Here is a 72,089-nt window from a genome sequence, read left to right on the forward strand (position 1 = left end):
TAAGTGAGAAGGCTGCAGTGTTCTCATTTTTTACTGCCCCCCGTTTGCATGGTGCATTTAGAAATGAATATATTTGCTTATTGGACAAATACTCTTTACCCATGTGTGTTAGAGAGTAATAGAAGCACATGATCTAGTTAACATTGCTTTTAAAAAGCAATATAGCTCTCTAATAAAATAAGTCCACTTAAAATGAAAAGTTTTAATGATAAAAATGTTGGGATTCGAGGATACCCCAAAATAATATCTTTCTTATTCTTTTGAACTTGGAGCAAAATGAGAGATGAATTCAGTAGTCAGCAGACAGTGCTGAACAGCACTGGACTAAGCACACACACACACACAGCCTCCGTGCAGCCTCAGTGGACTTGTTAACTTTGTCTCTGAATCACATCAACCAGCTCAGTTCCCAGCACAGCTGCACAACTGCCAGCCACTCTGGAGGGGGCAGGCCCCTCACCACATGGTAGAGTGGAGGGAACTTATTAACTTATTCAAAAAGTATTTATTTATTGAGCATTCTATGAATGCTAGCATCTTTCTAGGTGCTCGAGACAGAGCAGTGAAGAAAAGAGACAAAGTCTTTGCTCTCCTGCATGGTTTTATTTACTCATTTATGGAGGTCAGGGATGGGGAGGTAAAAGGGGGCAATAGAGAGAATAAAGAAATGCATGCCTCTGACTGACGTACTGGCTCTGAAAAGATTGAGAAAGTTCCTGTGAAATGTCTTGGTTTCTTGTCCTAATTCAGTTATCAGATAATTCCTGAGCCTATAAGGGAGGGAGAAGGGCAAGAAATACTAGTATGGTCCCTTTAAGTAAACACGAGGCAAGGGAATGGAGGTTCTCTTCCAATAAAAAATCATGTTTGTACATAAAAATTCAACAGATGTGGGTAAATGTAGTAAGTGAAAGTTATCCCAATTTTCTAAGTATCACTCCTCTACCTCCTACAAAATAACCATTGTTAACATTTTATATTAATATCAGTAATTACCAATCAATATCAATATATTTTTCTGTGAACATAAAACATACATAGTATGTATATTTAACCATTTAAAATATTTGCTAGGTAAACTAACAGCCCAATCGAAAAATAGGCAGAAGACCTAAACAGACATTTCTCCAAAGAAGGCATACTTGAAAAGATGTTCAGCATCGTGAATTATTAGAGATATGCAAATCAAAACTACAGTGAGATACCACCTCACATCGATCAGAGTGGCCACCATTAAAATGTCCAAAAATAACAAAGGCTGAAGAGGGTATAGAGTAAAAGGAACCCTCCTATATGGTTGGTGGGAATGTAAGTTGGTGCACCCACTCTGGAAAGCAGTATGGAGGTTCCTTAAAAAACTAAGAATAGAGTTATATATGATCCAGAAATCCCACTCCTGAGCATGTATCTGGACAAAACTATAATTCAAAAAGATACATTCACTCCTATGTTTATGGCAGCACTATTCACAATAGCCAAGACATGGAAACAACCTAAATGTCCATTGACAGATGAATGGATAAAGAAGATGTGGACGTATATACAATGGAACACTACTCAGCCATAAAAAAGAACAAAATAATTCCATTTGCAGCAACATGGATGCAACTAAAGATGATCATATTAAGTGAAGTAAGTCAGAAAGAGAAAGACAAATACCATATGATATCACTTATATGTGGAATCTAAAATATGCCACAAATGAACTCTCTATGAAACAGAAACAGACTCACAGGCATAGAGAACAGACCTGTGGTTACCAAGAGGTGGGGTATGGGGGAGGGATGGACTGGGAGTTTGGGGTTAGTAGATGCAAACTATTACATATAGAATGGATAAACAACAAGGTCCTACTGTATAGCACAGGGAACTATATTCAATATCCTGGGGTAAACCATAATGGAAAAGAATATAGAAAAGAATGTATATGTGTATAACTGAGTCACTTTGCTGTACAGCAGAAATTAACACAACATTGTAAATCAACTATACTTCAATAAAAATATATATATACAGATAAACAATAAATAAAATATTTGCTAGGTATAAACATGGAAAAATAAAGTAGAAAAAAAAAAACAAATGAATGTGCAGACCCTTTAGGTATCCTTACTGAATACAACTGCTTTTTTTTTTTTCTTTTTAATTAATTAATTTATTTTTACCTGTGTTGGGTCTTCGTTTCTGTGCGAGGGCTTTCTCCAGTTGCGGTGAGCGGGGGCCACTCTTCATCGCGGTGCGCGGGCCTCTCACTATCGCAGCCTCTCTTGTTGCGGAGCACAGGCTCCAGATGCGCAGGCTCAGTAGTTGTGGCTCACAGGCCTAGTTGCTCCACGACATGTGGGATCTTCCCAGACCAGGGCTCGAACCTGTGTCCCCTGCATTGGCAGGCAGATTCTCAACCACTGCGCCACCAGGAAAACCCCAACTGCTTTTGAGTACTATTTTCCTTAACTATCATTTTTTGTTCCGATCTCAGAAGGAGAAAAACTCTAACATTTTTATTTTTTATATCTACTGTGATCATAAGTCTTAAAAAGTCTTGAGTCTTTTCCTTATTCATTTATTAAGTACCTATATTCACCAGATACTATGTAAGATACCAGAAATGGAAAGATTAATAAATGCTAACATCCTTTAAAGTTCATGTCTGTATTGTCTGCTCCCAGGAAAACTGCTTTCTGGGGCCTGCTAGGAACCCTTCAGTGCCCTCTCCTGTGATGTGCACTGATTGAGAGTCCTTTCTGGATGTGATGTCCTGACAGCCCACTAATTAACTGCTGCTTCTCTTGAAGTAGGGGTGTCTTGAAGCTCTCTGAGAAGGCCTAGGTCATGTCTCCTATACTTCATAGGCTGTGATCTCTTTCCTTACTTTTGGAGACAGAAGGATGGTGAAAAGATGCCACTTTATTTCTTTCTTTTTCTGGATTAGGAAAGAGTTATATATTGGAATTATGGTGCTGGTTTACCTCCTAAAGCTGAATTGTTTAAGTTTGGGTAAAATGTTTTTTATTTTGTATAGAACAAATAAAAATTACTTAAACTAATTAGGTCTCCAAATATTCCAACTTTTGACATAAGCTGCTTTGTAAAGTATTGGCATAGTGACTTTTTTTCTAAATAAGTGATTAAAATAAGATGCAATAAAATTTTGTCCTTTTCTTTACAATACCAAGTATAGACTTTATTTTGACAGGAAAACTCAATTTTCCTTGAGGAAAATTAAGGAATTATTTTAAGGAATTGGGAATGATATACCAGGAAGGATTTCCTTATAGTGGGGACTCATGATGAGTAGAATGGATGTTTTTTACAAACTGGAGGTTGGATTATAATTTAGCCAGTGTAATAGTTGCAGTCATATATTAAAGACTAAATGTGCATTCTTTAGCTCCGCAGAACCGAGCAGAGGAAGAAGCAGGGAAACAATAGAGGCCAAATGAAACTTCTTAGTGTGACTGGTTTGTTTATTTGGAGCCCTTTGGAATGTAGACTAAGAATACTTTTCCTTCCCTTCCCCAAAACTCTCCTGCCAATTCTGCCTTCATTTTGTTACTTATTTGCTACTTCTGCTCCTGTCCAGTTGTGCCACCTCACATCTTTAAAACTTACATTTTTGTCTTTAATTTCCTATTCCAACTCATTTCTCATATGTCTTTCATTCTTTTCCTTCATTTTGGTACCTCCTCTTCAATAAATTTTTCCCTACTTCAAAAAAGATTACTCTAAAGATATCTAAAACAGTAAAATAAAATTGTCTTATTTATTTTTGTTATTTAGTGGAAATTGTGTGTGTGTGTGTGTATATATATATATATATATATATATATATATATATATATATACATACATACATACATATATGTATATATTTACAAGGACAAGATTTCTAATTACTTTAAAGATCTTTAATTACTCCTGTTTTGGTTAAATGTGTCCAGTGCTATGTGCAGTAGGTATTCATTGAGAATAACAGGGAGAGCAATTTTACTTAGAACACAGTATCTACTGAAACTCTTCAAATCATTTTTCTGTGTCACTGTAACTGTGACATGAGCTAGCAGCATTGGCATCACCTGGGAGCTTGCTACATCTACAGGATCTCAAGCCCCACCCATTCTTATTGAATCAGAAATTCTCATGTGATTCATATATGCAATAAAGTTTGAGAAGCAATACATTAGAAGACATATAGAAACCTGCAACTTTTCTGCTAGAGGACTGTCAAAAGTCCAGAATTTCATAATTAAATGCCGCTAATTTAGTATATCAGAGCACAGAACTAAATTCTATCTTGGTGTCTTCAAAGGGTAATGTCATATAGTATAAATTACAATCTAAGATGGTGACTTAGGGACAAAGGAGAGTAGAACATGTTAAATGTTTGGGACTGGTTTAGTGGGGGGTCATAAATATTTTGATATTGTTTTCAATAAGGGGTACCTGTTGTTATAGCCGTGTACAAGTCTACATAAACAAATAGTATATTTCCTTAATCTATATTTGAATGTCTGACTAGCTGGAGAAGTTAGACATGTATAACCAGTTTAGTCTTAACAATCAAGTTCAGAAAATAATATGTAGATTTTTGCCTAGTTACCGGTTACCTGCCTAGTTATCTAGTTGCCTCCTGTGATCTGGGTAATGCTACAGACTTCTAGAAGTTGTTAGGAGTCCAAAATTCTCTGGGTACCTTTGTGAGTCACTTTGCCTGATTCATATATGTACCTTCATATAATGGCTTTTAATAATGAGGGATATCTAGAGATGAAAAGATTAGAGTAACTGAGCCCATTAAATTGTAGGTTGCCATCTTTTATAAGGGTTTACTTTCATGGTGCAACGTATTTTCATCACTGTTTTTTAAAAAATATTTATTTATTTATTATTTTATTTATTTATTTTGGCTGCACCGTGTCTTAGTTGTGGCATGTGGACTTCTTAGTTGTGGCATGCACGTGGGATCTAGTTCCCTGACCAGGGATCGAACCTGGGCCCCCTGCACTGGCAGCACAGAGTCTTACCCACTGGACCACTAGGGAAGTCCCTCATCACTGTTTTTTATGTTATTCTTGGCTTAGATTTTGAGCCCTCTGTTCATGAAAAATCAAATGAAGTTCTTTAGCTATGTTGCTTACTTATTATTATTCTCCAGCCATGTCCCTACTAGTGAGTAAAGGATAGAATTCAGGCCATGATTCAGGTGATCCAGGCTTCATTTTCAAGTAATTTAACTGAAAGATTATGGTTTTGAATGATTAGGGAAATGCTCTGCTCCTTTTGAAAGACTTGTTCAAAAATACGATCCCATGGAAAACACAGAGAATGTTAAGAATGTGGAGAGTTTGCATCAAACTTTTAGAAATTTTGTAAAGAACCAGAACAATGATGGCCCTTACAAAGAAACCTATGAGCTTCCTTATACTTGATCCTCCATGGATATATTTCCTTATACTTTGACTCTCCATGGTCAGCAATGGAAGGATCTGTGGGGGGGGGGGAAGGGAGAACTGGACCTAGCACACAGGGTTTCCGTCCTTGGCCTCTTGAGTATCTTGCTAATCATTTTTGCCACCACCACCCTGGTCCCCAAGGAAGATGTTGACATTGCCATCTTTGGCACCCAGGCCCAGCTAAGGCCCAGCTAAGAATTTACCACAGTGCAGCTGAGACCCTAATGGTGTTTACCAGATGTTCAGGGATAACAACAGAGAATTACAATATAATGAGTAACAAATAACCTCTCACTAGATGTTGCTTGCTCTTCAGAGCATATGGACCCCAACCTCACTTCACAGGAGTACTGGAAAGAAGAGAGCAATTTAGAAAGTCTCTTCACTTTAGTTTTCCCAGGCTGCTGCCCCTTCTCTTATCTTTGGCTTGGAGAAGGAGGAGGTTCTGGACTGAGCAATCACTTCCTCACAGCCTTAAACTGGAGGCTTATCACACATGGGGGGGAGGAGCCTAAATAAAGATTACGTCATGTGAACTGTTGAAAGAGTTATTTCAGTAGAAGCATGCTGAACAGAATGTGTTGAAATAAAATGCCTTGAGAAGCTAAAGAGTTTTCCATCACTGCCATTTTCAAAAGGAAAACTTAGAAGGCTACAGATATTTTAAAAAGCAAGCAAGCAACAACATAAGAGGACAAATATCTAAAAAAGAGAATTCCAGAATAATCTGTAAACCAATGCTTTCACATGCTAAAATGTCATAATGAAAAAATTTCTCAGAATGTGTGTTATCTCATGTGGTATTAGTGGTCAGGGTAGTGATAGTAGTTGTGGCATATGTGCCCTTTCTCCTTTTTATTCTCTTAAACATTCACTTGTCTTTTTGTGCCATCTCTATTGGGAACTAAAGGCATATATGCTGGATAATATAACTCTTTAATTCATACGAGTATATTTGGTTACATATTTTTGGAATTAGGTGTTGTGCATGCCACTTTCTGCCATTATTAAGAAAGCACCTAAAATGAAGTTGGAAAACAGGACTGTCAGAAAGAGAAACTTTAGCTTAGAGCAGTGCTTTCCAACCACACCGTTAGAACAGCCTGTGGTGCTGGTTAAATGCAGTTTCCTGGACCCCAACCCACACTTACACAATCAGAGTCTCTGGAGGTGGAGAGGGACTCTGTGTTTGGAGCAAGAACCAAGTGATTCATTTGTCCACTAAATTTGGCTTAGAGATGTTGTACAGATTTTGACACCAGAATTTTCCTACCCCTAATTAATTATGTAACTTAGCTGCCTTCTCTTCCATTCTGTACTCCATGTCTCTGCTGCTACCAGTACCTTTGACTGAAGGGGAGGCTAAAGTAGTCTGTGTGTCTTCTCAGTAGCACTAAAGCTCTTATTGTCCTGAGAGCACAGACCCCACAGTTAACCCAGCTCCTTGGCTTACTTTTAGTATCATAATAAAAATGTAATAAAGTGTATTTTACATGTTTTAACTTAATTTCCTTTACACTTCACAAAGCACTTTCACATATGTTATTTCATTGGCCTACACAGTTTACTTTCTATAGACTTCCTTATATATATGAAACAAGCATATTAAAATTGAAGAAAATTCAATTATATATATGGAATATGTATAATACAGATTGGACTCTTCTAAATGATCAAATGTCCTAACATGTACTCTTTCTAGAGGTTCCTAGATTATATTTTTTTTGTTTGTATAAGTTTTAAATTTGCAGTAAGTTCCTCAAAGATATTCTTTCTTACTAATTAAAAATTCCTTAAGGGTTTTTTCTTTTTTGAGTGCTCCCCTGGGATTCCTGAAATTCTTCATCAATCTAGATGTTGTCTCTGGGAGTCAAAGGATAGAGGCAGACTGAAAATCAGATTAGTCCTGGTAGGATGACTGGCACTCCCGCTTGAGAGAATTTATTTTTAATAATGGAGCAACCTTGTTTGTGCTAGCTTACTGATAATTCATTCTATAAGTATATACGGGCACAAGGGGATACAGAAGTGAATAAAACCTACGAAAACTACCTACCCTCCTAGAGTTCACATTTTAATGGAAGGAGATAGACAATAAACAAAATAAAATATATTAAATGCTATGGAGAAAATTAATGTAGAGAAGATGGCTAGGGAGTACTGAAATGTTTGAAATGATAAATAAAACACTCTGGGAAAACTCACTAAGTAGGTTATATTTGAGCAAATAATCTAAAAGAAGCGAGAGTCATTTACGGGGGGAATAATGTTTCAGATATAGGGCACTACAAGTGCAAAGGTCCTGAGGAAGGAATTTGCATGGCCTGTTCCAGGTGAGTAAGGAGACCTACATTACTGGAACTGAGAGAGTGAGGAGACAATAGTAGAAAATGAAATCAGAGAGGTGACCGGGTGCTAGACTGATTAAGGCATGATAGGCCATTATATGAACTCTGAGCAAAATGTGTAGCTGTTGATGGGTTTTTAGTAGTGGAGGGTCCTGGCATGTTTTAAAAGGATCATTCTGAATGCTATGTAGACAACAGACTGAAAAGGGCAAGGGAAAGAACAGGAAGACAAATTAGGAGGCTAGGGTAGATTACTACATAGCAAATATTCATCCCCCTGTCCTCCTCTCCATTAGGCAGAGTATAATTTCCCCCACCCACTAACACTGGATTCAGCCTTTTAAACTTGTTTAGCCAATAGAATGTGAGTGAAAAGTGACGGTGTGCCAGTCAAAAGGTAAGACTTTAAAAGACACAGTTAGTTTATTTTCAGTTCTCTATGCTTTTGTCAAAAGAGTATCCCACGTAGCCATTGCTGCTTTAGCCTGGGTCCCAGAATGAGAGACATGGTGCAGACCTGAACTCGACTGGCAATCTACAGCCAATTCAAGATTACTCAGCTAAGCTCAGCCAAGCAGAGCAAGTCCATAGCAGACTTGTAGATCTATGCTGAAGAAATAAACTGTGTTGAAAGACACTGAGATTTGGGAAGATATTTTTAAAGGCAGGATTATTGCACTAAAACCTGATTAATATAGGTGCCATTGAAATACCCAGGCAAAGAGCGATGGGGAACTAGAGTGAAATAGGATGGTTATGGTAGGATTCAATTTTGGATATATTCTTGAAAAGACAGGGAAGACTAAAAGAGGGACAAGTTAAATGCAGGGCATGCAGAGGAAATCAGAGTTAAACATTGTGCATGTTAGATTTGATACACCTATTATATTTGCAAGAAGAGCTGTCCAGCAAGTAGTTTGATAAATTTTTTTAACATCTTTATTGGAGTATATTTGCTTTACAATGTGGTGTTAGTTTCTACTGTATAACAAAGTGAATCAGTTATATGTAAACATATATCCCTTTATCCCCTCTCTCTGGTGCCTCCCTCCAAACCTCCCTATCCCACCCCTCTAGGTGGTCACAAAGCACCGACCTGATCACCCTGTGCTATGTGACTGCTTCCCACTAGCTATCTATTTTACATTTGGTAGTGTATATATGTCAATGCTACTCTCTTACTTCATCGCAGCTTATCCTTCCCCGTGTACTCAAGTCCATTCTCTACATCTGTGTCTTTATTCATGTCTTGCCCCTAGGTTCTTCAGAACCAATTTTTTTTTAAGATTCCATATATATGTGTTAGCATACAATATTTGTTTTTCTCTTTCTGACTTACTTCACTCTGTATGACAGTCTCTAGATCCATCCACATCTCTACAAATGACCCAGTTTCGTTACTTTTTATGGCTGAGTAATATTCCATTGTGTATATGTATCACATCTTCTTTATCCATTCATCTGTTGATGGGCATTTAGGTAGCTTCCATGTCCTGGCTATTGTAAATAGTGCTGCAGTGAACATTGGGGTGCATGTGTTTTTTGAATTATGGATTTCTCTGAGTATATGCCCAGTAGTGGGATTGCTGGGTCATGTGGTAATTCTATTTTTACTTTTTTAAGGAACCTCCATACTGTTCTCCATAGTGAACTGTATCAATTTATATTCCCACCAACAGTGCAAGAGGGTTCCCTTTTCTCCACACCCTCTCCAGCATTTCTTGTTTGTAGATTTTCTGATGATGCTTATTCTAACTGATGTGAGGTGATACCTCATTGTAGTTTTGATTTGCGTTTCTCTAATAATTAGTGATGTTGAGCAGCTTTTCATGTGCTTCTTGGTCATCTGTATGTCTTCTTTGGAGAAATGTCTATTTAGGTCTTCTGCCCATTTTTGGATTCGGTTGTTTGTTTTTTTAATATTGAGCTGCATGAGCTGTTTATATATTTTGGAGATTAATCCTTGGTCCCTTGATTCATTTGCAAATATTTTCTCACATTCTGAGGGTTGTCTTTTCTTCTTGTTTGTAGCTTCCTTTGCTGTGCAAAAAATTTAACTTTCATTAGGTCCCATTTGTTTATTTTTGTTTTTATTTCCATTACTCCAGGAGGTGGATCAAAAAAGATCTTGCTGTGATTTATGTCAAAGGGTGTTCTGCCTATGTTTTCCTCTAAGAGTTTTATAGTGTCCAGTCTTACACTTAGGTCTCTAATCCATTTTGAGTTTATTTTTTGTGTATGGTGTTAGGGAGTGTTCTAATTTCATTCTTTTACATGTAGCTGTCCAGTTCTCCCAGAACCACTTATTGAAGAGACTGTCTTTTCTCCATTGTATATCCTTGCCTCCTTTGTCATAGATTAGTTGACCATAAGTGTGTGGGTTTATCTCTGGGCTTTCTATCCTGTTCCGTTGATCTATATTTCTGTTTTTGTGCCAGTACCATATTGTCTTGATAACTGTAGCTTTGTACTATAGTCTGAAGTCCAGGAGCCTGATTCCTCCAGCTCCATTTTTTTCCTCAAGACTGCTTTGGCTACTCGAGGTCTTTTATGTCTCCATACAAATTTTAAGATCTTTTGTTCTAGTTCTGTAAAGAATGCCATTGGTAATTTCATAGGGATTTCATTGAATCTGTAGATTGCTTTGGGTAGTATAGTCGTTTTCACAATATTGATTCTTCCAATCCAAGAACATGGTATATCTCTCCATCTGTTTGTTTCATCTTTAATTTCTCTCATCAGTGTCTTATAGTTTTCTGCTTACAGGTCTTTTGTCTCCCTTGGTAGTTTTATTCCTAGGTGTTTTATTCTTTTTGTTGCAATGGTAAATGGGAGTGCTTCCTTAATTTCTCTTTCAGATTTTTCATCATTAGTGTGTAGGAATGCAAGAGATTTCTGTGCATTAATTTTGTATCCTGCTACTCTACTGAATTAATTGATTCACTGTAGTAGTTTTCTGGTGGCATCTTTAGAATTCTCTATGTATAGTATCATGTCATCTGCAAACAGTGACAGTTTTACTTCTTCTTTTCCAATTTGTATTCCTTTTATTTGTTTTTCTTCTCTGATTGCTGTGGCTAAGACTTCCAAAACTATGTGTAATAATAGTGGTGAGAGTGGACATCCTTGTCTTGTTCCTGATTTTACAGGAAATGCATTCAGTTTTTCACCATTGAGAATGATGTTTGCTGTGGGTTTGTCGTATATGGCCTTTATTATGTTGAGGTAGGTTCCCTCTATGCCCACTTTCTGGAGAGTTTTTATCATAACTGGGTGTTGAAATTTTTCAAAAGATTTTTCTGCCTCTATTGAAATGATCATATGGTTTTTATTCTTCAATTTGTTAATATGGTTTATCACATTGATTGATTTACGTATATTGAAGAATCCTTGCATCCCTGAGATAAATCCCACTTGATCATGGTATATGATCCTTTTAAGGTGCTGTTGGATTCTGTTTGCTAGTATTTTGTTGAGGATTTTTGCATCTATGCTCATTAGTGATATTGGCATGTAGTTTTCTTTTTTTGTGACATCTTTGTCTGGTTTTGGTATCAGGGTGATGGTGGTCTTGTAGAATTAGTTTGGGAGTGTTTCTCCCGCTGCTATATTTTGGAAGAGTTTGAGAAGAGTGGGTGTTATCTCTTCTCTAAATGTTTGATAGAATTCACCTGTGAAGCCATCTGGTCATGGACTTTTATTTGTTGGAAGATTGTTTTAAAATAAATTTATTTATTTATTTTTGGCTGCATTCCACCCTCGTTGCTGTGCATGGCTTTCTCTAATTGCAGTGAGCAATATGGTACTGGCACAAAAACAGAAACATAGATCAATGGAACAAGATAGAAAGCCCAGAGATTAACCCACGCACCTATGGTCAACTAATCTATGACAAAGGAGGCAAAGATATACAATGGAGAAAAGACAGTCTCTTCAATAAGTGGTGCTGGGAAAACTGGACAGCCACATGTAAAAGAATGAAATTAGAATACTCCCTAACACCATACACAAAAATAAACTCAAAATGGATTAGAGACCTAAATATAAGACTGGACACTATAAAACTCTTAGAGGAAAACATAGGAAGAACACTCTTTGACATAAATCACAGCAAGATCTTTTTCGATCCACCTCCTAGAGTAATGGAAATAAAAACAAAAATAAACAAGTGGGACCTAATGAAACTTCAAAGCTTTTGCACAGCAAAGGAAACCATAAACAAGACGAAAAGACAACCCTCAGAATGGGAGAAAATATTTGCAAATGAATCAACGGACAAAGGATTAATCTCCAAAATATATAAACAGCTCATTCAGCTCAATATCAAAGAAACAAACACCCCAATCCAAAAATGGGCAGAAGACCTAAATAGACATTTCTCCAAAGAAGACATACAGACGGCCACGAAGCACATGAAAAGATGCTCAACATCACTAATTATTAGAGAAATGCAAATCAAAACTACAATGAGGTATCACCTCACTCCTGTTAGAATGGGCATCATCAGAAAATCTACAAACAACAAATGCTGGAGAGGGTGTGGAGAAAAGGGAACCCTCTTGCACTGTTGGTGGGAATGTAAATTGATACAGCCACTATGGAGAACAATATGGAGGTTCCTTAAAAAACTAAAAATAGAATTACCATATGACCCAGCAATCCCACTACTGGGCATATACCCAGAGAAAACCGTAATTCAAAAAGACACGTGCACCCGAATATTCATTGCAGCACTATTTACAATAGCCAGGTCATGGAAGCAACCTAAATGCCCATCAACAGACGAATGGATAAAGAAGTTGTGGTACATATATACGATGGAATATTATTCAGCCATAAAAAGGAACGAAATTGAGTCATTTGTTGAGAAGTGGATGGATCTAGAGACTGTCATACAGAGTGAAGTAAGTCAGAAAGAGAAAAACAAATATCGTATGTTAATGCATGTATGTGGAACGTAGAAAAATGGTACAGATGAGCCAGTTTGCAGGGCAGAAGTTGAGACACAGATGTAGAGAATGGACATATGGACACCAAGGGGGGAAAACTGCGATGAGGTGGGGATGGTGATGTGCTGAATTGGGCGATTGGGATTGACATGTATACACTGATGTGTATAAAACTGATGCCTAATAAGAACCTGCAGTATAAAAAAACAAACAAAACAACTAATACTAAACTTTCATTGGGTTATTTGTATGGAAATATGTTAATATAAATGTTTCAGACATTACATGAAATTTCTAAAAATCTTATATTTGTATTTGTATGGAAATATGTATGGAAATATGTTAATATAAATGTTTCAGACAGTACATGAAATTTCTAAAAATCTTATATTTGTATTTGTATGGAAATATGTATGGAAATATGTTAATATAAATGTTTCAGACATTACATGAAATTTCTAAAAATCTTATATTTGTATTTGTATGGAAATATGTATGGAAATATGTTAATATAAATGTTTCAGACATTACATGAAATTTCTAAAAATCTTATATTTGTATTTGTATGGAAATATGTATGGAAATATGTTAATATAAATGTTTCAGACATTACATGAAATTTCTAAAAATCTTATATTTGTATTTGTATGGAAATATGTAGGGAAATATGTTAATATAAATGTTTCAGACATTACAGGAAACGTCTAAAAATCTTATATGTTCTGGTATAATGTTATAAGTAATAATCCTAGTTATTACTTTAAAATGTATATCTCAGAAATAACTAATTTTCTTGTCAACTGCATTATTATGAACTTTCATCAAATCTTTAACCATGGTCATTTTTAAGTCTTTTGTCATTTACAGACAGTTCTGGGTGTACTCTGATGATTTTGCAAATATGTTCCTATAAAAGAGTTTCATCTTAATTGCAGTGAGCAATGGCTACCCTTCATTATGGTGTGTGGGCTTCTCCCTGCAGTGGCTTCTCTTGTTGTGGAGCACAGGCTCTAGGCACGTGGACTTCAGTAGTTGTGGTGGTGGGCTCAGTAGCTGTGGCTTTTGCTCTCTACAGTGCAGGCTCAGTAGTTGTGACACATGTGCTTAGTTGCTCCGTGGCATGTGGGATCTTCCCAGACCAGGGCTTGAACCCGTGTCCCCTGCATTGGCACACAGATTCTTAACTACTGTGCCACCAGGGAAGTCCCTGTTGGAAGATTTTAATCACAGTTTCAATCTCAGTGCTTGTGATTGGTCTCTTCATATTTTCTATTTCTTCTTGGTTCACTCTTGCAAGGGTGTTCTTTTCTAAGAATTTGTCCATTTCTTCCAGGTTGTCCATTTTATTGGCATATAGTTGCTTGTAGTAATCTCTCATGATCCTTTGTATTTCTGCAGTGTCAGTTGTTACTTCTCCTTTTTCATTTGTAATTCTGTTGATGTCAGTCTTCTCCCTTTTTTTGTGATGAGTCTGGCTAATGGTTCATCAATTTTGTTTACCTTCTCAAAGAACCAGCTTTTAGTTTTATTGATCTTTTCTATGCTTTCCTTCATTTCGTTTTCATTTTTTTCTGATCTGATTTTTGTGATTTATTTCCCTCTGCTAGCTCCGAGTTTTTTTGGTTGTTCTTACTCTACTTGCTTTAGGTGTAAGGTTAGGTTGTTTATTTGAGATTTTTCTTGTTGCTTGAGGTAGGGTTTTATTGCTGTAAACTTCCCTCTTAGAACTGCTTTTACTGCATCCCATAGGTTTTGGGTCATCATATTTTCATTGTCATTTGTTTCTAGGTTTTGTTTTATTTCCACTTTGATTTCTTCAGTGATCTCTTGATTATTTAGTAGTGTATTGTTTAGCCTCCATGTCTTTGTATTTTTTACAGTTTTTTTTCCTATAATTGATCAGTGTCTAAGTGTTGTGGACAGAAAATATACTTGATATGATTTCAGTTTTCTTAAATTTACTGAGGCTTAATTTGTGACCCAAGGTATGATCTATCCTGGAGAATGTTCCATGAGCACTTGAGAAGAATTCTGCTGTTTATGGATGGAATGTCCAATAAATATCAATTTAGCCCATCTGGTCTAATGTGTCATTTACAGCTTGTGTTTCCTTGTTTATTTTCATTTTGGATGATCTGTCCATTGGTGAAAGTGGGGTGTTAAAGTCCCCTACTATTATTGTGTTACTTTTGATTTCCCCTTTTATGGCTGTTAGTATTTGCCTTATGTATTGAGGTGCTCCTATGTTGGGTGCATAAATATTTAAAATTGTTATATCTTCTTCTTATATTGATCCCTTGATCATTATGTAGTGTCCTTCTTTGTCTCTTATAATAGTCTTTATTTTAAAGTCTATTTTGTCTGATATGAGAATTGCTACTCCAACTTTCTTTTGATTTCCATGTGCATAGAATACCTTTTTCCATCCCCTCACTCTCAGTCTGTATGTGTCCCTAGGTCTGAAGTTGGTCTCTTGTAGACAGCATATATACAGGTCTTGTTGTATCCATTCAGCCAGTCTATGTCTTTTGGTTGGATCATTTAACCCATTTATGTTTAAAGTAATTATTGATATGTATGCTCCTATTACAATTTTCTTAACTGTTTTGTGTTTGTTTTTGTAGGTCTTTTCCTTCTCTTATGTTTCTTGCCTAGAGAAGTTCCTTTAGCATTTCTTGTAAAGCTGGTTTGGTGATGCTGAATTCTCTTAGCTTTTGCTTGTCTGTAAAGTTTTTAATTTCTCTGTCGAATCTGTATGAGATCCTTGCTGGGTAGAGTAATCTTGGTTGTAGGTTTTCCTTTTCATCATTTTAATATGTCCTGCCAATCCCTTCTGGCTTGCAGAGTTTCTGCTGAAAAATCAGCTGTTTCCTTATGGCATTCTGTTGTATGTTATTTGTTGCTTTTCCCTTTTTACTTTTAATTTTTTTTCTTTATATTTAATTTTTTATAGTTTGGTTAATATGTGTCTTGTTGTTTCTGCATGGATGTATCCTGTGTCGGACTCTTTGCACTTCCTAGACTTGGGTGGCCATTTCCTTTCCCATGTTAAGGAAGTTGTCAACTATAATGTGTTCAAATATTTTCTCAGACTCTTTTTCTCTTCTTCTTCTGGGACCCCTATAAGTCGAATGTTGCTGTGTTTAATGTTGTCCCAGAGATCTGAGACTGTTCTCCATTCTTTTCATTCTTTTTTTCTATATTCTGCTCTGCAGCAGTTATTTCCACTATTTCATCTTCCAGGTCACTTATCCGTTCTTCTGCCTCAGTTATTCTGCTATTGATTCCTTCTAGAGAATTTTAAATTTCATTTATTGTGTTGTTCATCATTGCTTGTTTGATCTTTAGTTCTTCTAAGTCCTTGTTAAACGTTTGTTTTATTTTCTGCATTCTATTTCCAAGATTTTGGATCATCTTTATTATCATTTCTCTGAATTCTTTTTCTGCTAACCTGCCTATTTCCTCTTCATTTGTTTGGTCTGGTTAGTTTTAACATTGTTCCTTCATCTGCTGCATATTTCTCTGCCTTCCCATTTTGTTTAACTTACTGTGTTCGGTTTGTCCTTTTTGCAGGCTGCAGGTTCATAGTTCCCATTATTTTTGGTGTCTGTCCCTAGTTGGTGAGGTTAGTTCAGTGGCTTGTGTAGGCTTCCTGGTGGAGGGGACTGGTGCCTTTTTTTCTGGTGTATGGACCTGGATCTTGTCTTTCTGGTGGGCAGGGCTGCTTATAGTGGTGTGTTTTGGGGTGTCTGTGAACTTAATATGATTTTAGGCAGCCTCTCTGCCAATTGGTGGGGTTGTGTTCCTATTTTGCTAGTTGTTTGGCATGGGGCATCCAGCACTGGTGGTTGCTGGCCATTGGGTGGAGCTGGGTCTTAGTGTTGAGCCCAAAATCTCTGGAAGAGCTCTTGCCGATTGATATTACCTGGGGCTGCGAGGTCTCTGGTGGTCCAATGTCTGGGTTTCGGCTCTCCCACGTGTGAGGCTCTGGCCTGACACCCTGCCAGGGTACCAAGACCCTGCCAGTCATACAGCTCAGACAAAAAGGGAGGAAAAAAAAAAGGAATAAAAAATAATATTGGTAAAATAAAAAAATAATGATAAAATAAAATAGAAGAAAAGAGCAACCAAACCAATAAACAAATCCACCCATGATAACAAGCACTGAAAACTAAAGTAAGATAAGCATAAAAATCAGAAACAAATCAATCACAGAAAGTAAACCCCCATATCTACAGTTGCTCCTAATGTCCACCACCTCAATTTTCGGATTATTCGTTGTTTATTCTGGTATTCCACAGATGCAGAGTTCATCAAGTTAATTGTGGGGATTTAATCCGCTGCTCCTGAGGCTGCATGGAGAAATTTCCTTTTCTCTTCTTTGTTTTTCACAGCTCCTGTGGTTCAGCTTTGGTTTTGGCTCTGCCTCTGTGGGTAGGTCACCCTCAAGCATGTGTTCCCTGCCCAGAGAGGAGGGGGTTAAAGCAGCAGCTGATCAGAGCTCTCTTGCTCACTCAGGTTGGGGAGAGGGAGGAGTATGGTAGTCATAATTGGAATGTGGTGGTGTCAGAGGCTGGTGTGAAATTGCAACAGCCTGAGGTCCACCGTGTGTTCTCCTGGGGAAGTTATCTCTGGATCTGGGGACCCTAGCAGTGGCATGCTACACAGGCTTCCATGGATGGGGGGTGTGAGTAGTGACCTGTGCTTGCACACAGGACTCTTGGTGGCAGTGGCAACAGTATAAGCTTTTCATGCCCATCTCTGGGATCAAGCTGATAGCCACAGCTCACACCCGTCTGGAGCTTGCTTAGGCAGTGCTCTGACTTCTGTGGGCACACGGGGAAGGAATCCCCTCTCCTCACACACCCCAAAACAATGGTCTCTTGCCTCTTCAGCAGGTGCAGACTTTTTCCCTGACTCCCTCCTGGCTAGTTGTGGTGCACTAGTCCCCTTCAGGCTGTCTTCACACAGCCAATGCCAGTCCTCTCCCTGGGATATGATTTCCGAAGCCTGAGCCTCAGCTCCCAGCCCCCACCTCCCCTGGTGGGTGAGCAGACAAGTGTCTCAGGCTGGTGAGTACTTGTTGGCACCGATCCTCTGTGTGGGAATCTCTCTGCTTTGCCCTCTACATCCCTGTTGCTGTGCTCTCCTCTGTGGTTCTGAGGCTTCCCAACCAACCAACACCCCCCTCCCTACCAGTGAAGGGGCTCCCTAGTGTGTGGAAACTTTTCCTCCTTCACAGCTCCCTCCCAGAAGTGTGGGTACCATCCCTATTCTTTTGTGTCTGTTTTTTCTTTTTTCTTTTGCCCTACCCAGGTACGTGGGGATTTTCTTGCCTTTGGGGAAGTCTGATGCCTTCTGCCAGCATTCAGTAGGTGTTCTGTCGGAGTTGTTCCACATGTAGATGTATTTTTGATGTGTTTATGGGGAGGAAGGTGATCTCCACGTCTTACTCCTCTGCCATCTTGAAGGTCCTAGCAGTTTGATATTTAAATAAAGACTTAAAAAGAACACTTCTGCTTCTGGCTGTGAGTAAAAAGGACTGGATTTACTCACCCACGTTAAATAACTAGAAAACTGGACCAAACAATGTTTTCCAGGCATTTGATAACAGGCACTGGGAATCCTGAGAGAAGGAAAACAAACTTGATGGAGTTTCGTGGTCTAGCTGAGCAGAGGAAATTAGGATAGGAGTCCAGGGAGGCTAAGGTGGCTGGATTATTTGGGACAGACAAGGAAGACAGGGAGAGGGAGAGGGAGAGCGAGAGTGGGAGCAAGAGAGAGAGAGAGAGGGAAAAAGAGGGAAAGAGATTGATTGATTGATTGATTGATTCAGTGATTAGCAGAGGTTCCTTGAGCCTTTTGTCTGAATATTGATATCTGCACATGAGAGAGGAAACCACCCCAGGCAGGGCACAGAATCATTGGAAAGCAATAAGCCAAATAATTCCTGAAACTCACATGAGACAGCAATGAGTTTTTTCCCCCCAGTCAGAGAGGAAAGACCTTGCATTATTTGGAGTATTGGATAGAATCCTCAGAAAGGTACCTTAATAGTGAGGTTAGTAGTGAAGCAAAATTAGTCCTAGACTAAAGGATGCTCTGGGTCTTCCAAACAAAGTGAAAAAATAAGCCTCAAAAATATTAGACTGATTCTAAGTACAATAACCTAACAGTGTGAGAGAAGACAGCCCAACACTTAGAAAAGGAACACACCAAAACCCACCACCCAATTGTGCAAGGTCTAAATGTTCAATATCTAATAAAAAAATAACAGGAATTCAAAAGAAGAAGAAGAAACATAACCCATAATCAGAAAAAAATGTAAACAATAGAAACAGAACCAGAAATGACAGAAATGATGGAATAACTAAAATTGGCTATTATATTGTTAAATATGCTTCATGTTAATAAAAAGGTAGAAGGGAACATGACTATGATGAAGAGTGAAATAGATAATATAAAAAAGACCCAAATCAAATTTCAAGAGATGAAAAAGACAATTTCCAAAATAAAGAATAAACTGGATGTGATCAACATATGATTAGACATTGCAGAAGAAAATGACAGAACTATAAAAACTATCAAAAATGAAGTACAGAGAGAAAAAATACTGAAAGAAAAGTGAACAGAGCATTAATGACCTGAAGTACAATGCCAGGAGATCCTTCATACTTACATTTGAAGTCCTAGAAACAAGGTGGGAAGAGAGCAGAAAATAGTTAAAGGATAATGGCCAGATATTTGTACAAATCTGATGAAAACTATGAACTCACAGATCCATCAACAAATCCCAAGAAGGAAAAACGTAAAGAAAACTATACCAAGACATATTATAATCAAATTTTAGAAAAGCAGTGATAAAGAGAAAATGCCGTAGTAAAGAAGACGCATTCTCATCAGAAACTTTTTGACAGAATTTATGCAAAACAGAAGACAGTCCTCCGTGTTGAAAGAAAAGCAAACTGTCAGTATAGAATTCCATACCCAGTTTTTTTTATTTGTCAAAAATGAAGGTGAAATAAACACTTTTTCTGAAAAACAAAAGCAGATATAATTCAGTGTCATCAGAGAAGTTATTCAGGCAGAAGGAAAATGATATCAGATGAAAATTTGGACACCACTGAGGAATAGAAATTGTCAGAAATGGTAAGTATGTGGTAAATATAAAATAATTAATTTTCTTAGTTTTTAAGTCTCTTTGAAAGATAATTGACTGCTTAAAACAAAATAGAAAGAATATATTATTGGGTTTATAACACATGTGGAAGTAAAGCATAAGGTAAAACTAGTGCAAAGGATAGGAGGGTGAAATAGAAGTATAGTGGTGAAGATTTCTTATACTGTATGTGAAATGATTTATCATCTGAAGGTAGACCATTGTATTAGTTATCTATTGTTGAATAAGAACTTCCCCCAAAATTTAGTTTAAAAAAACAGTAAACACTTATTATCTCATATGGTTTATGTGCTTCAGGTTGGGCTTAGCTAGGTGGCTCTGGCTCAGGGCCTCTCATGAAGTCGCAGTCAAGATGTTGAAAGGGGTTGTTGTCATCTGAACACTTAATTGGGGCTAGAGAATTTGTTTCTGAGATGGCTCACTCACATGACTGGAAAATTGGTTCTGGGTCTTGGCCAGTTCTTCTCTGTGTGAAGTCTTCATAGGGCTACTGAATGTCCTCAGAGTATGGAAGTTGGCTTTCCTCAGAGTGAGTGATGCAACAAAGAACAAGTTGGAAGCTGTGCCATATTTTCAACCTACCCTAGGAAGTCACACACTGTCAGTTTTACATGTCCTATTGTTTGCACAGGTGAGTCCTAATCAATGTGGGAGTAAACTATATTAGGGCTTGAGCACTAGAATACAAAGATCATTGGGGAGCATCCTGGAAGCTGGTTAACACAATTGTGGTAAGTTAAAGTAACATATTATAAACCCAAGAACACCACCAAAAAATTCCTTAAGCAAAATGTCAGCTAATCTAATCCAGTCATATATAAAAAAGGATAATACATCTTGACCAATTAGAGTTTATATCAGGAATTCAAGGTTGGTTTAACATTCAAAAATAAATAAATACAATTCACCAATTAACAGTAAAGAAGACAAAACTTAAAATTATCTCAATAGATGTAGTAAAAGCATTTTCACAAAATTCAACATCCATTCATGATGAAAACTCTGCAAAATATAAATATAAGAGAACTTCCTCAATCTGATGAAGGGCATTTACAAGAAAAACCTTATGGCTAATATTATACTGAATACTTTCCTCTTAATATTGGGAATAAGGCAAGGATGTCCATTCTCACCACTTCTTTTCTGTTTTTTTTTGTGGTTCCTAGCTAGTGCAATGTGACAAGAAGAAACAAAAGACATAGAGATTAGAAAGGAAACAGTTTTTATTTGCAGATGACATGATCCTCTACATTAAAAAACAAAAACAACTAATGAATTTACAAAGAAACTACTGGAAAGAACAGTGAAGCCTCTGGAACTAATACATATATTTAGCAAGGTTTCAGGATACAAAATATTAAAAAATTAATTGTATTTCAATATATTCACAACCTACAATTGGGATTTGAATTTAATATAATAAGACTTTTTAAGTGGTGTTAAAATTTTTAATAGTATTCAAATATGAAATATATAGGATAAATTTCATAAAATATGTGTAGGGTTTATACACTGAAAAATACAAAATTTACTTAAAGAAATTAAAGAAAACCCCAATAAAGGGAAACGTATACCACGTTCACAGATTGAAAGACTAATTATTGGTAAAATATCAGGGCTCCCCAAATTGATTTACAGATTCAATGTAATCTCGATCAAAATTGAAACAGATTTTTTTTTTCTCTTTTTTCTTTTTTTGGTAAAAATTGACAAGTTGAGTCAAGAATCTATGTTCAAATTAAAAGTCCTAAAATAGCCAAAACAATTTTTGAAAAAGGACAAAACTGAATAACTTATTATTATCTGATTTCTAGTCTTACTTTAAAGCTGCAGTACTCAAAGCATGGTATTGGTATAAGGAGCGACATATAGAATTATATAAATGGTTCATGTTGGATAGTCACATGAACCATGAATCTTACCACCTAACCTATAAAAATTTCACTTTAAAAGGACTGTAGACCTAAATGTAAGATCTAAAACTATAAAATTTATAGAAGAAACTATAGGCAAATATCTTTGTAATCTTGGTTGAGGCAAATACTTCTTAGGACACAAAATGTATGATCTATATGTAAAAAAAGATGGTAGAAAAAGAATTAATCAAAATTAAAAATGTTTCTCTTCAAAATAAGCTGTTAAGAAAATGAAAAGCTAGATACAGATGGGAAAAATATTGGCAAAACATATATTTACTGAAGAACTTATATCCATAATATAAAAAGAACTCAATACTTAATAAGAAGATATACATCTAATAACAAAAATGGGAGAAAGATTTGTAGACACATCACCAAATAACTTATATGAATATGAAATAAGCATATGAAAGATGCTCACCATCATTAGTTAGTGGGGCAATGAAAATGAAAAGCACAATGAAATGTCCACATGCGAATATTCACAGTAGAATCCAACTGATCCTCAACTGGGAATTGATGAACAAATTGTTGTATATCCATGCATGGAATTCTATAAAGCAATAAAAAGGAAAGAACTACTGATAGGAGCAATAATATGGATGAGTTTCAAAAGATATGCTAAGTAAAAGAAGCCATTCTTAAAATATTACATAATGCATGATTCTATTGATGTGAAGTTCTAAAAAGGACAAAACCATAATGACAGAAAGCAGATTGGTGGTTGCCAGAGTCTGAGGGCAGGGGAAAGGGATTGACTGCAGGGGGGCAGGAGAGAACTTTTTGGAAATGGAACTTTATGGAAATGTTCCATATCTTGATTTTGCTTACCTGACTGTATTCATTTACCCAAGCTCAAACTGTATACTTCAAATTAATGAATTTTATTGAAAGTAAATTTTACTTCAATACAGCTAATTAAAAAAGTTCAGAGGAGAAGTTTGGGGTAGAGTTATAAATTTGTGACTCATGAGCATGTAAATGGTATTTAAAGCTATGAAATTAGATGATATATGTGAAGTATAAAAATTAAGCATTGAGGCACTCCCAATGTTTAGAAATCAGGGAGATGAACAGGAAGTAGCAAACGTGACTCAGAAGGAGTAACCTAGTGATGAAAACCAACTATGCATGGTGTCCTGGAAGCCAAATGATAAAGGTATTTCAAGAAGATGTGAATGATAATCTGTGTCACATGCCATTGATGCATAAAAGATTATGGGGAAAGAATATTTACTAGTGAATTTGGCAGTCAAATATGAAGATAATTCATATTTTCCCTTGACAAGAGCAGTTTGGCTCAGCTGCTTGAAGTTGATTCAAATGAGAATGGGTGCAGATAAATTAGAGACATTGAATACAGACAACTCCAAATTAGTTTTGTTGTAAAGGGAAGGCATGTAATGAAGTGTAGGCTGGAGGGGTACTAGGTAGTGAAGGGAGTTTATTATTTTTATTATTTAAGATGTTAGCAATATTAGTATGTTTTTATGTTTATAGGAAAGATTCAGCAGAGAGAGAGAAACATTTATGATATAGGAGAAAGAGGGAATATTTGCTGGAGCAGTGTCCTTGAGCATGAAAATGTTGATGAGATCTAGTAGATAAGTTGAAGCATTGGCTTTGGATAGGAGTATGGACAGTGAACCTGTATTAACAGGAGAAGAATTTAGAGTGTGTGGGCACATAAATAATGAGGTGGGTAGATGTGGTAGGAGCTTGTGGGAATTCAAAACAATTTATTTCTATTTTCTGAGAGATATAGGAAGAATGATTATCAGCTGAAAATGAAGATAAAGCAAAAGTTGGAGAATTGAAGTGAGAATAGAAGATATGAAACAGTTATAGATGGTGGGACTGTGAACAAACTGGGAAATACGGTTTTTTTTTGTTTTTGTTTTTGTTTTTTTAAGGTAGACCAATGAAATTTAATGTAATAGTATGAAAAGTTCATTGATAATACGTAGTTTCAGATTATTGTTGAATTTTGGTGTAATATCAAAGAAGAATGTCTACAGTTATCTGAAAAAGCTATTAAACTATTCCTCCCTTTTCCAACTACTTATCTGAGTGAGGCGAGATTTCATTCATAAATATAATTCAACCAAAAAAACATATCACAACAGATTGAATGCAGAAGCAGAGATGAGAATACAGCTGTTTTCTGTGAAGCCAGATATTAAAGAGACTTGATTTGCAAAAAAAATGTAAAACTCTTCCCATTAAATATATATTTTGTTTGTCTTGGATAATATAGTTATTTTTCACTGAAAATGTCATTTTTGTAATATGTTTTGTTATTATTTTTATTTTTGTTATTCTTAATGGAATAAGCAAATGTTTTAAACATTACTCAGCTTTAATTCTAATATAGTAAATATTGATGGGTATAACCACATAAACAAAAGGCATTTGGGGTTCTTGATAACTCTTTTAGGAGTGTAAAGGGAGCCTAAGATCAAAAAGTTTTAAAATGGCTAACCCTGGAGATATTAAAGAAAACGTTCTTTTTTAAATTTTTTTTCCTCGGGCAATACGGTTTGATTGTTGGACAGCATGAAGAACCCACGTGTGCAGACTGATTATTACTTTAAGGTGAGGCCAGTCAGCAGGGTAGTATGCTTTTCTCCAGATTCATTAAGCTACAAGTATGTAGACACAGTATAGATGGAGAGATGTACTTACCCAATATTAGAGTTCTGCCACCAGAGAATGAGAAGGTGAGAGAGAGGCAAGAGAGTTGAGAACATGTGCAAGGAAATGATTATAAAATGGACTATGTTTTTAAACTGTGAAAGGAAGTGAGGACACAATGGGAGTGGTGGCCAGTGGAAATGTGGTAAGATTAATGGATTATAGGATCCAATAGGGTACTAGAGAGAGTAAGTTTGAAAAATGAGAAGTAATGGTTGGTGAAGGGACTCCTTAAAATTGTGAGTGAGTTGTGAAGGGGTAACAAACAAGGCTAGGATTTGACTATGAGAGTGAATATCTGAAATAAGAAGAGAATAAGATCACTGAAAAACAAGGAGTTGCAGCTGGCAGTTTTCATGCTCTGGTCATATCCCCTTGTTCCATTTTTGATTTCATCAGCAGCTATGATGAACAGTTCCAGTGCTTGCCTTCTCCACAGTCCTGAAGTGTGGAGGAGTTTATACTTCTGGCCACAGATCAAGACCAGTTGGTAATAGGAACCGATGGATAAATGCCCAAGTTTCCCTTCCTTTGGAAGGGCAGTTCAGTGTAACATGGTTTCTTAGAACATCCTCAGAGGGACTGAGTATCTTCTGTGTATTCTGGCAACTAATACAAAGCAGACACCCCATGTCCCCCTTCCTGTTCCCTCACTGTTCTTTTTGGGGATCATCTCTCAAATAAACTACCTGCAACCAAGTACTTGTTTTAGGATCTGCTTTGGTAAAAACAAATAAAGGAACTGAGAAGCCAGGTTATCCAAAGGATCATTCAAGTGAATATTTATTTATTAAAAAAAATTTATTAACAGCTGAGGTGTGATTCAATTCCATGTAGACACATTGCCTTCGACTTTTACAATAAAGTTTATTGAAAAGTGAAAAAAAAATTGTTTACTTGGCTGTGCCGGGTCTTAGTTACAACATGCAGGATCTTTTAGTTGTGGCATGTGGGGTCTTTATTTGCAGCATGTGGGATCTAGTTCCGTGACCAGGGATCGAACCCAGGCCCCCTGTATTGAGAGGGTGGAGTCTTAGCCACTGGACCACCAGGGAAGTTCCTGTTATTTGTATTTTTTAAATGATCTAAAATAAGTTTTTCTTTAAAAAATGTAAACAATTATGAGTAGGAAAGAGCATACATAAGTTAAGCCTCTAAAAGGAATATCAGTGGAGACCTTCAAGATGGCAGAGGAGTCAGACATGGAGATCACCTTCCTCCCCACAAATAAATCAAAAATATATCTACATGTACATGTGGAACAATTCCTACAGAACACCTACTGAATGCTGGCAGAAGACCTCAGACTTCCCAAGAAGCAAGAAACTTGCCATGTAGGGCAAAAGAAAAAAGAAAAAACAGAGACAAAAGAATAGGGATGGGACGTGCACCTTGGGGAGGGAGCTGTGAAGGAGGAAAGGTTTCCACACACTAGGGAGCCCCTTCACTGACAGAGACGGGGGGATTGCAGGGAGAGGGAAACATTGGAGCCACGAAGGAGAGAGCAGCAACAGGGGTGCAGAGGGCAAAGCGGAGAGATTTCTGCACAGAGGATCACTGCTAACCAGCACTCACCAGCCTGAGAGGCTTGTCTGCTCACCCCCAAGGGCGGGTGGGGGCTGGGCCTGAGGCTTGGGCTCTGGAGTTCAGATGCCAGGGACAGGACTGGGGTTGGCTGTGTGAACACAGCCTGAAGGGGGCTAGTGTGCCACAGATAGCCGGGTGGGAGTCCAGGAAAATGTCTGGAACTGCCTGACAGGCAAGAGACAGTTGTTTTGGGGTGCACGAGGAGAGGGGATTCAGAGCACTGCCGGGGCAAGCTCTAGAGATGGGCATGAACCACAGCTATCAGTGAGGACAGAGACGGGCATGAGATGCTAAGGCTGCTACTGCAGCCACCAAGAAGCCTGTGTGCAAGCACAGGTCACTCTCCACACCTCCCCTCCTGGCAGCCTGTTCAGCCCACCTCTGCCAGGGTCCCATGATCCAGGGACAACTTCCCTGGGAGAACACATGGCACACCTCAGGCTGTTGCAACGTCACATCGCCCTCTGCCACTGCAGGCTCGCCCTGCATTGCACAGCCCTCCCTTCCCCCCAGCCTGAGTGAGCCAGAGCCCCCTAATCAGCTGCTCCTTTAAACCCATCCTGTCTGGGCAGGAACAGACACCCTCCAGCGACCTACACGCAGAGGTGGGGCCAATCCAAAGCTGAACCGCAGGAGCTGTGCAAACAAAGAAGAGAAAGGGAAAGTTCTCCCAGCAACATCAGGAGCAGCGGATTAAATTTCCACAATCAACTTGATGCATCCTGCATCTGTGGAATACCTGAATAGACAATGAATCATCCCAAAATTGAGGCGGTGGACTTGGAGAGAAATTGTAGACTTGGGGTTTGCTGTCTGCAACTGACTGGTTTCTGGTTTTATGTTTATCTTACTTTAGTATTTAGAGATTATTATCATTGGTAGATTTGTTTATTGATTTGGTTGCTCTCTTCTTTTTAAAATTTATTTATATATATATATATATATTCATTTTTCTCTATTTGAGAGTGTGTATGTGTATGCTTCTTTGTGTGAATTTATTTGTATAGCTTTGCTTTTACCATTTGTCCTAGGGTTCTGTCTGTCCATTTTTATTTTTTATTATTTTATTTTATTTTAGTATAGTTTTTAGCACTTGTTATCATTGGTGGATTTGTTTTTTGGTTTGATTGCTCTCTTCTTTCTTTCTTTCTTTTCTCTTTTTTTTTATTATTTTTAATTTTTTTGGTCTAACAATTTTTTATTTGTTATTTTAATAACTTTCTTTCTTCCTTTCTTTCTTTCTTTCTTTCTTCTTTCTTTCTGCCTTTTCTTCTGAGCTGTGCAGCTGACAGGATCTTGGTGCTCTGGCAGGGTGTCAGGCCTGTGCCTCTGAGGTGTGAGAGCTGAGTTCAGGATATTGGCCCACCAGCGACCTCCTGGCTCCAAGTAATATCAAACAGTGAAAGATCTCCCAGGGACCTCCAACTCAACGCTAAGACTCAGCTCCACTCAATTACCAGCAAGCTACAGTGCTGTACACCTTAGGCCAAACAACTAGTAAGACAAGAACACAACCCCACCCATTAGCAGAGAGGCTGCTTAAAATCATAATAAGGCCACAGACACCCCAAAACACACCATCGGACACGGTCCTGCCCACCAGAAAGACAAGATTCAGTCACATCCACCAGAACACAGGATCTACTCCCCTCCACCAGGAAGCCTACACAACATACTGAACCAACCTTAGCTACTGGGGACAGACACCAAAAACAATGGGAACTGCGAACCTGAAGCCTGTTGAAAGGAGATCCCAAGCACAGTAAGTTAAGCAAAATGAGAAGACAGAGAAACACACAGCAGATGAAGGAGCAAGGCAAAAACCCACCAGACCAAACAAATGAAGAGGAAATAGACAGTCTACTTGAAAAAGAATTCAAAGTAATGATAGTAAAGATGATCCAAAATCTTGGAAATAAAATGAAGAAAGTACAGGAAACATTTAACAAGGACCTAGAAGAACTAGAGAAAAAAACCAATGATGAACAACACAATAAATGAAATTAAAAATTCTCTAGAAGGAATCAGTAGCAGAATAACTAAGGCAGAAGAATGGATAAGTGACCTGGAAGATAAAATAGTGAAAATAACTACTGCAGAGCAGAAACAAGAAAAAAGAATGAAAAGAAGATATAGCAATTGTAAATATTTATGCACACAACATAGGAGCACCTCAATACATAAGGCAAATGCTAACAGCCATAAAAGGGGAAATCGACTTTAACACAATCATAGTAGGGGACTTTAACACCCCACTTTCACCAATGGACAGATCATCCAAAATGAAAATAAATACGGAAACACAGGCTTTAAATGATACATTAAACAACATGGACTAAATTGATATTTATAGGACATTCCATCCAAAAACAATAGAATACATTTTCTTCTCAAGTGCTCATGGAACATTCTCCAGGATAGATCATATCTTGGGTCACAAATCAAGTCTTGGTAAATTTAAGAAAATTGAAATTGTGTCAAGTATCTTTTCCGACCACAATGCTAGGAGACTAGATATCAATTACAGGAAAAAATCTGTAAAAAACACAAACACATGGAGGGTAAACAATATACTACTTAATAAGCAAGAGATCACTGAAGAAATCAAAGAGGAAATCAAAAAATACCTAGAAACAAATGATAATGAATACACGATGAACCAAAACCTATTTGATGCAGCAAAAGCAGTTCTAAGAGAGAAGTTTATAGCAATACAATCCTACCTCAAGAAACAAGAAGCATCTCAAATAAACAACCTAACCTTACAAATAAAGGAAGTAGAGAAAGAAGAACAAAACCCCCTAAAGTGAGCAGAAGGAAAGAAATCATAAAGATCAGATCAAAAATAAATGAAAAAGAAATGAAGGAAACAATAGTAAAGATCAGTAAAACTAAAAGCTGTTTCTTTGAGAAGATAAACAAAATTGACAAACCATTAGCCAGACTCATCAAGAAAAAAAAGGGAGAAGACTCAAATCAATAGAATTAGAAATGAAAAAGGGAAGAACAACTGACACTGCAGAAATACAAAGGAGCATGAGAAATTACTACAAACAACGATATGCCAATGAAAAGGACAACCTGGAAGAAATGGACAAATTCTTCGAAAAGCACAACCTTCTGAGACTGAACCAGGAAGAAATAGAAAATATGAACAGACCAATCACAAGCACTGAAATTGAGACTGTCCTTAAAAATCTTCCAACAAACAGAAGCCTAGGACCTGGTGGCTTCACAGGCGAATTCTATCAAACATTTAGAGGAGAACTAACACCAATCCTTCTAAAACTCTTCCAAAATATAGCAGAGGGAGGAAACTTCAAAACTCATTCTACAAGGTCACCATCACCCTGACACCAAAACCAGAGAAAGATGTCACAAAGAAAGAAAACTACGGGCCAATATCACTGATGAACATAGATGCAAAAATCCTGAACAAAATACTAGCAAACAGAATCCAACAGCACATTAAAAGGATCATACACCATGATAAAGTGGGTTTTGTCCCAGGAACGCAAGTATTCTTCAATATACGCAAATCAATCAATGTGACAAACCTTATTAACAAATTGAAGGAGAAAAACCATATGATCATTTCAATAGATGCAGGAAAAGCTTTTGACAGAATTCAACACCCACTTATGATAAAAAAAACCTTCCAGAAAGTAGGCATAGAGGGAATTTACCTCCACATAATAAAGGCCATATATGACAAGCCCACAGGCAACAACTTTCTCCATGGTGAAAAACTGAAATCATTTCCTCTAAGTACAGGAACAAGACAAGGTTGTCCACTCTCACCACTATTATTCAACATAGTTTTGGAAGTTTTAGCCACAGCAATCAGAGAAGAAAAAGAAATAAAAGGAATCCAAATCAGAAAAGAAGAAGTAAAGCTGTCACTGTTTCCAGATGACATGATACTATACATAGGGAATCCTAAGGATGTTATCAGAAAACTACTAGAGCTAATCAATGAATTTGGTAAAGTAGGAGGATACAAAATTAATGCACAGAAATCCCTTGCATTCCTATACACTAATGATGAAAAATCTGAAAGAGAAATTAAGGAAACACTCCCATTTACAATTGCAACAAATAACAAAATACCTAGGAATAAACGTACCTAAGGAGAAACAAGACCTGTATGCAGAAAACTCTAAGATACTGATGAAAGAAATTAAAGATGTTACAAACAGATGGAGAGATATACCATGTTCTTTGATTCAAAGAATCAACATTGTTAAAATGACTATACTACTGAAAGCAATCTACAGATTCAATGCAATCCCTATCAAACTACCAATGGCATTTTTCAGAGAACTAGAACAAAAAGTTTCACAATTTTTATGGAAACACAAAAGACCCCAAATAGCCAAAACAATCTTGAGAAAGAAAAATGGAACTGGAGGAATCAGGCTCCCTGACTTCAGACTATACTACAAAGCTACAGTAATCAAGACAGTATGGTACTGGCACAAAAACAGAAATATAGATCAATTGAACAGGATAGAAAGCCAAGAAATAAACCAATGCATATATTGTCACCTTATTTTTCATAAAGGAGGCAAGAATATACAATGGAGAAAAGACAGCCTCTTTAATAAGTGGTGCTGGAAAAACTGGACAGCTACATGTAAAAGAATGAAATTAGAACACTCCCTAACACCATACACAAAAATAAACTCAAGATAGACTAAAGACCTAAATGTAAGGCCAGACACTATCAAACTCTTAGAGGAAAATATAGGCAGAACCCTCTATGACATAAATCACAGCAAGATCCTTTTTGACCCACCTCCTAGAGAAATCGCAATAAAAACAAAAGTAAACTAATGGGACCTAATGAAACTTAAAAGCTTTTGCACAGCAATGAAAACCATAAACAAGATGAAAAGACAACCCTCAGAATGGGAGAAAATATTTGCAAATGAAGCAACTGACAAAGGATTAATCTCCAAAATATACAAGCAGCTCATGCAGCTCAAAAAAATATCAAAAAAACAAACAATCCAATGTAAAAATGGGCAGAAGACCTTAATAGGCATTTCTCCAAGGAAGATATACAGATTGCCCACACACACATGAAAGGATGCTCAACATCACTAATCATTAGAGAAATGCAAATCAAAACTACAGTGAGGTATCACCTCACACCGTCAGAATGGCCATCATCCAAAAAATCTAAAAACAATAAATGCTGAAGAGGGTGTGGAGAAAAGGAACCCTCTTTCACTGTTGGTGGAAATGTAAATTGATAGAGCCACTATGGAGAACAGTATGGAGGTTCTTTCAAAAATTAAACATAGAACTACCATAGAACCCAGCAATCCCACTACTGGGCATATACCCTGAGAAAACCATAATTCAAAATGAGTCATGTACCATAATGTTCATTGCAGCTCTATTTACCATAGTCAGGACATGGAAGAAACCTAAGTGTCCATTGACAGATGAATGGATAAAGAAGATCTGGCACATATATACAATGGAATTTTACTCAGCCATAAAAAGAAATGAAATGGAGGTATTTGTAATGAGGTGGATGGAGTTAGAGTCTGTCATACAGAGTGAAGTAAGTCAGAAGGAGAAAAATAAATACCATATGCTAACACATATATATGGAATCCAAAAAAAAAAAAAAATAGTTCTGAAGAACCAGGGGCAGGACAAGAATAAAGACACAGACATAGAGAATGGACTTGAGGACAAGAGGAGGGGGAAGGGTAAGCTGGGACGAAGTGAGAGAGTGTCGTGGACTTATATATACTAACAAATATGAAATAGATAGCTAGTGGGAAGCAACCGCATAGCATGGGGAGATCAGCTCGGTGCTTTGTGACCACCTAGAGTGGTGGGATAGGGAGGGTGGGAGGGAGACACAAGAGGGAGGAGCAATGGGGATATATGTATATGTGTAGCTGATTCACTTTGTTATAAAGCAGAAAGTAACACACTTTTGTAAAGCAATTATGCTCCAATAAAGATGTTAATAAGATAAAAAGTAAAATAAAATAAATAAAAGGAATATCAATTTATGGAAATTTGAGAGAAGGTACTTTTATCAAAGATTTGATAACTTTATTTTATAAACTATATAAATACATAAGGTACAATATCTGCACATTCCTGTAAAATCTTTGCCCAGAAACTAGAGGAACATGCCTGAAAGTAGGAGAAGGCCTCAGAAAAGGAGGTATGGAGATGAATGAACCAAATTTAATTTAAAATAATACTTAAGTCCAGACTTTGTCTCTTATCTTTTTCACAGGGAATTAATAGTAAGTAACTCCTTTTCACAAATGGGTCCCAAAAGTGTAGGTGGCTCTGGCTCACTGTTCACTCCTTTATTCTTCTCTGGAGAGTCTATAACAGAAGTTGAGAAGACAGGAACATTGTTGGTGGCACTGCAAACATATTGATATCTTCAGATGTTATTCCAACTAGAGTTCTTTAACAAGTTACAGGGTCCTCTTTTTTTTTTAAATGAACTAACTAATTAATTAATTATTGCCTGTGTTTGGTCTTCGTTGCTGCATGCAGTCTTTCTCTAGTTGTGGCGAGCAGGGGCTACTCTTTGTTGTGGTGCACAGGCTTCTCATTGCGGTGGATTTTCTTGTTGCAGAGCATGGGCTTTAGGCACATGGGCTTCAGTAGTTGTGGCTCGCAGGCTCAGTAATTGTGGCACACGGGCTTAGTTGCTCCGAGGCATTTGAGATCTTCCCAGACCAGGGCTCGAACCCGTGTGCCCTGCATTGGCAGGCAGATTCTTAACCACTGCGCCACCAGGGGAATCCCACTGGGTCCTCTTTTAAAAGTAGGAGGAATGACTCTGATAGTCAAAACTTACTGTAAAATAATTATATAATATATTCTCTCAACATTTAGTTAAAGTAGATGAAAATAAATGTTTCATGGGTGAAGATGAGGTCAGAGAAGCAAAGGAGGGGATTTGTTGTTGTCACTGGGAGCATCAGGAACTTTGGTTAACCAAAGGGATATGTTGATAACTAATGTGAAAAAGAGCAGGTGCCCCAAATTGAGGGAGAGTACAGATGAGGTGGCGAATTTTTTCTGTTAAGGGCCAAATGATAAGTACTTTAGGTTTTGCAGACTGTGTGGTCTCTGTCCCAATGCCTGACTCTGCTATTGTAGCTCCAGAACAGCTATGGACAATGCTTGAATAATGAGTGTGGCTGCGTTTCAATAAAACATTGCTTACAAAAAAATATGTGGCAGGCTAGATTTCACCTGCAAGCTGTAATTTGCTGACCCATGGTCTAGAAAGTGATGGAGAAAGGGAGAAATGTCTGTTCAAGTCCTCTGCCCATCTTTTAATCGAGTTGTTTTGTTTTCTTGATTTTGAGTTGTATAAGTTCTTTGTATATTTTGTATAATAACCTCTTATCAGATATATCATTGGCAAACATCTACTCTCATACAGTAGGCTGCTTTTTCATTTTGTTGATAGTTTCCTTTGCCACACAAAAGCTTTTTAATTTGATGTAGTTCCAATTGTTTATTTTTGCTTTTGTTTCTCTTGACTGAGGAGACAGATCCAAAGAAAATATTGCTAAGACTGAGGTCAAAGAGCATACTGCCTGTGTTTTCTTTTAGGATTTTTATGGTTTCAGGTCTTACGTTTAAGTCTTTAATCCATTTTGAGTTTATTTTTGTATACGGCATGAGAAAGTTGTACAGTTTCATTTTTTTGCATGTAACTGTCCAGTTTTTGCAACACCATTTATTGAAGAGGTTTTCTTTCCCCATTGTATATTCTTACCTCTTTTGTTTTAGATTAATTTCCAATATAAGCGTGGGTTTATTTCTGGGCTTTCTATTCTGTTGCATTGATCTAAGTGTCTGTCTTTGTGCCAGTAGAATACTGCTTTGATTACTTTAGTTTTGTAGAATAGTTTAAAATCAGGGAGCTTGATACCTTCAGATTTGTTCTTCTTCTTCAGTTGCTTTGGATATTCAGAGTATTTTGTGTTTCCATACACATTTTAGAATTATTTGTTCTAGTTCTGTGAAAAATGCCTTTGGTATTTTGATAGGGATGGCACTGAATCTGTAGATTGTCTTAGGTAATATGGTCATTTTTACAATATTAATTTTTTCAATCCATGAGCATGGCATATTTTTCTACTAGTTCATGTCATCTTTAGTTTCTTTCATCAGTGTCTTACAGTTTTCACTGTACAAGTCATTTACCTCTTTGGTTTAATTTATTCCTAGATTTTTTTATCCTTTGTAATGCAATTGTAAATAGGATTGTTTTCTTGATTTCTCTTTTAGATAGTTAGTTTTTGTATAAAGAATGCAACAGATTTCTGTATATTAATTTTGTAACCTGCAACTTTACGGAATTCATTTGTTAGTTCTAAAAGTTTTTGGTAGCACCTGTAGGATTTTCTATACATAGTATCATGACATCTGCAAACAATGACAGTTTTACTTCTTTCTACTTTGGATTCATTTTATTTCTTTTGCTTGTCTGATTGCTGTGGCTAGGACTTCCAGTTCTATGTTGAATAAACAAGCATCCTTATTCCTGATCTTAGAGGAAATTCTTCTAGCTTTTCACCATTGAGTATGATGTTGGCTGTGGGTTTTCCATAAAAGGACTTTATTATGTTGAGGCATGTTCCCTCTATACCAACTTTTATCATAAGTCAATGTTGAATTTTGTCAAAAGCTTATCTGCATCTATTGAGATGATCAGATTTTTTAATTCTTCAATTTGTTATGTGGTGTTTCACATTGATTGATTTGTCTATACTGAAACATCCCTGCATCCCTGGGATAAATCCCACTTGATCATGGTGTATGATCCTTTTAATGTATTGTAGAATTTGGTTTGCTAATATTTTGTTGAGAATGTTTGCATCTATGTTCATCAGTAATATTGTCCTGGGGTTTTCTTTTTTTGTGGTATCTTTGTCTGGGTTTGGTATTAGGGTGATGCTGACCTCCTAGAATGAGTTTGAAAGTGTTCCTTCCTCTTCAATGCTTTCGGGTAGTTTGGGAAGAAGAGGTGTTAACTCTTCTTTAAATGTTTGGTAGAATTTACCTGTTATGCTGTCTGGTCCTGGGCTTTTGTTGGTTGGGAGTTTTTAGATTACTGAATCAGTCTATTCAGAGTTTCTATTTCTTCCTGATTCACTTCTGGGAGATTGTACGTTTGTAGGAATGTATCCATTTCTTCCAAATTGTCAGTTTATTAGCATGTAATTGTTCATAGTAAACTCTGTGGTTTGGGTTGTAATTTCTTTAACTAATTAATTAATTAATTTTTATTGGAGTATAATTGCTTCACAATGTTGTGTTAGTTTCCGTCGCACAGCGAAGTTAATCATCTATATGTATAACTATATCACCTCCCTCTTGGACCTCCCTCCCACCCTCCCCATTCCACCCATCTAGGTCATCACAGAACACTGAGCTGAGCTCCCTGTGCTATAGAGCAGGTTCCCACTAGCTATCTATTTTACACATGGTAGTGTATTTATGTCAAACCTAATCCCCCAATTTGTCCCACCCTCCCCTTCCCCCCATGTGTCGACATGTCCATTCTCTCCTGCCTGTGGGTAGGTTCATCTGTATCATTTTTCTAGATTCTGCAAATATGTGTTAATATATGATATTTGTTTTTCTCTTTCTGACTTACTTCACTCTGTATGACAGACTCTAGGTCCATCCACATCTCTACAAATGACCCAATTTCGTTCCTTTTTGTGGCTGAGTAATACTCCATTGTATATATGTACCACATCTTCTTTATCCATTCATCTGTCGTTGGACACTTAGGTTGTTCCCATGTCCTGGCTGTTGTAAATAGTGCTGCAATGAACATTGGGGTACATGACTCTTTTTGAATTATGGTTTTCTCAGGGTATATGCCCAGTAGTGGGATTGCTGGGTCATATGGTAGTTCTATATTTAGTATTTAAGGAACCTCCACGCTGTTCTCCATAGTGCCTGTATCAATTTACATTCCCACCAACAGTGCAAAAGGGTTCCCTTTTCTCCATCCCCTCTCCAGCATTTATTGTTTGTAGATTTTTTGATGATGGCCATTCTGACTGGTGTGAGGTGATACCTCATTGTAGTTTTCATTTGCATTTCTCTATTAATTAGTGATGTTGATCATCTTTTCATGTGCCTTTTGGCCATCTGTATGTCTTCTTTAGTTAAATATCTCTTTAGGTCTTCTGCCCTTTTTAAAATTGGGTTGTGCTTTGATCCTGAGTTCCATGAGCTGTTTGTATATTTTGGAGATTAATCCTTTGTCCGTTGATTCATTTGCAAATATTTTCTTGTATTTTCTCAATCCTTCATCCTATTTCCAAGATTCTGGGTCATCTTTATTATCATTACTCTGAATTATTTTTCAGGTAGGTTCCCTATTTCCTTTTCATTTATTTAGTCATGTAGGTTTTTAACTTGCTCCATAATCTGTGACATATTTTTTGTCATCTCATTTTTTTTTTTCACGGGTGGGATTGTGTTCCTGTCTTACTGGTTGTTTGGCCTGAGGCTTCCAGTACTGGAGTTTGTAGGCTGTTGGGTAGAGCTGGGTCTTGATGCCAAGTTGAGGACCTCCGGGAGACCTCACTCTGATGAATATTCCCTGAGGTCTGAGGTTTTCTGTTAGTCTAGTGGTTTGGACTCAGAGCTCCTACTGCAGCAGCTCAGGCCTGATCCCCAGCTCATGAACCATGATCCCGCAAGCTGCATGTGGTGGCAGAAAAAAAAAAAAGAAGAATAAAAGGAGCAGAACAATAACAAAGAGTAAAAATTAAAATATGATTAGAAAACCGACAGATATGCTAGAAAAAATAAAAAAATAAAAATATAGATAAAACAACTAACAGAAGGTAAAACAGATCCACAATAGCAAAAAAGAGGAGAAAAAAAAAAAGCCGGAAAAGCCCTTGGCTGTGGGGGTGTGGCTTAAGCAGGGTTGAGTTTAGGCGGTGGGGAGGGCGTATGGTTAGGACTCACAGAGCTGGAAAAATCCCTAGGGGAATGGAGCTTAGGCTCAGCAGGAGGGGCCCAGGAGTTCCACTGACCTTGGAGGGCAGAGGACCAGGTCCGGGACTCCAACACGATCCCTGGGCTCTAGTGGGTGGGGGAAATGCTAGGCACATTCCCCCCAATACTCCAATCCTTGAAGGTCCCTCCCTGTTGGCCTGTCTTCTTCTTCCCCACCCTCCCTCTTATGCCCCTAGGACCTACGTGGCTGGAGGGGGCCCTGGAAGGCAGGGGACCAGACCTGGAAGCCAACAGGTTTCCTGGGGCCGAGAGGGAAAGGGAAATACCTGCAGCACTTTCCCTGATCCCATGATCCCAGAGGGTCCCCGCCCATCTGCCTCTCCTCCTCTTCCCCCCTCTTACCTCCTTCCTATACCCCTAGGACCTACTAGGCTGGAAAGGGCCCCAGAGGGCAGAGGACCAGGCCCAGGAGCCCAGCAGGCTTCCTGAGGCCTACGTGGATGGGCAAAATGCCCTCCATGCCTCCCCTGATCCTCTGACCCAGAGGACCCCTCACTGTCCACCTCTCCTCTTCTCCCCCTGCTTCCTTCTACACCCCTAGGAACAATGCAGCCCAAAGGGGGCCTTGGAGGGCAGAGGATCCAGCCCAGGAGCCCAACAGGCTTCCCAGGCCTGAGTTGCCAGGGGAAACACCCACCACACCTCCCCTGATCCTCCGGTCCTGGAGGGTCCCCTCTCCACGGTCTGACTCTCCTCCTCTTCCCCCCTCCTCCGTCCCTCCCTACCATGTCCCTAGGACCCACGAGGCCAGAGGAGGCTCCAGAGGGCAGAGGACCTGGCCTGAGAGCCCAGCAGGCTTCTCGGGGCTGAATTGGCCAGGGAAAATGCTAGGCGTGCTCCACCCTGCTCATCCGAGCCTCTTAGGGTCCCTCCAGGCATGGGAACACCTCCCCTTTCCCAACCACCCCTCAGGGGCACTGGTCCTGTCTGGCCTCCATTTCTCCTCCCCCTCACTCCCCCACATGTCCTACCCTGTTGCTTGGAGGTTCCTACCATCTCCTTGGGCATCAAGGTCTTCCATCAGCATCCTGCAGGTGCCCTAGTTGTGGGGAGACGGGAACTCCATGTCCTCCCACACCACCGTCTTGACTCCACCCCTGGTTGTAATTTCTATTCTTACATTTCTTATTTTATTTATTTGGTCCCTCTCTTTCTTTCTTGATGAGTCTGCTTAAGGTTTATCAATTTTGTTTATCTTTTCAAAGAAACAACTTCTTAGTTTCATACATCTTTTCTATTACTCTTTTGTCTGTATTTAATTTATTTCTGATCTGATCTGTATTATTTCTTTCTTTCCACTAAATTTGGGTTTTGTTTGTTCTTTTATTTCTAGTTCCTTTGGGTGTAAGGTTAAATTGTTTATTTGAGATTTTTCTTTTTCCTTTTTTTTCCTGAGGTAGGCTTATATTGCTATAAACTTCCTCCTTAGAAGTACTTTTGCTGTTCCCATAGATTTTGGATTGTCAAGTTTCCATTTTCATTTGTCTCCAGGTATTTCTTGATTTTCTGTTTGATTTCTTCAGTGACCATTTGTTGTTAGAAGACATATAGATGGCCAACAGACACATGAAAATTGCCCAACATCACTAATCATCAGAGAAATGCAAATCAAAACCATGAGATACCACCTCACACCTATCAGAATGATTATCAACAAAAAGACAGCAAATGACAAGTGCTGGCAAGTGTGTGGAGAAAAGGGCACACTTGTGCTCTGTTGGTGGGATTGTAAATTGGTGCAGCCACTATGGAAAACAGCATGGAGGTTCCTCAAAAAAATTAAAAATAGAACTGCCATATATCCAGCAATTTCACTTCTGGGTATTTACCCAAATGACAAAACCCACTCATCTGAAAAGATATACACACACTAATGTTCGCTGAAGCATTATTTACAATAGGTAAGATATGGAAGCCAGTCTCCATTGATAGATGAATGAATAAAGAAGAAGTGGTATATATATATAATGGAGAATTACTCAGCCATAAAAAATGAAATCTTGTCATTTGTGACATTACAGAAGGATCTAAAAGGTACTATGCTGTTGTATGTTTCCTTTGCCTTAGAAGACAGATACAAAAATATATTGCTATGATTTATGTCAAGGAGTCTTCTGCCTAGGTTTTCTTCTAGGAGTTTTATGGTTTCCAGTCTTACATTTAAATCTTTAATCCATTTTGAGTTTATTTTTGTAGATGATATGATAAAATGTTCTAATTTCATTCTTTTACATTTAGTTGTCCAGTTTTCCTAGTACCATTTATTGAAGAGACTGAAAATAAATAAATGGGACCTAATAAAACTTAAAAGCTTTTGCACAGCAAAGGAAACCATTGACAAAATGAAAAGGGAACCTACTGAATGGAAGAAAATATTTGCAAATGATATGACTGATAAGGGGTTAATATCCAAAATATATAAACAGCTCATACAACTCAATATCATTAAAAAAAACCTATTTAAAAATGGGCAGAAGATATGAATAGAAACTTCTTGTTGTTGTTATAATGTGAATGTTTTATTGAAATGTAACATAAAGATAGAAAAGTGCATGGATTTTCACAAAATGAATGCACCAGTGTAAATAGAATGCAGATCAAAAAGTGGAATATTTCTAACATCCCCCAAAGCCCCCTTGCCTCCTCCAAATCTCTACTTTTCCAAATGTAACCACCACCCTGATTTCTACTACCAAAGAGTAGTTTTGCATGTTTTTGAACTTTCTATTAACAGCATCATCCAAAATGTGTTCTTCTGTGTCTGTTTTTTTTTTTTTCCTCCGCGTTAAACTTGTGAGATTCTCCATCTTGTTTCTTGCAGTTGTAGTTTGTTTCTTCGCATTGCTGTATAATATACCATCATATAAACGTACATATATACATACTATTTAGTTTTTGTTCTATTCTACTGTTGATGGACATCTCACTTTTAAAATTTGTGGCTGCTGACAAAAGTGCTGTGGTGAACATATCTTTTGGGGCATAATGTGTGCTACTGAATAGACATTTTTCCCAAGAAGGTATACAGATGGCCAACAGGCATATGAAAAGATGCTTAACATCACTAATCATCAGAGAAATGCAAATCAAAACTACAAATGAGATATAACCTCATACGTGTTAGAATAGCTAACATTAAAAATTCTACAATTACCAAATATTGGCAATAATGTGGAGAAAAGGGAACCCTAATACACTGTTGGTAGGAATATATATTGGTGCAGCCACTATGGAAAACAGTATAGAAATTCCTCAAAAAACAAAAAATAAAACTACCATATGATCCAGCAATTCTACTCCTGGGTGTATATCTGAAGAATACAAAAACACTAATTTGAAAAGATACATGCAACCCAATGTTCATAGCAGCATTATTTACAGTAGCCAAGATATGAAAGCAACCTAAGTTGTCCATCAACAGTTGAATGGATAAAGAAGATGTGGTATACATATATACAATGGAATATTAGCCATAGAAAGGAATGAAATTCTGCCATTTGCAACAACATGGATAGACCTAGAGGATATTATGCTTAGTGAAATAAGTCACAGAAAGACAAATACTGTAATCACTTATATTTGGAATCTAAAAAAATTTTTAAAAAGTGAACATAACAAAACAGAAACTGACTCACGATATAGAGAACAAACTAGTGGTTACCAGTGGGGAGAAAGAAGGGAGGAGAGGCAAGATAGGGGTATGGGATTAGGAGGTACAAACTACTATGTATAAGATAAATAAGCTACACAGATATATTGTACAGTACAGGGAAATATAGCTCTTTTGAAAATAATAACATTAAATGGAGCATAATCTGCACCAATTTTGAATCACTATGTTGTACACCTGAAACTAATATAATATTGTAAATCAACTACACTTCTATGAAAAGAATCAAGGGTATAATGCTAAGTGAAATAAGTGAGGCAGAGAAAGACAAATGCCATATGATCTCACTTATATGTGGAATCTACAAAACAAAACAAACAAAACAACAACAGACTCATAGATACAGAGAAAAAATGGGTGTTTGCTAGAGGGGAAGAAGGGTGGGGAGATGAAATAGGTGAAGGGGATTAAGAGGTACTAACTTCCAGTTAATAAATAAGCCATGGGGATGTAATATACTGCATAAGAAATATGGTCAATAATATTGTAATAACTTTGTATGGGGTCAGATTGTTACTAGACTTATAGTAGTGATCATCCATATTGTATGCAAACGTCAAATCACTGTGTAGTGTAACTGAAACTAACATAATATTATACGTCAACTATATTTCAATAAAAAAGGCAATGGAGAAAATGCTAATAATGCAGATTAAACTTAATGTGTTGTCTATAGACTTGGTATTGAGACTATTACACAAAATTGAGAAAATATTCTTAAATATTTCTTAAACACATTCTTAAACATTTAAAGTGTTTGAAAACTATTATCTTATTTAGGAAAAGAGTTGCTTGTGTCTTTGACAAATGAGTGAAGTTCCACCATTCATCACTATTATTTTGTTTTTGTCTTACTCAGTAATAGAAATGAAACGATCAACCCACATTTATATCAAACCCAGGGAGCTGGTTGTCAAACTTCACCAGCATACTACTGCTTCCCTCCCAAGTGCCCCCAGCTCTCATGCCTTCGGCTCTGACCTATGCTGAGATCACTGATTACCACACAGCGATAGAGAACCCTGTTTTCTAAAATGAGTGTTTCAATTCTGCTTCAGAGTGACTTTCTTTTTCTTACTATACAGAACATGTTTCAGCTTCTTCTGTTGAAGTGGTAGAATTTAATTTCTGATAGATCAGTTCACAATATGTTATTGTTTAGTATAGATAGAATGAGAAGGAAGAAGAGCTGCAGGTGCAGAGAATTAGAATTCAGTAGAAACAGGATATGATAGCAGGAGGTGAATAATATAAATTTAATCACTACGAGGACATTTGGAAGTATGGGTAGGGGGAAGAGATATTTCTTCTCCTATGTGGCATGGGGAATTGGGCCAACTTTTAAACCAAAAAGTGTGATCTCAGAAAGCCAGAGAACATGGAGACAGATGACACTGAATTATATCATTAAACCAAGACAGTTATTATTTTTCTGTAGTCTGTCCTCAGCCCCTCCCTGTCACCAAATGGCACAGTATCAGATATTCTGTACGATCTTCATTTAATTAATGTTGGAGAGAAGCCATTAGTGATGAATATGTTACATGTGCATATGACTGAAATGAGACACTCTTTTCTGGGACCATATTTATCTAATTTAGTGTCACGTTTATATTAATGCTTCAGAAATGGGCTAGGACAGTGATACAGTCTTCTACAACATGATACACACACACATTTTGCACTTGGACCAATGTAGAAGCTTGATTCTTGCAGGTTAAACTTTAAGACTATTTAAAAAACATTGTAGAGTGAAATCCCTTCCTGAAGTGAATGTGTACACCTATCAACTAAAAATCTGCACAATGCAAGAGAGAATGGAGTAGATTCTTCCAGAGCAGCACAGTATCCTGGGATTATATGTAGTTATCTACCAGCAAACTGTGTTAATTCTTTACCACTAAAGCACTCCACTAAATGTTTCTGTTTCTTCATCTTATTTTATTTTATTTTGCACTTCATTTATTTATTTATTTTAACATCTTTATTGGAGTATAATTGCTGTACAATGGTGTGTTAATTTCTTCTTTATAACAAAGTGAATCAGCTACACGTATACATATATCCCCATACCTCCTCCCTCTTGTGTCTCCCTCCCACTCTCCCTATCCTACCCCTCTGGGTGGTCACAAAGCACGAAGCTGATCTCCCTGTGCTATGTGACTGCTTCCCAATAGCTATCTATTTTACATTTGGTAGTGTATATATGTCCATGTCACTCTCTCACTTTGTCTCAGCTTACCTGTCCCCCTCCCCGTGTCCTCAGTCCATTCCCTATGTCTGTGTCTTTATTCTTGTCCTGCCCCTAGGTTCTTCAGAAACTTTTTTTTTTTTTTTAGTTTCCATATATATGTGTTAGCATACCGTATTTGTTTTTTTCTTTCTGACTTACTTCACTCTGTATGACAGACGCTAGGTCCATCCACCTCACTACAAATAACTCAATTTCATTTCATTTTATGGCTGAGTAATATTCCACTGTATATATGTGCCACATCTTCCTTAGCCATTCATCTGTCATGGACACTTAGGTTGTTTCCATGTCCTGGCTATCGTAAATAGAGCTGCAATGAACACTGTGGTACAGGACTCTTTTTGAATTATGGTTTTCTCATGGTATATGCCCGGTAGTGGGATTGCTGGGTCATATAGTAGTCTTATTTTTAGTTTTTTAAGGAACCTCCATACTGTTCTCCATAATGGCTGTATCAATTTACATTCCCACCAACAGTGCAAGAGGGTTCCCTTTTCTCCACACCCTCTCCAGCATTTATTGTTTGTAGAGTTTTTGATGATGGCCATTCTTACTGGTGTGAAGTGATACCTCATTGTAGTTTTGACTTACATTTCTCTAATGATTAGTGATGTTGAGCATCCTTTCATGTGTTTGTTGGCAATCTGTGTATTTTCTTTGGAGAAATGTCTATTTAGGTCTTCTGCCAATTTATGGATGGGGTTGTTTGCATTTTTGATATTGAGCTGAATGAGCTACTTGTAAATTTTGGAGATTAATCCTTTGTCAGTTGCTTCATTTGCAAATATTTTCTCCCATTCTGAGGGTTGTCTTTTGGTCTTATTTATGGTTTCCTTTGCTGTGCAAAAGCTTTGAAGTTTCATTAGGTCCCATTTGTTTATTTTTGTTTTTATTTCCATTTCCCTATGAGGTGGGTAAAAAGGATCTTGCTGTGATTTATGTCATAGATTGTTCTGCCTATGTTTTCCTCTAAGAGGTGTCTGGCCTTACATTTAGGTCTTTAATCCATTTTGAGTTTATTTTTGTGTATGGTGTTAGGGAATGTTCTAATTTCATTCTTTTACATGTAGCTGTCCAGCTTTTCCAGCACCACTTATTAAAGAGGCTGTCTTTTCTCCATTGTGTATTCTTGCCTCCTTTATGAAAAATAAGGTGACAATATATGCATTGGTTTATCTCTTGGCTTTCTATCCTGTTCCATTGATCTATATTTCTGTTTTTTGTGCCAGGAACATACTGTCTTGATTACCATAGCTTTGTAGTATAGTCTGAAGTCTGGGGGCCTGATTCCTCCAGTTCCATTTTTCTTTCTCAAGATAGCTTTGGCTATTTGAGGTCTTTTGTGTTTCCATACAAATTGTGAAATTTTTTGTTCTAGCTCTGTGAAAAATGCCATTGGTCATTTGATAGGGATTGCATTGAAGCTGTAGATTGCTTTGGGTAGTATAGCCATTTTCACAATGTTGATTCTTTGAATCCAAGAACATGGTATATCTCTCCATCTATTTGTATCATCTTTAATTTCTTTCATCAGTGTCTTATAGTTTTCTGCATACCGGTTTATGTCACCCTAGGTAGGTTTATTCCTAGGTGTTATATTCTTTTTATTGCAATGGTAAATGGGAGTGCTTCTTTAATTTCTCTTTGAGATTTTTCATTGTTAGTGTATAGGAATGCAAGAGATTTCTGGGCATTAGTATTGTATCCTGCAACTTTACCAAGTTCATTGATTAGCTCTAGTAGTTTTCTGGTAGCATCTTTAGGATTCTCTATGTATAGTAACATGTCATCTGCAAACAGTGACAGCTTTACTTCTTCTTTTCCAATTTGGATTCCTTTCCTTTCTTTTTCTTCTCTGAATGCTGTGGCTAAAATTTCCAAAACTATGTTGAATAATAGTGGTGAGAGTGGACAGCCTTGTCTTGTTCCTGTGCTTGGAATGGTTTCAGCTTTTCTCCATTGAGAACAATTTTGGCTGTGGGCTTATCATATATGGCCTTTATTATGTTGAGGTAAGTTCCCTGTATGCCAACTCTCTGGAGGGTTTTTTATCATAAATGGGTGTTGAATTCTGTCGAACGATTTTCTGCATCTATTGAGATGATCATATGGTTTTTCTGCTTCAGTTTGTTAATATGGTTTATCACATTGATTGATTTGCGTATATTGAAGAATCCTTGCATTCCTGGGATAAACCCCACTTGATCATGGTGTATGATCCTTTTAAGGTGCTGTTGAATTCTGTTTGCTAAGGGTGATGGTGGTGTCATAGAATGAGTTTAGGAGTGTTCCTCCCTCTGATATATTTTGGGAGAATTTGAGAAGGATAGGTGTTAACTCTTCTCTTAGTGGTTGAGAGAATTCGTCTGTGAAGTCATCTGGTCCTGGACTTCTGTTTGTTGGAAGATTTTTAAGCACAGTCTCAATTTCAGTGCTTGTGATGGTTCCATTTATATTTTCTATTTCTTCCTGGTTCAGTCTTGGAAGCTTGTGCTTTTCTAAGAATTTTTCCATTTCTTCCAGGTTTTCCATTTTATTGGCATATAGTTGCTTGTAGTAATCTCTCATGATCCTTTGCATTTCTGCAGTGTCAGTCGTTACTTCTCCTTTTTCATTTCTAATTCTATTGATTTGAATCTTCTATCTTTTTTCTTGATGGATCTGGCTAATGGTTTATCAATTTTGTTTATCTTCTCAAAGAACCAGCTTTCAGTTTTATTGATCTTTGCTATTGTTTCTTTAATTTCTTTTTCATTTATTTCTGATCTGATCTTTATGATTTCTTTCCTTCTGCTAAATTTGGGGCTTTCTTGTTCTTCTTTCTCTACTTGCTTTAGGTGTAAGGTTAGGTTGTTTATTTGAGATCCTTCCTGTTTCTTGAGGTAGGATTGTACTGCTAAAATCTTCCCTCTGAGAACTGCTTTTGCTGCATCAAATAGGTTTTTGGTCATTGTGTTTTCATTGCCATGTGTTTCTAAGTAGTTTTCACTTTCCTCTTTGATTTCTTCAGTGATCTCTTGGTTTTCTAGTAGTGTATTGTTTAACCTCCATGAGTTTGTATTTTTTACAGGGTTTTTCCTGTAATTAATATCTAGTCTCATAGCATGGTGGTCAGAAAAGATACTTGATATGATTTCAATTTTTTTAACTTTACCAAGGCTTGATTTGTGACCCAAGATATAATCTATCCTGGGGGATGTTTCACGAGCAGTTGAGAAGAAAGTGTATTCTGTTGTTTTGGATGGAATGCCCTATAAATATCAATTAAGTCTATCGTTTTAATGTATCATTTGAAGCTTGTGTTTCCTTATTTATTTTCAATTAGGATGATCTGTCCATTGGTTAAAGTGGTGTGTTAGAGTCCCTGAATATGATTGTGTTACTGTTGATTTCCCCTTTTATGGCTGTTGTCATTTGCCTTATGTATTGAGGTGCTCCTATGTTGGGTGCATAAATATTTACAATTGTTACATCTTCTTCTTGGATTGATCCCTTGATCATTATGTAGTGTCCTTCTTTGTCTCTTGTAATAGTCTTTATTTTAAAGTCTATTTTGTCTGATATGAGAATTGCTATTCCAGCTTTATCTTGATTTCCATTTGCATGGAATATCTTTTTCCATCCCCTTACTTTCAGTCTGTTTGTGTCCCTAGGTCTGAAGTGGGTCTCTTGTAGAGAGCATATATGCAGGTCTTGTTTTAGTATCCGTTCAGCCAGTCTATGTCTTTTGGTTGGAGCACTTAATCCATATACATTTATGGTAGTTATCAATATGTATGTTCTCATTACCATTTGCTTAATTGTTTTGGGTTTGTTATCGTACGTCTTTTTCTTCTCTTGTGTTTCCTGCCTAGAGAAGTTCTTTTAGCATTTGTTTTAATGCTGGTTTAGTGGTGTTGAATTCTCTTTTGCTTTTCTGTAAAGGTTTCAATTTCTCTGTCGAATCTGACTAAGATCCTTGCTTACTGGAGTAATGTTGGTCGTAGGTTTTTCCCTTTCATCACTTTAAATATGTCCTGCCACTCCCTTCTAGCTTGCAGAGTTTCTGCTGAAAGATCAGCTGTTAACCTTATGGCGATTCCATTGTATGTTTCTTGTTGTTTTCTCTTGCTGCTTTTAACATTTTTTATTTGTATTTAATTTTTGATTGATTAATATATGTCTTGGAGTGTTTTTCCTTGGATTTATCATTTATGGGACTCTCTGCACTTCCTGGACTTGATTGACTATTTCCTTTCCCATATTAGGGAAATTTGCAACTATAATCTCTTCAAATATTTTCTCAGTCCCTTTCTTTTTCTCTTCTCCTCTGGGACCCCTTTAATTTGAATGTTGGTGCATTTAATGTTGTCCCAGATGTCTCTGAGACTGCCCTCAATTCTTTTCATTCTTTTTTCTTTATCCTGCTCTATGATAGTTATTTCCACTATTTTATCTTCCAGGTCACTTATCCGTTCTTCAGCCTCAGTTATTCTGCTATTGATTCCTTCTAGAGAATTTTTATTTTGATTTATTTTGTTTTTCTTCATTATTTGTTTGCTCTTTAGTTCTTCTAGGTCCTTGTTAAACATTTCTTGTATTTTATCCATTCTATTTCCAAGATTTTGTATCATCTTTACTACCATCATTCTGAATTCTTTTTCAGGTAGACTGCCTATTTCCTCTTCATTTGTTTGGTCTCGTGGGTTTTTGTCTTGCTCTTTCATCTGCTGTGTGTTTCTCTGTCTTCTCATTTTTCTTAACTTACTGTGTTTTTCCTTTTCACTGGCTGCAGGTTCATAGTTCCCGTTGTTTTTGGTGTCTGCCCCCAGTGGCTAAGGTTGGTTCAGCTGGTTGTGTAGGCTTCCTGGTGGTAGGGACTGGTGCCTGGATTCTGGTCGGTGAGGCTGGATCTTATCTTTCTGGTGGGCAGGACCAAGTTCTGGTGGTGTGTTTTGGGGTGTCTGTGACCTTATGATTTTAGGCAGCCTCTCTGCTAATAGGTGTGGCTGTGTTCCTGTCTTGCTAGTTGTTTGGCATAGGGTGTGCAGCACTGTTAGTTGCTGGTCGTTGAGTGGAGCTGGGTTTTAGCATTGAGATGGAGATCTCTGGGAGAGCTTTTGCCACTTGGTATTATGTGGAGCTGGGAGGTCTCTGGTGGACCAATGTCCTGAACTCGGCTCTCCCACCTCAGAGGCACAGTCCTGACACCCAGCTGGAGCACCAAGACCCTGTCAGTCTCATGGCTTTCTCTTTTTACTTCACACAGCTCCTGGGGTTTAGCTTTGGATTTGTCCCCGCCTCTGTGTGTAGGTCACCTGAGGGAATCTGTTCTTCACTCACACAGTACAGGGTTAAAGTAGCAGTTGATTAGGGGACTCCTGCTCACTCATGCCAGGGGGAGAGAGGTATACAGAATGCAGGGAAAACCTGCAGCGGCAGAGGCCAGCATGACATTGCAGCAGGCTGAGGTGTGCTGTGTGTTCTCCCAGGGAAGTTGTCCCTGGATCACAGGACCCTGGCAGTGATGGGCTGCACAGACTCCTGGGATGTGAAGTGTAGATAATGACTTGTGCTTGCACACAGTCTTCTTGGTGGCTGCAGCAGCAGCCTTAGCATTTCATGCCCGTCTCTGGTGTCTGCACTGATAGCCGCGGCTCACGCCCATCTCTGGAGCTCGTTTAGGTGGTGCTATGAATCCCGTTTCCTCGCGCACCCTGAAACAATTTTCTCTTGCCTCTTAGGCAGTTCCAGACTTTTCCCTGGACTCCCTCCCAGCTAGCTGTGGTGCTCTAGCCCCCTTCAGGCTGTGTTCACGTAGCCAGCCCCAGTTCTCTCCCTGGGATCTGACCTCCAAAGCCCGATCCTCAGCCCCCTGCCTCCACCAGCCCTGGCGGGTGAGCAGACAGCCTCTCAGACTGGTGAGTGCTGGTCAGCACCAATCCTCTGTGTGGGAATCTCTCTGCTTTGCTCTCTGCACCCCTATTGCTTTGCTCTCCTCTGTGGCTCCAAAGCTTTCCCTTGCCACCCCCCCATCTCTGTCAATGAAGGGGCTTCCTAGTGTGTGGAAACTTTTCCTCCTTCACAGCTCCCTCCCAGAGGTGTCCCTATTCCTTTGTCTGATTTTTCTTTTTTCTTTTGCCCTACCCAGGTACGTGGAGAGTTTCTTGCCTTTTGGGAAGTCTGAGTTCTTCTGCCAGCGTTCAGTAGGTGTTCTGTAGGAGTTGTTCCACATGTAGATGTATTTCTGATGTATTTGTGTGGAGGAAGGTGATCTCCACGTCTTACTCCTCCGCCATCTTGAAGGTCTCTGTTTCTTCATCTTAAAGAGAGACATTATGCTGCTGTGCAGAATCTAAAGTTCATGAAGAAACTACATGAACTACATATATGTGTAGTAGAAACTTTTGATTGAAGAAAGCAAAGGAATGATTTTTCAAACATTTCCCTCTGCCTCAATAAACTTAAACAGTAGCATGAAGTTGAGTTATTAGGAAGTCTAAGTGTTTCAACTTAAATTATGACTTCAGTAATCACTTACCATATATAGTTTATTTCTAGGCTGAGTTTACCTGCTGAATTTCTCTAGCTTCATATAAGTAGTCATCATAAACAAATAGAATGTAATTTGAATTGTTTGAAGAGCACAATTCTTCATTTCACCCTTTTCATACTGTTTTGAAGGTATATACTACGGATGACTTTTGGAAATATTAAGTGCAGAAACTTTCATTACTTTTTTAAAGGATATTGTACAATAGTTCCCTCTATAAATGCACTTCAAGGACCACTGGATGTCATTGTTGCCGTACACAGATGGAAACAAATACATTTGATGCCTATTAGGAGATGGAGCTGAGTGAAGGTTGAATATGATAGCTTCAGGTCTGTAGCAACGCATCTGTTCAAAAGGCAAATTCAGATAAAAGAGACTTCTTAATGCAATCCAATTAAATTTCTTTTCATATAGCTCAAGGAACTTGGAATCATGCAGATGTGTTTTGGTGATTCTTATTTGGGTTATTTTTAGTATATCATTACTAATCCGTCTTCCTAAGAATTTAGGTCACAAAATGTAAATACTATCTTTTTGGTTTTTATTATATTTATTTTTAAAGATCTTCTCAATATATTTTTCCCCATACTCTCCTGTCTCTGTGCCTCTATGGCTTTGTTAAATCTGCTTCAGCTTACCCAGGAATTGATTTTTTTTCCTGCTGTTGGTGCATTTTGTGAGTCTTTTGTTTTTCAAAAATTACCTTCACAATAAGTTGATCTAACCAAAAGAGTGGTAGAGTCCCCTGGGAGCAAGATAACAACATTTATCTTTTTTGGCCATCCACAGGCTAGAGGCTGGGCAATCATAAACCTTTACAGGTTTATGTGATCAAGGGAGGAAACTTGGCACTTTCACTGTCTCCTAGTCACCACCTCTCTGCTCAACCTCAGTAGTGCTTTAAATGGCATTGACACCCTCCCGCCTCGTGTTAGAGATATCGTGTACCCTCTTGAAGCATGATGGTAGCCAGCGACTCTTTTTCTAAACCACACATTTGAAGGGATGTCTCAGGTAGTATCATATAGTCTTTAACAACTTGGTCTCCAGAATAAGACAATCCTGAGTTCTAATCTTGGTTATACCATTTGGTATGACCTTGGCAGTTTAATCTCTCTGACCTTTGGTTTTCCAACTTGTGAAGTGGGTATAATCATTCCCATCTGGAAGATTTGTTTTGAAGATTGAATAAGATATATAAAGTGCTTAGCTTGGTATCTGGTATCTTTTAATTCTTAATATAAAGGGAATGCTGTTAATATTACCTGAAACATGCAAATACTGCAGTTACTGTTTCAGAGGTTTTGAGGAAGAATTAAAAGAGTGAGTGTGAGGGGACAGCTTCTTCCCCACTCTGTGCTCAGAGAAGATACATAGCAGGTGTATCAGGAAAAGTTATAAACACGTTTTTCTGATAAGTATTTAAAATAATTCCCATAGTTTTAGTCAAGAAGCTTGCTATTTTACATATATGCTGGATTAATATTCAAAGAGTAGACATATATAGTTCTTGCCTTGTGGACTTTTATGATATACTGTAGATAAATCACTTTGACTTTGGCTGGTGTTCTTGAGGTTCTGGGCAAGTTTTCACTCTGGGTTGGAAGGTCAATATTGGTTTCAGACAAATTTTCGAAGAGGTGGTAATGGGCTAATTTTAGGGAAGACAGTCACAGAAAAGACTTGTTTTCTTGGGATACTATATGTGCTAAAAAGTAGGGAAGTGTTGTACAGAATTACAGATTTTACTTGGCAAGTAGTCCAGTGTATTTACTATGGGTTCTGGCTTTTGACTCGGTGTGTTAATTTGGGTCCTCTAAGAAGCATGTGCCAAGAAGAGATTAGAAATGCAAGAAATTTATTGGGGAAAACATCAATGATGGAAACTGGGGAAAGAGCCAGTGGAATGTGGTGCTGATGCAAATGTGGTGGTGAATTCAGAGCACAGATGTTGGTGCCATGGGTCAAAAATGAACAATAATAGGAGATTGAGAGGTGCATCTTTGATGGCCAGCAGAGCTCAATATTTGTTTGTTTAAAAACTGGTATTAGCAGTACTATTTTTTTAAGGGTTTGTCCTGTTTACTTTATTATGGCAAGACCCTAATCTATATTTCTTATTGACCCACAATTTATTTTAGCTTCTAGCCTTGTAAATTTCTTCCTTCTTTTAAGTTAACATTATTAAGTTAGTACATGAATACATGCTTATTATGAATCATCTAAACAATAAAGAAGTACATTAAATAAAAAGTAAAGTCTCTCTTTGTTCCCTTTCCCAAAACCAACAATGTCACTTAATTTCTTAAGTAGTAACCACTATTAACATTTGCTGTATTGCTTTCCAAACTCTTCCATATCATTTATTTATATTCATAAATATACTTACAAATATACTCATATTAATATACACACACACATAAACAAATATACACACAATTATACAGTTTTGCTTTCATAAACAGGCTTGTGTTATATATATTATTCTGTATTTTGCTTTGTCTTTTAACAATTTTATTTAGGAGAGTTTTCCCTGTTAGAACATATAATAGCTATTTTCAAACTTTTGTGATTAACAATCAGCTGAGGTTCTAATTAAAAATGTAAGTCCCATGAATTCAGTAGGTCTGGGATGAGACTCAGGAATCTATTTAACAAAAATCCCAGTAATTCTGATGCAGTTGATCACTGGATCAGATTAATTTGAGAAATACTAGTAAAAATTTATCTCATTCTTTCCATGACTGTATTATATTCAATATTATACAGGTTTCATGGTTTAGTCATTTCTTTATAGATGAACAGTTAGGTTGTTCTCAGTTTCTTAGTTTTACAAATGAAGACTACAGTGAATGTTCACTTTCTAGTAGCACTAAGTAAATAATTTAAGTATGCATTAAAAATTGCTATGTAAGGGTACACATATTTGTTTTTCTTGCAGTTGACAGGATCGGTTTGGTCGAATGTTTCATGCTCTATTTAGCACATATTAATATATGATTGTCAAGATGTCAATTTTTCATATTATAAATGTATAAACTGGCATTTTGAAATCTTCCAATTACCTATATGATACATGTCAAATGATTTCTGTTGTTATAGCCTTCTTTGATTTTGCCATAGTTATTCAAATAGTGAACAAGAAAATGTTCCCTAAAACTGGGCCTACGGAGAAAAGAAACATTTAAGGAAATGTTTATTATAATTCTAATTTGAATTCATGGTAACCTGCTTTTGGAAATTACTGCTGACAAAGATTGAAACCACAACTAAAGGTTAAATCAGATCCACAGTTCAGTGCTAGTAGGCCTTATGAATGTATAGAATCATACTTTTTTCAATTGGTTGTCTTCTTTCCTGCTTTAAACCAAAAAAAGAAAAAAAAATTAAGTTTAGCAGCAGTAGACAAAATACTAAGATATTCTCCCTACTAAAAAGAAATTCTCATATCCTGGAGTCTAGTTCTAAGGGAGTTTTAAACCACAGAAATGTGGCTCTTCCCTAAGATCTCTGATGTTCCCATGGTCTTCTTGAATGGTGGCTCTCTTCTCTTCCTCCCCATTTCATATCTCTGGAGGTAGGGGAGGTAACTTCCTTGATCATCATTTCTGCTTCTAGGGCATTCTTGCATTCTCCCTACCTTAAGCTTCTCCAGCTTTGAATTACATGTACCAGACTATAATGCCTGTTATCCTTTTTCTTAAAAAAATAATTCCCATAATCCCATTATCCCTTGTAACCTTATTTACAGACTCCTGGATTATATCTCCTCATTCCTTAAAGATGTTAGCTCTTGGCTGACTATTATTCTCCCTATACTATCACCGTCATCATTCTTACTCATTTCAATACCCTCAGAGATGAGTCTTCAAATACTCTGTTATGCTCCATTGGCTGATCTTATTCTGCCTTAGCCATCCACCCCTCAGTTGTACCCCAGACTTTGCCAGTAACATACTCTCACCCTGACCATTATTTCAACATTAATCTCCTTCTTACTGCCAGTTCTTATCTTTCCAGTTTACTCCCTGTAGTTACTTTAGCCCAAAAATCCTTCAACCCCATGTGCATCAGGGTATCCTGGTGTGGCTTACCTGGGTTTTCTGCAAGGCTGCAAAAAAAAGACATCAAATGTGGATGTGGTCTCATCTGAGGCTTGACTGGGGAAGGATCCACTTCCTCATTCATGTGGTTATAGGCAGCACTCTGTACCTTCTGGGCTGATGGACTGAGTCAGATTCTTGCTGGCTGTCAACTGGAGGCTGTCCTCAGTTACTTGCCAAATGGCCTAATAATATGCAGCTCATAATATGGCCATTGCTTCTTCACAAAAGAGAGTATCCTTGCAGACAGATGATCTTATGTAAAGTAATCTTGTACATCTAGTCAACTTTGCTTACTCTATTGGCAAGAAGAAAGTCACAGGTTCTGCCCACATTCAAGAGGAGGGTACTACACAAAGGTGTGAACATGAGGAGGTAGGGATTATGAGGGCCGACTTATAATCTGTTTTTCATGTACCTGTTGTGCATCTGTCTTTGTCATTGGCACCCACATTAACATGGAATAACACTATTCAGTGCCTTATTATCAAACTAAAGGGACAGTACTCTCAAGTTTATAGTCTATTTGGTTTACAAATATCCAGGATCAATCATAATACTACCAAATGAATTTTTAAAATGAAATATTGTTCTCTTTTGGATTTGGTCAATGTTTTTTATATTTTTCTATTTGTTTATTCATTTTGTTTTCTTTTTTCCAGTTTTATTGAGATATTATTGATATATAACACATGTAATTTAAGGTGTACAACAAGATGATTTAATACATATATATTGCAAAATGATTACCACAATAAGGTATGTTAATACCTCCATCCTCTCACATAATTACCATTACTTTTTGGTATTAATAATATTTAAGATCCACTCTTAACCACTTTCAGTATATAATACAGTATTGCTAATTATAGTCACCATGCTGTACATTATATCTCCAGAATGTATTCATTTAATTGATGGAAGTTTGTACCCATTGACCAACATGTCCTCATTTTCCCTACCCACCTCAACCCCTGACAACCACCATTCTACTATCTATTTCTATGAATTCAGAATTTTTAAATTCCTGATATAAAAGAGAGTATACATTATTTGCATTTATATGTCTGATGTGTTTCACTTAGCATAATGCCCTCAAAGTCCATTTATGTGGTTGTTAAAGGCAGACTTTCCTTCCTTTGTGGTTGAATGATATTCCATAGTGTTCATGTGTGTGTGTAACATTTTCTTTATGCATTCATCTATTGATGAACACTTGGGGTTGTTTCCATATCTTGACTCTTGTGAATAATGCTGCAATGAAAATGGGAGTGCAACAATTGCTTTGATATACTGTTTTCATTTCCTTAGGATATACACCCCAAAGTAGGATTGCTGGATCATATGGCACTTCTATTTTTAATTTCTTGAGGAACCTCTGTTTTCCATAGTGGTTGTACCAACTTACATTCCAACAAACGACATACAATTGTTCCCTTTTTTCCACATCCTCACCAGCACTTGTTACCTGTTGTCTTTTTGATATTAGCCATTTTAATAGGTGTGAAATCATATCTCATTGTGGTTCTGATTTCATCTCCCTGATGATTGGTGACGTTGAGCATCTCTTCAGGTACTTGTTGACCGCTTGTATGTCATCTTTGGAAAAATGTGTATTCAGTTCCTCTGCATGTTTTAAAATCCAAATGTATTTTTTTGCTGTTGAGTTGTATAAGTTCCTTACATATTTTGGATATTAACCCCTTATCCGATAGATGGTTTGCAAATATTTTCTCCCATTCAGTAGGTTACCTTTTCATTTTTCTCATTGTTTCTTTGTTGTGTAGAAACTTCTTAGTTAGATTTAGTCCCATTTATTTATGTATGTATGTATGTATGTATGTATGTATTTATTTATTTATTTATTTCACGCACACACACACACACACACACACACAGTATTTTATTTTTACAAGAGATAAATAGACTGACACCAAGCATTGTACATGGATGACCACAACAAAAGCAACAATGATTGCAATTACCAAACATGAAACACACTCATACTATGTCATAATATTGACATTCAGTCCAGTAATCCTCCACTGTAACAGCTCCTTTACTTTGCAGTGAAAATTGATTTGTATATTCTTGGCCTCTGAGTCCTTGTGGGATTTTTTTTTTTAATTCAAACAGAAAGTCACAAAAATTATACTCATCCTCATCAGTTCACTCAGTCCCATGTAATTAATTTTTTTTTTATCTTGATCTTTTGTTAGCACTTTTATGAGTTCATCAGTTTTTCATTAGAGTTCTGAAAATGCTTATTCATTCAGTTCAGCAGTACAGTCAGTTACCAGAAACCTGTACTTGTCAGAGTCTTTTCCATGAATTTCTTGAAGATGAAACACTTTTATAGGAACGTATTTGCAAAATCATCAGAGTACACCCAGAACTGTCTGTAAATGACAAAAGACTTAAAAATGACCACGGTTAAAGACTTGATGAAAGTTCACAATAATGCAGTTGACAAGAAAATTAGTCACTTCTGAGATATACATTTTAAAGCAACAACCAGGACCATGACCTACAACATTATAGCAGAACACACAAGACCCCTAGAAACTTCATGCAGTGTCCGAAACATCTATACCAACATATTTCCATACAAATAACCCAATGAAAGCCCAGCATTAGCTGTTCTGTCTGTTCTTTTATACTGCAGGTTCCTACCGGTCATCAACTTTACACACATCAGTGTATACACGTCAATCCCAATCGCCCAGTTCAGCACACCACCATTCCCACCCCACCACAGTTTTCCCCCCTTGGTGTCCATATGTCCATTCTCTACATCTGTGTCTCAACTTCTGCCCTGCAAACCGGCTCATCTGTACCATTTTTCTAGGTTCCACATACATGCGTTAATATACGATATTTGTTTTTCTCTTTCTGACTTACTTCACTCTGTATGACAGTCTCTAGATCCATCCACATCTCAACAAATGACTCAATTTCGTTCCTTTTTATGGCTGAGTAATATTCCATTGTATATATGTACCACATCTTCTTTATCCATTCGTCTCTTGATGGGCATATAGGTTGCTTCCATGACCTGGCTATTGTAAATAGTGCTGCAGTGAACATTCGGGTGCATGTGTCTTTTATACTTACAGTTTTCTCTGGGTATATGCCCAGTAGTGGGATTGCTGGGTCATATGGTAATTCTATTTTTAGTTTTTTAAGGAACCTCCATATTGTTCTCCATAGTGGCTGTATCAATTTACATTCCCACCAACAGTGCAAGAGGGTTCCCTTTTCTCCACACCCTCTCCAGCATTTGTTGTTTGTAGAATTTCTGATGATGCCCATTCTAACAGGAGTGAGGTGATACCTCATTGTAGTTTTGATTTGCATTTCTCTAATAATTAGTGATGTTGAGCATCTTTTCATGTGCTTTGTGGCCGTCTGTATGTCTTCTTTGGAGAAATGTGTATTTAGGTCTTCTGCCCATTTTTGGATTGGGGTGTTTGTTTCTTTAATATTGAGCTGAATGAGCTGTTTATATATCTTGGAGATTAATCCTTTGTCTGTTGATTCATTTACAAATATTTTCTCCCATTCTGAGGATTGTCTTTTCGTCTTGTTTATGGTTTCCTTTGCTGTGCAAAAGCTTTGAAGTTTCATTAGGTCCCATTTGTTTATTTTTGTTTTTATTTCCATTACTCTAGGAGGTGGATCAAAAAAGATCTTGCTGTGATTTATGTCAAACACTGTTCTTCCAATGTTTTCCTCTAAGAGTTTTATGGTGTCCTATCTTACATTTAGGTCTCTAATCCATTTTGAGTTTATTTTTGTGTATGGTGTTAGGGAGTATTCTAATTTCATTCTTTTACATGTAGCTGTCCAGTTTTCCCAGCACCACTTATTGAAGAGACTGTCTTTTCTCCATTTTATATCATTGACTCCTTTGTCATAGATTAGTTGAACGTAGGTGCGTGGGTTTATCTCTGGGCTTTCTATCTTGTTCCATTGATCTATGTTTCTGTTTTTGTGCCAGTACCGTATTGTCTTGATTACTGTAGCTTTGTAGTATAGTCTGAAGTCAGGGAATCTGATTCCTCCAGCTCCGTTTTTTTCCCTCAAGACTGCTTTGGTCATTCGGGGTATTTTGTGTCTCCATACAAATTTTAAGATCTTTTGTTCTAGCTCCGTAAAAAATGCCATTGGTAATTTGATAGGGATTGCATTGAATCTGTAGATTGCTTTGGGTAGTATAGTCATTTTCACAATGTTGATTCTTCCAATCCAAGAACATGGTATATCTCTCCATCTGTTGGTAACATCTTTAATTTCTTTCATCAGTGTCTTATAGATTTCTGCATACAGGTCTTTTGTCTCCCTAGGTAGGTTTATTCCTAGGTGTTTTATTCTTTTTGTTGCAATGGTAAATGGGAGTGTTTCCATAGTTTCTCTTTCAGATTTTTCATCATTAGTGTATAGGAATGCAAGAGATTTCTCTGCATTAATTTTGTATCCTGCAACTTTACCATATTCATTAATTAGCTCTAGAAGTTTTCTGGTGGCAGTTTTAGGATTCTCTATGTATAATATCATGTCATTTGCAAACAGTGATAGTTTTACTTCTTCTTTTCCAATTTGTATTCCTTTTATTTCTTTTTCTTCTCTGATTGCTGTGGCTAGGACTTCCAGAACTTTGTTGAATAATAGTGGTGAGAGTGGACATCCTTGTCTCGTTCCTGATCTTAGAGGAAATTCTTTTAGTTTTTCACCGCTGAGAATGATGTTTGCTGTGTGTTTGTCATATATGGCCTTTATTATGTCGAGATAGGTTCCCTCTATGCCCACTTTCTGGAGAGTTTTTATCATAAATGGGTGTTGAATTTTGTCAAAAGCTTTTTCTGCATCTATTGAGATGATCATATGGTTTTTATTCTTCAATTTGTTAATATGGTGCATCACATTGATTGATTTGCATATATTGAAGAATCCTTGCATCCCTGGGATAAATCCCTCTTGATCGTGGTATATGATCCTTTCAATGTGTTTTTGGATTCTGTTTGCTAGTATTTTGTTGAGGATTTTTGCATCTATGTTCATCAGTGATATTGGTCTCTAATTTTTTTTTTTGTAGTGTCTTTGTCTGGTTTTGGTATCAGGGTGATGGTGGCCTCATAGAAAGAGTTTGGGAGTGTTCCTTCCTCTGCAATTTTTTGGAAGAGTTTGAGAAGGATAGGTGTTAGCTCTTCTCTAAATGTTTGATAGAATTCACCTGTGAAGCCATCTCGTCCTGGACTTTTGTTTGTTGGAAGATTTTTAATCACAGTTTCAATTTCATTACTAGTGATTGGTCTGTTCATATTTTCTGTTTCTTCCTGCTTCAGTCTTGGAAGGTTATACCTTTCTAAAAATTTGTCCACTTCTTCCAGGTTGTCCATTTTATTGGCATAAAGTTGCTTGTAGTAGTCTCTTAGGATGCTTTGTATTTCTGCGGTGTCTGTTGTAACTTCTCCTTTTTCATTTCTGATTTTATTGATTTGAGTCGTCTCCCTCTTTTTCTTGATGAGTCTAGCTAATGGCTTATCAATTTTGTTTATCTTCTCAAAGAACCAGCTTTTAGCTTTATTGATCTTTGCTATTGTTTTCTTTGTTTATATTTCATATATTTTTGCTCTGATCTTTATGATTTCTTTCCTTCTGCTAACTTTGGGTTTTGTTTGTTCTTCTTTCTCTAGTTTCTTTAGGTGTAAGGTTAGATTGATTACTTGAGATTTTTCTTGTTTCTTTAGGTAGGCTTGTATAGCTATAAACTTCCCTCTTAGAACTGCTTTTGCTGTATCCCATAGGTTTTGGGTCGTCGTGTTTTCATTGTCAGTTGTTTCTAGGTATTTTTTGATTTCCTCTTTGATTTCTTCAGTGATCTCTTGGTTATTTAATATCATATTGTTTAGCCTCCATGTGTTTGTCTTTTTTACGTCTTTTTCCCTGTAATTCATTTCTAATCTCATAGCGTTGTGTTCAGAAAAGATGCTTGATATGATTTCAATTTTCTTAAATTTACTGAGGCTTGATTTGTGACCCAAGATGTGATCTATCCTGGAGAATGTTCCGTGCGCACTTGAGAAGAACGTGTAATCTGCTGTTTTTGGATGGAATGTCCTATAAATATCAATTAAATCTATCTGGTCTATTGTGTCATTTAAAGCTTCTGTTTCCTTATTTATTTTCATTTTGGATGATCTGTCCATTGGTGTAAGTGAGGTGTTAAAGTCCCCCACTATTATTGTGTTACTGTCAACTTCCTCTTTTATAGCCATTAGCAGTTGCCTTATGTATTGAGGTGCTCCTATGTTGGGTGCATATATATTCATAATTGTTATATCTTCTTCTTGGATTGATCCCTGGATCATTATGTAATGTCCTTCCTTGTCTCTTGTAACATTCTTTACTTTAAAGTCTATTTTATCTGATATGAGTATAGCTACTCCATCTTTCTTTTGATTTCCATTTGCATGGAATATCTTTTTCCATCCCCTCACTTTCAGTCTGTATGTGTCCCTAGGTCTAAAGTGGGTCTCTTGTAGACAGCATATATATGGGTCTTATTTTTGCATCCATTCAGCAAGTCTGTGTCTTTTGGTTGGATCATTTAATCCATTCACGTTTAAGGTAATTATCGATATGTATGTTCCTATGACCATTTTCTTAATTGTTTTGGGTTTGTTTTTGTAGGTCCTTTTCTTCACTTTTGTTTCCCATTTAGAGAAGTTCCTTTAGCATTTGTTGTAGAGCTGGTTTGGTGGTGCTGAATTCTCTTAGCTTTTGCTTGTCTGTAAAGCTTTTGATTTCTCCATCAAATCTAAATGAGATCCTTGCCGGGTAGAGTAATCTTGGTTGTAGGTTCTTCCCTTTCATCACTTTAAGTATATCATGCCACTCCCTTCTGGCTTGTAGAGTTTCTGCTGAGAAATCAGCTGTTAACCTTATGGGAGTTCCCTTGTATATTATTTGACATTTTTCCCTTGCTGCTTTCAATAATTTTTCTTTGTCTTTAATTTTTGCCACTTTGATTACTATGTGTCTTCACATGTTTCTCCTTGGGTTTATCCTGTGTGGGACTCTCTGCGCTTCCTGGACTTGGGTGGCTATTTCCTTTCCCTTGTTAGGGAAGTTTTAGACTCTAATCTCTTCAAATATTTTCTCTGTTCCTTTCTCTCTCTCTTCTCCTTCTGGGACCCCTATAATGCGAATGTTGTTGCATTTAATGTTGTCCCAGAGGTCTCTTAGGCTGTCTTCACTTCTTTTCATTCTTTTTTCTTTAGTCTGTTCCACAGCAGTGAACTCCAGCATTTTGTCTTCCAGGTGACTTATCTATTCTTCTGCCTCAGTTATTCTGCTATTGATTCCTTCTAGTGTATTTTTCATTTCAGTTATTGTGTTAATTATCTCTGTTTGTTCTTTAATTCTTCTAGGTCTTTGTTAATCATTTCTTGCATCTTCTCAATCTTTGCCTCCATTCTTATTCTGAGGTCCTGGATCATCTTCACTATCATTATTCTGAATTCTTTTTCTGGAAGGTTGCCTATCTCCACTTCATTTAGTTTTTTTTCTATGGGTTTTTCTTGTTCCTTCATCTGGTATATAGCCCTCTGCCTTTTCTTCTTGTCTATCTTTCTGTAAATGTGGTTTTTGTTCCACAGGCTGCACGATTGTAATTTTTCTTGCTTCTGCTATCTGCCCTCTGGTGGTTGAGGCTATCTAAGAGGCTTGATGGGAGGCTCTGGTGGTGGGTAGAGCTGACTGTTGCTGTGGTGGTCAGAGCTCAGTAAAAGTTTAATCCACTTGACTGTTGATTGTTGGGGCTGGGTTCCCTCCCTGTTGGTTGTTTTGCCTGAGGCAACCCAACACTGTAGCCTACCTGGCCTCTTTGGTGGGGCTAATGGCAGACTCTTGGAGGGCTCACGCCAAGGAGTTCTTCCCAGAACCTCCACTGCCAGTGTCCTTGTCCCCACGATGAAACAGAGCCACCCCCCGCCTCTGCAGGAGACCCTCCAACACTAGCAGGTAGGTCTGGTTCAGTGTCCCCCAGGGTCACTGCTCCTTCCCCTGGGTCCTGATGTGCACACTACTTTGTGTGTGCCCTCCAAGAGTGGGGTCTCTGTTTCCCCCAGTCCTGTCGAAGTCCTGCAATCAATTCCCACTAGGCTTCAAAGTCTGATTCTGTATAAATTCCTCCTCCCGTTGCCAGACTCCCAGGTTGGGAAGCCTGACGTGGGCCTCAGAACCTTCACTCAAGTGGGTGGACTTCTGTGGTATAAGTGTTGAACAGTCTGTGAGTCACCCACCCAGCAGCTATGGGATTTGATTTTACTCAGATTGCGCCCCTCCTACCGTCTCACTGTGGCTTCTCCTCTGTCCTTGGACGTGGGGTATCCTCTTTGCTGAAGTCCAGTGTCTTCCTGTTGATGATTGTCCAGCAGCCAGTTGTTATTCTGGTGCTCTCGCAAGAGGGAGTGAGAGCACGTCCTTCTCCCATTTATTTATTTTTGATTTTTTCACTGTGCTTTTGATGTCATAGCCAAAACATCATTGCCAAGACGAATCATATGCAGGGAGATTTTTCTTCTAGAGTTTCATGCTTTGAGTCTTACATTTAAGCCTTTAATCTATTTTGAGTTTAATTTTTGTAAGTGTATAAGAAAGAAGTCCAGTTTTATTATTTTGCATGTGGCTATCCAGCTTTCCCAGTTATTGTTGGAGACTATCCTTTGCCCTTTGAGTATTATTGGCTCACTTGTAAAGTATTAGTTGACTGTATATGCATGGATTTATTTCTAGCCTCTTTTTTCTGTTCCCTTGGTCTATGTGTACCATACTGTTTTAATTACTGTAGCTTTGTAATACAGTTTGAAATAAGGAATTGTTATGCCTCCAATTTTGTTATTTATCAGAATTACTTTGGCTATTTGAGATCTTTTGTGGTTGCATACAAACTTTAGGATTGCTAATTCTATTTCTTTTTTTTTTTAAATCTTTATTGAAGTATAATTCCTTTACAATGGTGTGTTAGTTTCTGCTGTAACACAAAGTGAATCAGTTATACATATACATATGTTCCCATATCTCTTCCCTCTTGCATCTCCCTCCCTCCGACCCTCCCTATCCCAGCCCTCTAGGTGGTCACAAAGCACCGAGCTGATCTCCCTGTGCTATGGGGCTGCTTCCCACTAGCTACCTATTTTACATTTGGTAGTGTATATATGTCCATGACACTGTCTCACCCTGTCACATCTCACCCCTCCCCCTCCCCATATCCTCAAGTCCATTCTTTAGTAGGTCTGTGTCTTTATTCCCATCTTGCCACTAGGTTCTTCATTACCTTTTTTTTTTTTCTTCCTTAGATTCCATACATATGTGTTAGCATACTGTATTTGTTTTTCTCTTTCTGACTTACTTCACTCTGTATGACAGACTCTAACTACATCCACCTCATTAGAAATACCTCCATTTCATTTCTTTTTATGGCTGAGTAATATTCCATTGTATGTATGTGCCACATCTTCTTTATCCATTCATCTGATGATGGACACTTAAGTTGCTTCCATTTCCTGACTATTGTAAATAGAGCTGCAATGAACATTTTGGTACATGACTCTTTTTGAATTATGGTTTTCTCAGGGTATATGCCCAGTAGTAGGATTGCTGGGTCGTATGGTAGTTCTATTTTTAGTTTTTTATGGAACGTCCATACTGTTCTCCATAGTGGCTGTATCAATTTACATTCCCACCAACAGTCCAAGAGTGTTCCCTTTTCTCCACACCCTCTCCAGCATTTATTGCTTCTAGTTTTTTGATGATTGCCATTCTGACCGGTGTGAGATGATACCTCACTGTAGTTTTGATTTGCATTTCTCTAACAATTAAGGATGTTGAGCATTCTTTCATGTGTCTGATGGCCATCTGTATATCTTCTTTGGAAAAATGTCTATTTAGGTCTTCTGCCCATTTTTGGATTGGGTTGTTTGTTTTTTTGTTATTGAGCTGCATGAGCTGCTTGTAAATCTTGGAGATTAATCCTTTGTCAGTTGCTTCATTTGCAAATATTTTCTCCCATTCTGAGGGTTGTCTTTTGTTCTTGTTCATGGTTTCCTTTGCTCTGCAAAAGCTTTTAAATTTCATTAGGTCCCATTTGTTTATTTGTGTTTTTATTTCCATTTCCCTAGGAGCTGGGTCAAAAAGGATCTTGCTGCGATTTATGTCATAGAGTGTTCTGCCTATGTTTTCCTCTAAGAGTTTGATAGTGTCTGGCCTTACATTTAGGTCTTTAGTCTATCATGAGTTTATTTTTGTGTATGGTGTCAGGGAGTGTTCTAATTTCATACTTTTACATGTACCTGTCCAATTTTCCCAGCACCACTTATTGAAGAGGCTGTCTTTTCTCCACTGTATATGCTTGCCTCCTTTATCAAAGATAAGGTGACAATATGTGCGTGGGTTTATCTCTGGGCTTTCTATCCTGTTCCATTGAACTATATTTCTGTTTTTGTGCCAGTTCCAAACTGTCTTGATTACTGTAGCTTTGTAATATAGTCTGAAGTCAGGGAGCCTGATTCCTCCAGCTCCATTTTTCGTTCTCAAGATTGCTTTGGCTATTCGGGGTCTTTTGTGTCTCCATACAAATTGTGAACTTTTTTGTTCTAGTTCTGTGAAAAATGTGTGTGGTAGTTTGATAGGGATTGCATTGAATCTGTAGATTACTTTGGGTAGCAGAGTCATTTTCACAATGTTGATTCTTCCAATCCAGGAACATGGTATATCTCTCCATCTATTTGTATCATCTTTAATTTCTTTCATCAGTGTCTTCTAGTTTTCTGCATACAGGTCTTTTGTCTCCTTAGGTAGGTTTGTTCCTAGATATTTTATTCTTTTTTTTTGCAGTGGTAAACGGGAGTGTTTTCTTAATTTCACTTTCAGATTTTTCATCATTAGTATATAGGAATGCAAGAGATTTCTGTGCATTAATTTTGTATCCTGCTACTTTACTAAATTCAATGATTAGCTCTAGTAGTTTTCTGGTGGCAGTTTTAGGATTCTCTATGTATAGTATCATGTCATCTGCAAACAGTGACAGCTTTACTTCTTCATTTCCGATTTGGATTCCTTTTATTTCTTTTTCTTCTCTGATTGCTGTGGCTAACACTTCCAAAACTGTGTTGAATAATAGTGGTGAGAGTGGGCAACCTTGTCTTGTTCCTGATCTTAGTGGAAATGGTTTCAGTTTTTCACCATTGAGGACAATGTTGGTTGTGGGTTTGTCATATATGGCCTTTATTATGTTGAGTAAAGTTCCCTCTATGCCTACTTTCTGCAGGGCTTTTATCATAAATGGGTGTTGAAATTTGTCGAAAGCTCTCTCTGCATCTATTGAGATGATCATATGGTTTTTGTCCTTCAATTTGTTAATATGGTGTATCACGTTGATTGATTTGCGTATATTGAAGAATCCTTGCATTCCTGGGATAAACTCCACTTGATCATGGTGTATAATCCTTTTAATGTGCTGTTGGATTCTGTTTGCTAGTATTTTGTTGAGGATTTTTGCATCTATGTTCATCAGTGATATTGGCCTGTAGTTTTCTTTCTTTGTGACATCTTTGTCTGGTTTTGGTATCAGGGTGATGGTGGCCTCGTAGAATGAGTTGGGGAGTGTTCCTCCCTCTGCAATATTTTGGAAGAGTTTGAGAAGGATAGGTGATAGCTCTTCTCTAAATATTTGATAGTATTCGCCTGTGAAGCCATCTGGTCCTGGGCTTTTGTTTGTTGGAAGATTTTAAATCACAGTTTCAATTTCAGTGCTTGTGATTGGTCTGTTCATATTTTCTATTTCTCCCTGGTTCAGTCTCGGCAGGTTGTGCATTTCTAAGAATGTGTCCATTTCTTCCAGGTTGTCCATTTTATTGTCATAGAGTTGCTTGTAGTAATGTCTCATGATCATTTGTATTTCTGCAGTGTCAGTTGTTACTTCTCCTTTTTCATTTCTAATTCTATTGATTTGAGTCTTCTCCCTTTCTCTCTTGATGAGTCTGGCTAATGGTTTATCAATTTTGTTTATCTTCTCAAAGAACCAGCTTTTAGTTTCATTGATTTTTGCTATTGTTTCCTTCATTTCTTTTTCATTTATTTCTGATCTGATCTTTATGATTTCTTTCCTTCTGCTAGCTTTGGGGTTTTTTGCTCTTCTTTCTCTAATTGCTTTAGGTGCAAGGTTAGGTTGTGTATTCGAGATGTTTCCTGTTTCTTGATGTAGGCTTGTATTGCTATAAACTTCCCTCTTAGCACTACTTTTGCTGCATCCCATAGGTTTTGTGTCATCCTGTCTCCATTATCATTTGTTTCTACGTATTTTTTGATTTCCCCTTTGATTTCTTCAGTGATCACTTCGTTATTAAGTAGTGTATTGTGTAGCCTCCATGTGTTTGTATTTTTTACAGATCTTTTCCTGTAATTGATATCTAGTCTCATAGCGTTGTGGTCAGAAAAGATACTTGATACGATTTCAACTTTCTTAACTTTACCAAGGCTTGATTTGTGACCCAAGATATGATCTATCCTGGAGAATGTTCCATGTGCACTTGAGAAAAATGTGTATTCTGTTGTTTTTGGGTGGAATGTCCTATAAATGTCAATTAAGTCCATCTTGTTTAATGTATCATTTAAAACTTGTGTTTCCTTATTTATTTTCATTTTGGATGATGTGTCCGTTGGTGAAAGTGGGGTGTTAAAGTCCCCTACTATGATTGTGTTGCTGTCGATTTCCCCTTTTATGGCTGTTAGTATTTGCCTTATGTATTGAGGTGCTCCTATGTTGGGTGCATAAATATTTACAATTGTTATACCTTCCTCTTTGATCGATCCCTTGATCATTATGTAGTGCCCTTCTTTGTCTCTTGTAATAGTCTTTATTTTAAAGTCTATTTTGTCTGATATGAGAATTGCTAATCCAGCTTTCTTTTGATTTCCACTTGCATGGAATATCTTTTTCCATCCCCTCACTTTCAGTCTGTATGTGTCTCTAGGTCTGAAGTGGGTCTCTTGTAAACAGCATATATGTGTGTCTTGTTTTTGTATTCAGCCAGTCTGTGTCTTTTGGTGGGAGCATTTAATCCATTTACATTTAAGGTAATTATCTATATGCATGATCCTATTCCCATTTTCTTAAATGTTTTGGGTTTGTTATTGTAGGTGTTTTCCTTCTCTTGTGTTTCTTGCCTAGAGAATTTCCTTTAGCATTTGTTGTAAAGCTGGTTTGGTGGTGCTGAACTCTCTCAGCTTTTGCTTGTCTGTAAAGGTTTTAATTTCTCCATCAAAACTGAATGAGATCCTTGCTGGGTAGAGTAACCTTGGTTGTAGGTTTTTCTTCTTCATGACTTTAAGTATATCCTGCCACTCCCTTCTGGCTTGCAGAGTTTCTGCTGAAAGATCAGCTGTTAACCTTATGGGGATTCCCTTGTGTGTTATTTGTTGTTTTTCCTTTACTGCTTTTAATATGTTTTCTTTATATTTAATTTTTGATAGTTTGATTAATATGTGTCTTGGCGTGTTTCTCCTTGGATTTATCCTGTATGGGACTCTCTGTGCTTCCAGGACTTGATTAACTATTTCCTTTCCCATATTAGGGAAGTTTTCAACTATAATCTCTTCAAATATTTTCTCAGTCCCTTTCTTTTTCTCTTCTGCTTCTGGGAACCCTATAATTCAAATGTTGGTGCAGTTAATGTTGTCCCATAGGTCTCTGAGACTGTCCTCAGTTCTTTTCATTCTTTTTTCTTTATTCTGCTCTGCAGTAGTTATTTCCACTATTTTATCTTCCAGGTCACTTATCCGTTCTTCTGCCTCAGTTATTCTGGTATTGATCCCATCTAGAGTATTTTTAATTTCATTTTTTGTGTTTTTCATCATTGCTTGGTTCCTCTTTACTTCTTCTACGTCCTTGTTAAATGTTTCTTGCATTTTGTCTATTCTATTTCCAAGATTTTGGATCATCTTTACTATCATTATTCTGAATTCTTTTTCAGGTAGACTGCCTATTTCGTCTTCATTTGTTAGGTCTGGTTTGTTTTGACCCTGCTCCTTCACCTGCTGTGTGTTTTTTTGTCTTCTCATTTTGCTTATCTTACTGTGTTTGGGGTCTCCTTTTCACAGGCTGCAGGTTCGTAGCTCCCGTTGTTTTTGGTATCTGTCCCCAGTGGCTAAGGTTGGTTCAGTGGGTTGTGTAGGCTTCCTGGTGGAGGGGACTAGTGCCTGTATTCTGGTGGATGAGGCTGGATCTTGTCTTTCTGATGGGCAGGTCCACGTCTGGTGGTGTGTTTTGGGGTGTCTGTGGCCTTATTATGATTTTAGGCAGCCTCTCTGCTAATGGATTGGGCTGTGTTCCTGTCTTGCTAGTTGTTTGGCATAGGGTGTCCAGCATTGTAGCTTGCTGGTGGTTTAGTGAAGCTGGGTCTTGATGTTGAGATGGAGATCTCTGAGAGATTTTCGCCGTTTGGCATTACGTGGAGCTGGGAGGTCTCTTGTGGACCAGTGTCCTGAAGTTGGCTCTCCCACCTCAGAGGCACAGCCCTCATGCCTGGCTGGAGCACCAAGTGCCTTTCATCCACACAGCTCAGAATATAAGGGAGAAAAAAATAAAAAGAAAGAAAGAAAGAGGATAAAATAAAATAAAATAAAGCTATTATAATAAAAAAAAAGAAAAAAATTATTAAGAGTAAATGTATTTGGAAAAAATTTTTTTAATTTTTAAAAATAGATTTATTAATTTTCTATAATAAAAATAAGAAAAAAATTATTAAGAAAAAAATTTATTAAGGAAAAAATTTATTAGTAAAAAATTTTTTAATTTTTAAAATAAAAAATATGAAAAAACTTATTAAACATATCTTTTAATTTGTAAAAATAGAATATAAGGAAGCAATTATTAAGAAAACATATATTAGGAAAAAAAAATTTTTAAGTTAAAAAAAAAAGAAAACAAAAAAACGGATGGACCTAACCCTAGGACGAATGGTGAAAGCAAACCTATACACACAAAATCTCACCCGGAAACTTACACATATACACTCACAAAAAAAGGAAAAGGGGAAAAATTAATATATCCTGCTCCCAAAGTCCACCTCTTGAATTTGGGATGATTTGTTGTCTATTCAGGTATTCAACAGATGCAGGCATATCAAGTTGTTTGTGGAGCTTTAATCCGCTGCTTCTGCGGCTGCTGGGAGAGATTTCCCTTTCTCTTCTTTGTTCGTACAGCTCCCAGGGTTCAGCTTTGGATTTGGACCCGCCTCTGCGTGTAGGTCGCCTGAGGGCGTCTGTTCCCCGCCCAGACAGAACGGGGTTAAAGGAGCAGCTGCTTCAGGGGCTCTGGCTCACTCAGCCCATGGGGAGGAGCGGTACGGAGGAGGCGGGGCGAGCCTGCGCCTGCAGAGGCCGGCATGACGTTGCAGCAGCCTGAGGCATGCCGTGCATTCTCTGCAGATCACGGGAGCCTGGCAGTGGTGAGCTGCACCGGCTCCCAGGAGGGGCAGTGTGGAGAGTGACCTGTGCTCCCACCCAGGCTTCTTGGAGGTGGCAGCAGCAGCCTTAGCGTCTCCTGCCCGTCTCTGTGGTCTATGCTGATAACCACAGCTCGCGCCTGTCTCTGGGGTCCGCGCTGTTAGCCGCGGCTCGCGCCCACCTCTGGAGTCCACGCTGATAGCTGCGGCTCACGCCCGTCTCTGGAGTTCGTTTAGGCGGCACTCTGAATCCCCTCTCCTTGCGCGCCGCGAAGCAAAGAGGCAAGAAAAAGTCTCTTGCCTCTTTGGTGGCTGCAGACTTTTTCTCGGGCTCCCTCCCAGCCAGCTGTGGTGCGCCAACCCCTTCAGGCTGTGTTCACGCCGCCAGACCCAGTCCTCTCCCTGCGATCCAACCGAAGCCCGAGCCTCGGCTCCCAGCCCCCGCCCGCCCTGGCGGGTGAGCAGACAAGCCTCTTGGGCTGGTGAGTGCTGCTTGGCGCCGAGCCTCTGTGTGGGAATCTCTCCGTTTTTCCCTCTACGCCCCTGTTGCTGTGGGATCCGTGTTGATAGCCGCGGCTCGCGCACGTCTCTGGAGTTCGTTTAGGCAGCGCTCTGAATCCCCTCTCCTTGCGCGCAGCGAAACAAAGAGGCAAGAAAAAGTCTCTTGCCTCTTTGGCAGCTGCAGACATTTTCCTGGACTCCCTCCCGGCTAGCACCGAAGCCCGAGCCTCAGCTGCCACCCCCCGCCCGCCCCGGCAGCTGAGCAGACAAGCCTCTTGGGCTGGTGAGTGCTACTCAGCACCGATCCTCCGTGCGGGAATCTCTCCGCTTTGCCCTCTGCACTCCTGTTGCTGCGCTCTCCTCCGTGGCTCCGAAGCTCCCCCCTCTGCCACCCGCAGTCTCTGCCCATGAACGGGCTCCTAGTGTGTGGACACCTTTCCTCCTTCACGGCTCCCTTCCACTGGTGCAGGTCCCGTCCCTATTCTTTTGTCTCTGTTATTCCTTTTTTCTTTTACCCTACCCAAGTACGTGGGGATTTTCTTGCCTTTTGGGAGGTCTGACGTCTTCTGCCAGCGTTCAGTGGGTGTTCTGTAGGAGCAGTTCCACGTGTAGATGTATTTCTACTGTATCTGTGGGAAGGAAGGTGATCTCCGCATCTTACTCTTCTGCCATCTTGCCCCTCCCTCTGTTAATTCTATTTCTGTGAAACATGCCACTGGAATTTTGATAGGAATTACATTGAATCTATAGATAGATGGCTTGGGTAATATGGACATTTTAACAACATTCTTGTGATCCATGAACATGGGATATCTCTCCATTTATTTGTCTAATTTTTTCAATTTCTTTTATCAATGTCTTGTAGCTTTTAATGTACAGAACTTTCACCTCCTTGGTTAAATTTATTCCTAGGCATTTAATTCTTTTTGATACTATTGTAAATGGGATTTCTTATTTATTTTTCAGTTAATTCATTGTTAGCATATAGAAATGCAACTGATTGTTGTATGTTGATTTTGTGTCCTGTCATTTTACTGAATTCATTTATTAGTTCTAACAGTTTTTTGGAGGAGTGTTTAGAATTTTCTATATATAAGATCATATTACCTACAAACAGATAATTTTTCATCTTCCTTTCTGATTTGGATGCCTTTTTAATCTTTTTATTGCCTAACTGCTCTGGCTAGGACTTCCAGTATGTTGAATAAAAGTGGTTAGAGTGGGTATCCTTGTCTTGTTCTTGGTCATAGGGGAAAAGTTTGTTTTCACTGTTAAGTGTGATTTTAGCTGTCATAGATAGCCTTTATTATGTCGGGGTACATTTCTTCTATATCCGATTTGTTGAGATTTTTTTTTTTTTATCATGAAATGATATTGAATTTTGTCAAATGTTTTTTCTACATCTATTGAGATAATCATAAGATTTTTATCTTTCACTTTATTAGTGTAGTGTATCATATTTATTGATTTGTGTATGTTGAACTGTCCTTACATCCCTGGGATAAATTCCACTTGATGAAGGTGTATGATCCTTTTAATGTGGTGTTAAAATTGTTTTGCTGGTATTTTGTTGAGAATTTTTGCATCTGTATTCATTAGGAATATTGGGTGGTAGTTTTCTTTTCTTGACGTGTCCTTTTCTGGCTTTTGTATAAGAATAATGTTGGCTTCATAACATGAGTTTGGGAGTATTTCCTCCTTCAATTTACTGGAATTGAAAAATTGAAATTTGAAAATAATTGGTATTAATTCTTCTTTAAATGTTTGGTGGTGAAACCATGTGGTGCTGAGATTTTCTTTTGTTAGAATTTTTTTATTACAGCTTCAATCTCCTTACTGGTTATTGATCCGTTTGCATTCATGATTCAGTTTAAGTAGGTTCTATGTTTCTAGGATTCATTATTTCTTCTAGGCTATTCAATTTATTGCCATATAATTGTTTACTGTAGTCTCTTTGATTTTTGGTATTTCTGTCATATCAGTTGTGATGTCTTCTCTTTCACTTCTGATTTTATTTACCTGAGTCTCCTCTATCTTTATCTTAGTTAGTTTAATTATAGGTTTGTCAATTTGTTTATCTTTTCAAAAAACAGGCTCTCAGTTTTGTTGGTCTTTTCTATTGTTTTTACTGGCCTCTATTTTGTTTATTTATGCTCTGATCTCTGTTATTTCATCCTTCTGCTAACTTTGGGCTTAGTTTGTTCTTCTTGTAGTCCCTTGAGGTGTAAAGTTAAGTTGTTTACTTGTAATCTTCCTTTTTTTAAAATTAATGTAGGCATTTAACACTATAGACTTTCCTCTTAGAACTGCTTTTTCTCCATTCCTTAAG

The sequence above is a fragment of the Balaenoptera acutorostrata genome, chromosome 17 (genome assembly GCF_949987535.1).
Source record: "Balaenoptera acutorostrata chromosome 17, mBalAcu1.1, whole genome shotgun sequence".
NCBI lineage: Eukaryota > Metazoa > Chordata > Mammalia > Artiodactyla > Balaenopteridae > Balaenoptera > Balaenoptera acutorostrata.